Source organism: Helianthus annuus, chromosome 17, assembly GCF_002127325.2.
Source record: "Helianthus annuus cultivar XRQ/B chromosome 17, HanXRQr2.0-SUNRISE, whole genome shotgun sequence".
Taxonomy (NCBI): Eukaryota; Viridiplantae; Streptophyta; class Magnoliopsida; order Asterales; family Asteraceae; genus Helianthus; species Helianthus annuus.
In genome coordinates, this window is record NC_035449.2 from 124,171,955 (window position 1) to 124,244,043 (window position 72,089).

Consider the following 72,089-nt stretch of genomic DNA (forward strand, 5'->3'; position numbering starts at 1 on the left):
ACACTGCCCACAATTGAACCAGAATCAGAACAACAACCATGGAAACGAGAACAATAATGGAGGCAACGACAGGGGTAACAACGATGGCTATGGCGCCAGGGGACGTGCATTCGTGATTGGTCAGGGAGATGCTAGGAATGACCCCAACGGGTAAGTTCCTACTGAACGACTTTTATGTTAATATTTTATTTGATTTGGGTGCCGATACCAGTTATGTATCTCTAGAAGTTAGTCAAATGCTTAAGCGTGTCCCAACACTTTTGAACACCAAGCATGTAGTAGAGTTAGCAAACGGTAAAAGTCTTGAAGCCACACACAAAGTTAGGGGTTGTAATCTCATCTTAGCTGGTCAGACTTTCTCTATCGACCTCATTCCTATCATTCTGGGTAGTTTCGACATCGTTATTGGTATGGATTGGCTATCTCAACATCGAGTAGAGATCCTTTGCAAGGAGAAGATCGTTCGCATTCCTAGTTCAAATGGGGAACCTTTAGTGATACATGGCGACAAGAGTGGTGCTGTTGTTGGCATCATTTCTTTTCTTAAGGCCCAGAAGTGTTTACGAAAGGGCCACACTGCTATTCTAGCCCTCGTTACTAACACCTCGAAGAAAGAAAAAGGGATTGAAGATTTTCCGATTGTACGTGACTTCCCTGAGGTATTCCCCGAGGAACTACCTGGTCTTCCGCCTCATCCGCAAGTTGAATTTCAAATCGAGCTAGCTCCTGGAGTAGCGCCTATAGCTCGTGCACCTTATCGTTTAGCTCCGTCAGAACTTGAAGAACTGTCCACGCAACTACAAGAGCTCTTGGATAAGGGTTTTATTCGTCCTAGCTCTTCGCCTTGGAGAGCTCCAGTATTATTTGTGAAGAAGAAAGACGGTACCTTCAGAATGTGTATCGAATACCGCGAACTCAACAAGGTGACCGTAAAGAATCGCTATCCACTTCCACGCATTTATGACTTGTTCGATCAGCTGCAAGGGTCGAGCTACTATTCGAAGATTGACCTGAGGTCAGGCTACCATCAACTGAGAGTCCGAGACGAGGATATCTCTAAGATAGCGTTCAGGACTCGTTATGGGCGTTATGAGTTCCTGGTTATGCCTTTTGGATTGACAAACGCACCTGCAGTCTTCATGGATCTTATGAACAGAGTGTGCAAGCCCTACCTGGATAAGTTTGTTATTGTATTCATCGACGACATCCTGATCTATTATAAGAGTCAGGAGGAACACGAGCACCATCTACGGCTTATTAAATGCGACTTTTGGCTTCGCGAAGTCCACTTTCTAGGCCATGTGGTAAACAAGGATGGGATTCATGTTGATCCATCCAAGGTAGACTCGATCAAGAACTGGCCTGCACCCCGTACACCAACAGAAATCCTCCAATTCTTGGGTTTGGCGGGCTACTACAGAAGGTTCATCAAGGATTTTTCCAAGATTGCGCAACCTCTCACCTCGCTAACACAGAAGGGCGTCACCTATCGTTGGGGTAATACACAGGAATCAGCATTTCAGCACTTAAAGGATAGACTTTGTAGCGCACCAATTCTTTCATTGCCAAAAGGCACAAACGATTTTGTGGTTTATTGCGACGCATCAATTCAGGGTCTTGGTTGCGTATTGACGCAACGGGATAGAGTCATTGCTTATGCATCGCGCCAACTTAAGGTTCATGAAAGGAATTACACTACACACGATCTGGAGCTGGGAGCTGTTGTTTTCGCACTTAAGATATGGAGACATTACCTGTACGGTACCAAGTTCACCATTTACACCGATCATAGGAGTCTCGAGCATATCTTCAAGCAAAAGGAGCTAAACATGCGACAACGTCGATGGGTTGAGTTCTTGAATGACTACGAATGCCCGATCAAGTACCATCCGGGCAACGCTAATGTTGTGGCCGACGCCCTCGGTCGAAAGGATACTACACCTAAACGCGTGCGTGCATTACAACTTACCATCCAATCTAGTCTTCCTACTCAGATATGAGATGCTCAGGTTGAAGCATTAAAAGCAGAGAACGTCAGGGCGGAGTCCCTGCGTGGGTCAAGGAAACAGTTAGAACAAAAGGAAGACGGTGCTTACTACGTTACAGGGTGTATTTGGGTCCCACTTTATGGAAACTTACGCGAGTTGGTGATGGACGAAGCACATAAGTCTCGTTACTCAGTACATCCTGGTTCGGATAAGATGTACCACGACCTAAAGACTACATATTGGTGGCCTAGCATGAAAGCCCACATAGCAACTTACATCAGCAAGTGTTTGACTTGTGTAAGGGTCAAGTCTGAATATCAGAAACCATCGGGCCTACTTCAACAACCAGAAATACCACAATGGAAATGGGAACAAATTTCCATGGATTTCGTTACTGGCCTACCTAGATCTCAACGTGGAAATGACACTATTTGGGTGATAGTGGATCGATTAACAAAGTCTGCACACTTTTTGGCCATTAAGGAAACAGACAAGTTCTCTACTTTAGCAGACGTTTACTTAAAGAAAGTGGTCTCGAGGCACGGGGTGCCAACCTCCATTATTTCCGACCGTGATACGCGTTTTACTTCTGAACTGTGGCGAGCTATGCACAAGTCCTTTGGCTCACGTTTAGACATGAGCACCGCTTATCATCCACAGACGGATGGTCAGTCTGAACGCACCATCCAAACCCTTGAAGACATGCTTAGGGCATGTGTAATCGATTTTGGCAACGGCTGGGAAAAACATCTACCGTTAGTGGAATTCTCGTATAACAACAGTTACCACACTAGTATTCAGGCCGCTCCGTTTGAGGCATTGCACGGACGTAAATGCCAATCACCCCTTTGTTGGGCAGAAGTTGGCGACAGCCAAATCACGGGTCCAGAACATGTAGTAGACACAACGGAAAGGATTGCCCAGATACGACAACGAATGGTGGCAGCTCGTGACCGTCAGAAAAGCTACGCTGATAAGCGTAGGAAACCACTCGAGTTCCAGGTTGGGGATCGAGTGCTACTCAAAGTCTCACCTTGGAAGGGTGTAGTTCGTTTTGGCAAACGAGGCAAACTTAACCCACGATACATTGGACCTTTCGAAATCATAGAGAAAATAGGCAAGGTGGCCTACAAACTGAACCTACCCACAGAACACAGTGGAGTTCACAACGTATTTCACATGTCAAATCTGAAGAAGTGTCTGTCAGATGAGACCCTCATAGTTCCTTTAAAGGAGCTCACTATCGACGATCAGTTACGATTCGTCGAGGAACCAGTTGAAATCACAGACCGAGACGTTAAGGTTCTCAAGCACACCAGAATACCTTTTGTTCGAGTTCGTTGGAACTCCCATCGTGGCCCAGAGTTTACCTGGGAACGAGAAGATCAAATGAAACTTAAGTATCCCCAGTTGTTCAGAAACAGTGCAACCATTACTGAGGCTAAAGCTACTACAGAATTTCGGGATGAAATTCCAAACCAACAGGGGGATGATATGACACCGCAGGAAAACCAGGAAACAACGCAACACAACAAGCTTCCTTAGTAACCACGTGCTAAATTTTGGGACGAAATTTCTTTCAAGTTGGGGATAATGTGACAACCCGAGTTTTCAGGGTCTCTACTCGACTTGACTTAGTACTTATTTGCAAAGTGTTGTTTGTAGATTTGTGGTGTGCATGATATGTGTATATGTGCCATATATTTTGTATTGATAATATGATTGTATATTTAAAAACAAAAATGTTAGAGTCCTTGCCGAAAACCCCCACCCACGAAAACACCTCACCCGAAATACCCTCCCCCACCCGAAAACACCCTTGTGGCGAAAACACTTTAGTGTTTTCGTCCACTACTGATCGGCGAAAACAACACATGGGCTTCGGCCCAGTAGCGATCGGGTAAAGGATTGGTTATAACCTGTGCACGGAATCAATAACTGACAGAAACCCTAATCACATCTCCTCCTCTCTCTCTCTCTCTCGTTTTTCTTTAAACCCGATGGCTACCCCTCTCATTCGAAGCGAGATTTCCCTTGTTCGATCATCCTTAGTTTCGGTTAGTGATTTACACATTTAGTTCTTGATTTCGATATGTTTGATTGATTGGTTACGTAACTGTATGCGAAACATGATATCGATTTAGGGTTCTAGGATTGATGATTGAATGTTTAATCTTGAACGATATTGATGGGATCATAGTCCGAGGGCATTCTAGTATACTAAAAATGTTCGCTTACGTGATTGTTATGTTAATTGATTTGATGTGTATGTAAACTAGGGTTCATGTTAGATGTTATGTATGGTACTGTGATGCTTCTGTTATAATGGTTAGTAGTGCTGATGATTGTTATGATTGAATAACAACTGTATGGTTAATGGTAAAGGTGAAACAGTGGTAATCGATTAAGGTTTCTGGGTTAGGTAACTGTTAACGAAGATGATGACCAGCCGACGAAAACACAAAGCCGACGAAAACACAAGGCCGGCGAAAACACAAGTCCAGACGAAAACACTAGGTGTTTTCTTCACACCCTAAGCCCGACGAAAACCCTTGGATTTCGTCGCCTGGGGTTTTCGTCCAAAAGTGATTTAGCCAGATAGGGGATTACGCCAAGCATGTGATTTCGTCACATATGATTTCGTGTGTATTCTGGCACAGTAACACCGTTAGCTTATTAATCCTGTTAGTTATTAACTCTGTTAGTCATAAACCCTGTTAGTTTATTTACTCTGCTAGTTTATTAACTTGGTTAAGTTTATTAACTTTGTTAACCTTGTTAACTCTGTTAAATTATGTAACTCTGTTAAGTATGTAACTCTATTAGTTTGTTAACTCTGTTAGTTAATTAACAATGTTACTTTATTATTCCTGTTATGTATGTTAATCCTGTTAAGTTTGTTAACTTTGTTAAGTATGTTAACTTTGTTAAGCCTGTTAACCCTGTCAAGTATGTTAGAGAATAACCATGTTAGAATAAGCTGTGAAGGACATTTATGTGAAGCATGAATTGCATGAAATTGATTAACTGCTTACGTAATGCATGATGTTAACTACCAAACATACTTTGTGACATAGATTGTATGTGAAACCTTGTAAACATGTATTGATAGTGTATACGTGCATAACTATAGGACTTGACTGATTACTTGTGAGCACATCGTTTAGCATACCTAGCAAACGAAGGTGAGTTCACACTCTTAAGGCATGGGATTCCCGGTGGATTGGGAATGGGATTAAATAGCTAAGACGGAACTGGTACTTTCTCCACTATTAGACTACTTACCTCCGTCCTCGGATTGGGAAGGACGCCAGCGCTAAACCTACGTACTCATTACTTACCACTGTCCTCGGATTAGGAAGGACACCTGCGCTAAACCTACGTGTTCTTATACGTACCTCCGTCCTCGGATTGGGAAGGACGCCTGCGCTAAACCTGTGTATTCATATACATACCTCTGTCCTTGGATTGGGAAGGACACCAATATATGCAACTAGTCTAGTGGTTTATAACATGGGATAGCCCCCACTGATCATGGTTTGGAAAACAAGGAAAGTTGGTTTACTATAGTTGCAAACAAACTCTTTGTTCTTGAGAAACTACTTTAAAACAAACACTTCCTGTGAACTCGCTCAACTTTTTTGTTGACACGCTGTTACATGCCTTGCAGGTCGATAGGTACTCATGGAGCTTGCATGGGAGTGGGAAGAGTCGTTGTGGGATATGAACAGTTGTGTGCCATGCTAAACGTTTGAAACGTTTAAACTTATGATTTGATTTTAAACATTATGCTTCCGTTTACAATATAAACTATGTTTTGTTTGGACACCAATTGTATTGTGTTGGACTTTATAAATTACCTTCATGCTTGTTCAATATGATTGGTGGCTTGATCCTGGTCAGTCACGCCTCCAAGCGGTGATACTCCGCTAGTGGATTTTGGGGGTGTGACAGTAGTAGCAGAAACTCGTGGCGGCCATGAGCCACGTTCGACCTTTTGGTCAGTAATCTTATGTGCCAAACGGATGATCTGGGGCAGATTGTTAAGGTTTGCAGCAGTGACATAACCCTTTACAACTGATGCTAGGCCCTTGAGATACAACTCAATTTGCCGATGTGGAGGTCGAGACAAGTTAGGGCACAAGATTGCTAGTTCATGAGATCATTTCGTGTAAGCCTCGATCTCCGACCCCTCCATCTCCAGATCATAGTACTCATTCTCCAGCTTCTGAATTTTGTCGCGAGGACAGTACTCCTTCCTTATTAACTCTTTAAAATCGTCCCAAGTAGTGGTATTTGCCATCTCAATGCCCAACATCTGAACCTGGGCATTCCACCATGTCAGGGCACCATCCTCGAGTGTGCCTGTAGCATACTTCACTCTGTCCCCAGCAGGACAGTTACACATCGCAAACACTAATTCGGCTTTCTCAAACCAACGCAGTAACCCCACAGCCCCTTCAGTCCCACTGAACGTCTGTGGCTTACAATCCATGAATGTCTTTAATGTGCAAGCAGGCGGATTGTTTTGGTTCGGATTCGCTTGCAGACCTAGGGACAAAGGAAATTACAATACACGGGTAAGATTTTTGTACGTGACACAAGTACAAAGAAAATTGGGCACATATCGTACCGGCTTGATAGGCTGCTAATGCCTCAGCCACACGGGTGTTAATCAGATTCGTCAACTCAGCCTGAGTCATAGCGATGTGTCCACGTCCATGGCCTCGTCCGCTCATGATTCTATTATAAGGAGAGGGAACAAATTGAAGAATCAAGATAAGGTAGGAGTCAAATCTCACGTTGACATTTACAACTACAAAGTTTACACCAGCCAATAGGGCAGAACCCTTTTTCACACTAGTTAAGCCTCACTGGGACTCACATGCACCTCACGTTATTATTATGTGTGCACCCATAATAATAAGGCAATTTGCATGTTTATCTCAGTGCCTTTTAATTCGTGCTAAAAGTTTCCCCCTCATTCAAATAGCAACACGAAAGGCATTACAAGATTAAGTATCGCAAGAGTCGATGGGCAGTGCCACACTATTTAGCTTCACTAATACATGCAGCACAGGTAATCATATCATGGTATCTAGTATGTAGTTTCATGAAAGTCGTGAGTGTGTGATTACTAAGCAAGTAATGCATAAAGTAAACAGAGGTCGAACCTTGCAATCTGGAGCTGAGTGTCATGGTCGTTTTCGTTACTGTTTGGTTATAGTCTGGTTTTATGAAAACGTTTTAAAGCCTAGTTCACTATAACCAGTGGCTCTGATACCAAACTGTCACACCCCCAAAATACCACTTGCGGAATCTCCGCGGGACGTGTGACGTACCAGGATCTAGCCACCAATCACATTGAACCATAACATAGAATTTAATAAAAGTTTCCATTTATTTCATAAATAAATCCAAACACAATCAAAACCAATTTGTTCAGCGGAAGCATAATGTAAATAGTGTTTTCAAGTGTTTCAAAACGAGAGTACAATAATCTTAAAACTTGTTTCCAAGAACTACGACCCATGACCACTCTAGCACTCCCAGATAGCAAGTTCCAATCCAAGTACCTAAGGACCTGCAAGCATGCAGAAAAAGTGTGTCAGACAGGCTGGTGAGTTCACAGTTTGCTTTATCCGTTTAATACCAAGTAGTGTGTTATGATTTTTTAAGCTGTGTTATGACTGTTATGTTGATAATAACTCGATACCGCAGATGGCCCTTTTTGCCCTTCCTCAATGCTCTATCAAACATTGGCCATGATTTAAAGTTATTAGTTCACACCCGTCCTATCCAGGTACATCGTGAGGGTGCCAAACCTAATAGCGCTATCAACTAATAACCCCATTACCCTACAAGCAACTAACCCGGTAGTAATGATGGGACTTAAGTGATAGAAGTGAGTGTATTATCCAACCATAACGTTTACTGAAAACCGTTGCATATCCCCTGCAAGGATAGCGTTGTGAAATCCGCCTCACATCCCCTACAAGGATGTGGGTATGTATGATCGGTTTCGGCCCTGAATGAGTCGATCAGAAGATTTCTTGTCCAAACAAGAGGCGGAAACTAATGTTTTGGTGCAATCTCAGCCGTATTCACTTTTAACTGTTGTTTTATTGATTACAGAATCGATTACAAGCTCTGAAAACACTTCGGCAGCACTTCGTGGCAACCGGAATGACAATGACCTAGAACTATTCCTGATTTCGCTCCTAGAGACGCTATATATAGGTGTCTTGATTTCGCTCCAACAGGTACGAGCGGAATCACATGTTTACATTTCGGGCGAAATCAGAACTTTATGCATTTCGGGCGGAATCAACAATTGGGGTTTCGCTCCAAATGACAAGATGTCAGTTGGAGCGGAATCACTTCCTAAATATAGATTCTAGGATTCCGTGCCCTGTTCTAGCCTGTATGATGCAAGACTCGATACAAGACGTAGACGACAGACGGATACACCAACAAACTCCCCCTCGAATGTTGACGGAGTCTTTAGTGTCGAGTCTTCGATTGTCAACCTTCAGTCTTTATCAGCCTTTATCATCAACAAACTCCTCTTCCTCGGATGTTCTCCATTGCAAATGCAGTTCCAGGATCAGCACTGGCTCTAACTGCTTCCTCAACTTTGCCTTCAGACTCCCCCTCTCAATTTGCTGGGATCGTAGTCTGGAATTCACACATTCATGATTCATTCCATGATCGTGACCTGGCTCTCTTCCAGCTCAGGTTACCTGTACAATCTCTACCCAACACATAAGTTTCAAAATGATTAAATCTTTAAAATTTAGAAACTATTTCAGATAATACACAAAATGATTTGTTCTATGAAAACCACTTGTAAACATTTCATCTTCATACACTCACTCCCAAACCTGTTCTTCATGTTTAGCACTTGGAATTTCGAAAATTAGCTTTTCAATACCAGTTTGTCGAAAATCTTTTTGGATTTTATACAATTTTATGCTAAAACACACTAAAATCTTTTTGGATTTTTTAATAAAAAAATGCATAAACGAAATATTTACAGACAATATTTTTGTGAGTTCGTGCAAGAGGATCATATCAGTTTTGGAGACACATCACCAACACCGTTAAGCTTGATTTCATTTTAGTTCTAAACAATTCACCTAGATTGTCAGTATGTTTGTCCTCTTAAATTTTCACAGAAATTTCAACTGTTTCGAGATATGCTATTAGTGTCTTAATTACTTAAACTTATTCGCGTGTCCCACCACTTGAATATACTCCCGTATCCAGATCCCAATATTCAGTCTTACAGGTGAGTATACCACAGATGATATCTGTATAGGGATTAAAATGCGAGGGCCGTGAGAGCTCAGGTCGATACTTCCGTATACGCAGAGAGATGACGGCTTCGACTTTCGGTGTGTCCCCTTTAGAGGATATTTTTTACAACAGCAATGATTATCAATTTTATTGTTTAATCATAATTGCTGAGGGATTTTGCTATGTTTCAAGCAATTTGCAGAAAGTATTATACGGTGACTAGGTCAGAATTTCCATTCAGCAGAAGTCCCGGTATAATACTCCAGATATCACTGAGTATAAAGACCTAGTATCTCAGAATAAGGGACCTTTCAAACAAGATTTCGGGGATTACCCATATATCCAAGAAGTTGTTCCCCACGAACTAAGCAAGTTTAAATTTTTAGATTTATATCTCGTCACAATTTACTAAATGTGTAAAAACCTACTGACACATCCACAGTGAGATTGTTTATTACATTTTAACTTTACATTTCTTTAGCATGTTGTGATAGTCCACTGATGTACTATCATTTCCTCTTTTATGCAACAAAAACTCATTTTTCATTTTATCATGTTTTTGGCTTTTTTTTCTAATTTTTTTGGATTTTCTGAAAATTTTTTACTCCCCCCTAAAATTCAAAAACATTTAAAAACAAATTGTACAGAACATGACAACTGATATGAATCGCCTCAATTCTCCATCCTACTTGACATAAACAATCAGAACTCCCCCTCACAACAAACTATTTTCCCATTAAGATTTCAAAACACTTAAGTTTGTTTTAATCAAAATGGTTTTTCCAGAAAATAAGTTCGTTTATCAACCACTTGTAGGTTTTGGGGTCATTTCATCACATTAATTACCAATCTTTCGAATAAGAGTTAAATCAAGTTCAACTTAATGACCTTGATTAACCACTTGTAGGATCAAAAACCAAACATTTCAAACCTGTTTTTCAACCAATTACCCTCTTGTCGGTTGAATTCTCAAGGTGCCGATTCCTACTCCACACTTACCATCCTGGGAGTTCGGGCAATTTATACTTCTCAATCACAAACATTTATAAGAATGATGCCGATTCATGCTCCACGATTACCAACTTGGGAGCTCCGGCAAGTCAGGTTTTTACTCTTTGAAAAATATATCCACCCAAGCCTGACCTTCCTTGGTTGTAACAATATCTTCTTCTTCATCTTTTCTTTCAACGGACTTGTGAACATTTCTTTTGGCAGCATAAAATTCTTTAACACTTTTGGCCTTACCATTGACCATTTTGCCAAAAATGTGCTTCACATTTCCGTTGAAAGCTTTTTCAACATCAAATTTCTTCTTATCAGAATAAAATTGATTTGAAATTTAAACTTTTCCAACTTTCTTCATAAAATTTTCAGCACGCAAAGGTGGAAAATTTTCATCATTCATAGTTGGAACTGATCTTTCAACCTTTCTTTCAACATGTGGCTTCTCTATTTTGTGGAATCAGATTCATCACCAGAACTGTTACCTGAACCTTTAACAACCCATTTTTGATTTTTCAAATTATCTTTTCTTTTTAAGGCATTCTTTGAACATTCTCCCATTTCAAAGGTTGAATTTTCAAAGCCTGTAAACTTTTTGGTTGTAAGTTCAGTTTTCTCAACAATTTTCTCTTTTAGTTTACCAGAAACTTCCTGTTTTGGTTTGAATGTTTTAGGACAGTTTCTAGCAATGTGACCAACAGATTTGCATTGAAAATAGGTTCTTGTTACTATCTTTTTCTGAACAGCAATTTTTTTAGCTCTTCTTGCTTCTTGACAAGGAATTCTTGATTCGTCTGCTTTCTGAATGCTTGCTCTTTCTCAGCCTCTGTTGTTTTTCCTGTAACAAACAAAGTTTTTGGTTTATAAACTTTTTCATTTTTATAATTTTTCGTTTGATTAAATCCAAGACCTTTCTTTTTGAAATTACGATTATGGTTTGGTTTCTTTTGGAAACTATAACCACAATTGTAACCCATTTTCTTGTTAATTCTTTGTTGGTCTCTTGAAGTGTATTGTTTAGGTTTTCCGGTAAGATTTAAATCTTTTATTTCAGAAATATTAATTTCTGTGAGTTTGAAAACCTTTCTAATCATTTCAATATAACACTTCTTATTGGAAAAATCTCATCAGAATATAATTTGTCAGAATCTTTCAAAGTATATGCAACTTTGATCGATTCATCATCCAAATTAGATTTTGATAGCAAAAATTTCGTATCATAAACCCATTTGTCCTTTTTGATTGTTGGCTTTGATGCATCGGACTCAGATTTTGACTCGGGTTTGGACTCCGGTTTTAACTCCTCACTATCATCTTTATCTAACACCTGATCGACCATACTTTTTATCAACTTTGACTCATGATCAGTGTCAGATGATGTGTACGTGACATCAATATTTTCTGGCAAGTTATCTGATGGCCCAGACTCCCATTGTAAGTTAATTGCCTTTTTGACTCTTTCGGAATTTGGATTTCGTGGTGAATATCCATTTTTGACTGGGGGCGGACATCTATTGTAGACCACACTTGGTTTCTTACCAGAAATTTTCACTTCATCTTCGTCTTTAGTCACGGATTTCTTTTCTTCTGAAGTCTTTACTTCTTCAAATGTCTTCAATTTCTCCACAATTGGATAGATCCTGTCAACAACAAAAGTAGAACATGAGTAACTTTCTAATAAATTGTTGACTCTTTCAGTTTCTATTTTTTGTGACAACTGCCACTTTACGGTAACTTTTCACACTTAAAATACTCATTTTAGCTACATTTTTAGCTACATTTTTTTATTCATTTTGAACATCCGAACTGCTTATTTCGTGACATACACATAGAATACTCAAGGAATACTTACTTAGGATGCATATGACTCATTTTTATTAAGTACATTTGGAACAGTTTAAACAATGCATCGAAACTACTAGAAAAGCACCTAATAAACTAGTATTCTGACGAAAAAGCAGAATCCGCAGAAAATCATCTAAACGACATCTTTAGGACTTAGACGAAAGTCCAACATCTTATATATATTAAACCCTAACTAGGAATACAAGGGTTTGATTTAAATCCTTTCCGAAGTCCGATAACACTAAAAATTGCCCGAAAAGCACTAAAAGCGATGATTTCAACATTTTTCCACAGAAATTCTGCTGAAATCAGCTTTCTAATATTTTTACGACATGTAAAAATATTATTTGACATATAATTCATGTGAGGATACATTCGGGTAATATCCGAGCCAATAACTACATCAATTCACACATGTTTCGCAACTTAGCGTTCAAATAACATCTAACCGAAACAATTCGAAACAAATGTCCGAACGATAGCAAATCTTTTTTTTAATGGTCATCTAGTGTTAATCGGATCATTTTGGTCTAGTAATGATCATTTAACACCCTTTAAACACTTAAACACTTATACTTATAAACTACCTAAAACATCTAACTAAGAACTCTAGCATTTTTACTAAGTAATTCAAGAAGGAAAAGCAAAGGGAACCCCCCCCCCCATTCACGGTTGCAACACCCCTTGTGGGCCCCACTTTTCTTCCAACTTGTTACCAATAATATCTAGATATTTACTTCATGTTGCAACTTGATACAAGTGGTGAAATGTGATCATTGTAGCAACTAGTTACCTTCTTTTTCTAACCCTTTCATTCATGCATTTCACCTCCTATCTTCACAACACCAAAAGCTCCCAACAACACCCCATTTTCGGTCAAGAACACCCCTCCCCCATCTTCATTTTCAAGCCACTTTCATGATGATCAAGATGCATTTTCATGGAACTTAGGAGGATCTAAGACAACCACAAGTTGAAGCAAGCATTTCCATTCATCTAAGAGCTTTCAACCATCAAATCTTCATCTTCTTTGCTTCTTATTTTCACCTAGATCATCCCTAGCCAAGAGCTAGAAGTGAGACTTCTAAATCCTTTATTTTCATACTTGTTTATGTATTTATTGTTAAAAAAAACAACTTATAACTAAAACAACAATACAAAACAAGATGAAAATATAAAGAAGCAAAATAATAATCATGATATAAAAGTGTGTTTATGTTGTGAGTTAAAGATGATTACTTGCATATTTGATCTAGTTTTGATGATTAGCATAAAAATAACTTGTTAGATGATGTTTAAAAACATAATCTAACAAGTGTACATGAAAATGTTTAAGGGTTTTGTTAAACATAAATGTTTAGATGGAGGATCATGATCTTTGATTTTGTTAAAGTATATAAGGTTGTTAACAAAAAATAATGCTTTTACAAGTTATAAAAAGAAAACATACAAGATGGGTTTTTATGAAAAGCTTGTTAAAACTAGAAGTAAAATATGATTTTTGGACTAGTAAACATATGTAAAGATCATACCAAAACCCTACATGATTATGAGTTCATCTTGATAAGTTATGTTATAAATCTCATATGTTTTTATTAAGAAAAATATGAGAAGATTAGTGGTGATTTTATAAGAAAAAGATGTGTTTTTATTAAACATGGCAAAGTCCATATTTCTAATAAAATATGGCCAAGTTTTTCTTAAAAATCATAAGTTACAAAAACTATTATTTTTGACAAAATCTTTATTAGATTAAAAAGATTTTAAAGAATAGTTTTTATAAAAGCAAAGTTTGATATAAATATATATTTTTGAGAAAATATATATTTAGTTAACTTAACAACTTATGTGCTATGTGTCATTTGTTTGTATTAGTTATATTTATGATAACTAGGAACTTGAATACAATGATACAAATGAACACAATGTACATTTCGACTAAAGTCTTACAAGACTACATTTAAATACATCTTATAAACACCTTACGGACATTCCGAGCTTTCAAACACAACTTATGGTCAAAACGGACGACGGGCGAATCTATGAACATCTCGCCATTCCGAGGAAGTTACTACGACGTTTAGGCGATCTTTCGACACGAATACATACACATCACCGAAAACAATATCCGAATGTTTTGAAACTTATAAAAACTATTGTGTATTCTTTTAACTAAAAAGCCTATACTTAGTAATTTTTATAAAAATGAAAGAATATATTTTTAACAAATGGGCTTCTCTTATAACAAATGGGCTATTTTACGAATGGGCTTATTTTTAACAAATGGGCTTATTTTATAACAAATGGGCTATTTTTACAAATGGGCTTATCATCCTAAATGGGCTTAACATAAATACATGGGCTAAGCCCAATACCAAAACTTATGGGCTAAGCCCAATACCCAACATATGGGCCAAGGCCCAATAACATAAAGCCCAATAACATTTGGGCCCAACACTATTGAGGCCCAACACTATTTAGGCCCAACACTATTGAGGCCCAACACTATTTAAGCCCAACACTATTGAGGCCCAACACTATTTAGGCCCAACACTATTTAGGCCCAACACTATTGAGGCCCAACACTATTTAGGCCCAACACTATTTAGGCCCAACACTATTGAAGCCCAACACTATTTTGGCCCAACAACATGAATTCTTGGGCTAAGCCCAATGACATATAAATTGGTAAAAATACAATTATACAATTTATTCATACAAGACATGAAATCCAGAGGACAAGACCCGATGATACAACTCACGAGATACAAGAATATATATTTGGCGAAATATATACACTAAACAGTTATCAATTAATACATCTAAGACACAGTTCAATGAATAACAAAGACATACAATTCTTAACACATATTCAAGATAAAAGACTTGTACTCAAGTCATTACAAGACCGAAGTGTCTAACAAATATAGAACGTTCGTAGGTGGTGATACTATTCAGGACGACCGTACGTCAGATCACAGTTACTTACCATTCACGGACGCAATTCTGTGAGTTCATGTCCCCTATTCATTTAAATGTTTTACAACTTTACAACTATCGGGGAAAATACATGTTCAACGTATGTTAAAGTTAGGGAATGAAACACCTTAGATCATGTGCGAATTAGGGTTATACATCTAAGCACCATTAATCCAGTTTGGACCTAGGTACAAGTGGTTAGATCTAATGGGTTTTGGCGAGCCCCACTCTTGGTCGTGGACCCATACGGAAGAGTGCTTTTGTGTCCCAGTCGATAGGAATCGGTATAAAATCGTCTAGGGTTGGATTGCTTCCTTTTTCGTCACACATATTAATGTCCTCGCGAAACATTAATGATCAACGATTTCATTGACGCTTTACATACTACATCATTACATACAGATACATTTTATACAACTCACATTTTATGGATACATTTTATACAACTCACATTTTATGGATACATTTTATACAACTCACATTTTACAGATACATTTTATACAACTCACATTTTACAGATACATCTCATACAACTAAACTGCATGAACTCGCCAACTTTTGTTGATGTTTTCAAACTTAACATGTATTTCAGGAAATTAGTGGACCATGCAGACATTTCAGTCAAGGAAAGCAAGTATCAAGACTCCATGCCACCATTTAAAGGGTTTGCCCGTTATATACCGCCTCTTTGCGGTGATATAGTGGTCAAAGCCTTGACATTTTAAGACTTACATTTCGAAGTATAAAACAATGACAACTTATTTTCATTTGATGGTTTGTAACCAATACATTTAACTTATTTGCGTTCTTTTGAAACGATTATGACAATGGCATTGGAGCTTGTTTTTATTCATTTAGTATGTTCACTTATATTGTTATGCAATGAGAACTGATCAGATCACACCTCGCGCTTCCGCTACGAGCGGGTGTGACAGATTGGTATCAGAGCATCGATTGTAGTGAACCAGGATTCTTTCTCGAGTCTAAGTCTACAATCACTAGGGACCCCTCACGAAAACCTCTTGTTCATGTTGAACATATTATAAATAAAATTGGATAGGTCAAAAGGTTTTCATTGCATAAACATTTTTCAAGGTCCACTACAACAAAAATTCACTTCACATAAATCAAGCGAGGACATTTCCATGGGTGAAGTCTATGAGAAATAGACACATTACATTAACATACTATGTGCCTACAATACATTACATTATCAGTTTACGCATTATAAATGGTTTACAAGTTCAGCTTATGCAAAGATAGAAATCCTTGTTAGATAGGATTTTATATGATTATATATATATAAGCCATTCATATATGTGTTGTACGAAATATTTGGCAAGAACAAAATACCTTCGACTTCAAACTTTATTATTATTCTTTACTCGCACGATGAAAATATCGACCTCACGTCTACTGCGGCTTATGGAGAACATGATTCCTAAGTGATATCTTAAACTTAATTCCATAAAAATACGGCTGCTTTCTTGCAAATGCTGAGATGCCTGACCATGATAATGACGACGAGGCGGAGGTGGTAACCTTGGACAACAACTCTATTAGGGGGACGAGATCCCTGTGACTCATACTAATCAAGGTGGATATACTCTTGTCCTTACAAGGAAGATGAAGTACTCATCTTGAGGGTGCCTCTTCAGTTGTTATTATTACAGATTCTTTTCATTTCTATTTCATCTAACGCCGTACCGTTTTACGAGTACTGACAACAGTGTTTCCTCTCTTATTGATCGGCTGCTTCGTACGAGAGAACGCTAGGGTGACCATGCAAGGCAATTTATTATTACGGTGGCCAACGTAATAACAACTTGTAGTGCATGGGAATTCTGGTGGACTCTGCGGGCCAAGCTAATGATCACTATTCATTCAAAATTCTTAAGTTATTACTTGAGATTCAATTTTTCTTATCTATTAGAACACGAACTGTGGTGGTTAGTATAATACCCTACAATACCGTACACTACAATACAGGAAGACAACACGTATTTATTCACACCTAACATTCGATCTATATCACGATTCATTTGAGACTAGTCATTTAAACAAACAAAACTTGTTAGCTAGTCATGTGGATTTTCCTCAACATTCTCGAAATTCTTGAACATGGGTTGGTTCCAGGGTGTCTATGACACTTTATCCTACTTTACCTTACCTTACCTTATCATATTCCACCTTATCATATTTATTGGAAATGATACAGTAAATTTCGTCGCTTGACATTTGTCTTTTCCCAAGGAATGGTATGGCATGAGCCATGCTGCAACTCCCTCATTGCATTCTATTCGAAATTTCTGGAGATTCTAATAATCTTGCTAGAGCTCGTGAAACTCAAGCACTATTACCATAATTTTCACATGGACAAATAAGACAAAGGATTTTCTCTACTTCGGACGATCGAGGTCATAGAGTAGGGAACACATATTATATGGACGAAGACCACTAGTTGGTTTTCCCTCCTCAATGAACTATTTCTTTGCCACTAAAACATATAACCGATACACGCAAGAGGCACTACGCATTTTGGTTGCGGTTATTCACATTATCATTTATTTACTTATTTATTTTTTTTTTTATTTTTTTTCAGTTATCCATATTATCATATATTTAAACATATATGAACAATGCGATCTTGAGGTTTCCATGACCAATTGCATTCTTCATTTTTGGGTGCATGATAGACTATATATATCCAAATATATGTCTAGATTCTTTTAATAGTGTGTATTAAAAATATCATGGCACCAAAAGAAACAAATGTTTAAGTTAAAAGTTATGTGTTGAAAATCATTGCTTTTACACAAGATGTGGTTTATACATGACACTGTTAAGCAAGACATTATTACACATGACATTTGATGTTAGTATATACAAGACATTTTCGTAAATAACGAGACGTGTGTAATATGATAAAAGCATGGTGGATACGCCGCTGGTACTTCCTATATATAAGTGCTTATATTATATTGCATATCGTGGTGTTATTCAAACCTATTCGACAAAGACAAGACATGACATTTTGCATAAGACGCGACATCTTCTACACAAGACAAAATATTCTATTTCAAGACATGATATATTTATACACTACATTTCTGTTGGTTATTTATTTAACCATACATCATTCTTTTATATCATCTGATTTTCATATCTATTTTCATATGATTTTATAAAAGAACTCGATCATAACTGGAGCCAATATTGTTGGTTACACTTGATGCTTTCACGATCTCTCAAGGGTTGTTCCATACTGGGTAACACCCGAATTCAAACACACTGAGTGTTACATGTTGGGTTTAGCCTCGAAGATCCGAAGCATGACCGCATCATCCCACCCTACCTCAATCACTCAAACAATAGTTACTCGACACGTTTCCAATCAACCAACATTTCACATCCATGTTATTTGTTACTGGTGCCAATTTTAGCTTCATCTAAACATATGGTTGGGTTGTCCTACATCTAAACATATGGATTGGGTTATCCTACATCTAAACATATGGATTGGGTTATCCTACATCTAAACATATGGATTTGGGTTATCCTACATTTAAACATAGGGTTCCTAAAACTATACTGTGAAGTCCTCGCCACATAAAATTCAAAATGTACTTGGCCTAGAGTCAAGTAAGCTAGACATCCCCTCATGCTATAGAATTGGCATACGGTAAACTACCCTAGTCAGGGGAAGTTGTTAGAGGATGTTCCTAGGAACTTGGCGAGCGAAAATTCAGTATCGATCTCTTACCCATTGAGTTGGGTAGTTTCGATGTAGTGGTTGGCATGGATTGGTTGTCTGATAACCAAGTCGAAGTTTTTTGTCATGAAAAGGTCATTCGCCTACCACTACTGAACAAAGGGACACTTATTAATCATGGAGAGAATCACGATACACCATTGTGGATTAACCAATTGCATGAAGGCAAAGAAGTGCTTACAGAAAGGTTGTGTTGCCTTTCTGGCACATGTTGTCGACAAGAAGGCCGTTGGGCCGAAGTTGACAGATAATCCAGTGGTAAAAGGGTTTCCCGAAGTCTTTCCTGAAGACTTGCCGGGACTATAACCATATCGACAAATCGAGTTACATATCGACTTGGTATCGTGAACCGCACCCATAGCCAAATCCCCATATCGATTAGCACCTTCTGAACCTTGTAGTTGACCGAACAAGGATATTGTGAATTCATAACCCCCACTCTTTACCAATATACATCTTTATAAAGGTTTTGGGGGTGGAAAGACATACAAGTTTGCAAAAGTGCACAACATTTCGATGAATGGAAATTCATATTTCTAAACCATGTTGCAAATGAATTTCCAACTAACTCAAATGGTTTATTAAAGGTTCAAGCTTCTACTCTAAGATAGACTTACGATCGGAGTATCATCAGTTACGAATTCAAGAGGAAAGCACACCGAAAGCGGCTTTTAAAAACTCGTTATGGTTATTACGAGTTTCTCATTATGATTTTGGTTTAACGAACGCACTAGCGGTCTTCATGGATTTAATGAACCACGTGTGCAAGTCGTATCTCGACAAATTCGTCATAGTGTTCATTGATGACATTTTGATATACTTGCGATCAGCAGCTGAGCATGGCAACATTTGAGGACCATTTTAGAACTACTCAAGAAGGAGACACAAATGTGAGTTTTGGATCCGTGAAGTACAATTTCTCGGGCAGATAGTGAACAAGAAATGCATTCAAGTAGACACCTCCAAGATCGAAGCAATTAAGAACTGGGGAGCGCCCAAGACTCCAACTGAAGTCCGATAATTCTTGGGATTAGCAGGGTACTATCGGAGATTTATAGAGAATTTTTCTAAAGTTTTCTCAACCGCTAACCTCCCTCACCTAAATCGAGAAACAAGAAGAATCATGTCAACTTCTCAAGGATAAGTTGGGCGATGCACCAATCTTATCACTACCCGATGGTACCGATGACTTCGTAGTTTACTGTGATGCTTCGCATCAAGGATTGGGTTGCGTACTTATGCAACGGGATAAAGTTATCGCGTACGCATCACGTCAACTGAAAGTTCATGAAAATAACTATACCACTCACGACCTCGAGTTAGGTACGGTGGTATTCGCTTTCAAAATATGACGACATTATTTATATGGTACTCAATGCATTATTTTTCACGGATCATAAAAATCTTCAACACATATTCAACCAAAGAGAATTAAATATGCGTCAACGATATTGGGTTGAATTGTTGAACGACTACGATTGTGAAATAAAGTACCATCCGGGCAAGGCAAACGTTGTAGCTGACGCCTTGCGCCGCAAGGAGCGAGTTAGAACACTGAGAGTTCAAGCATTAGAGAAGATGATTCACAAGCGCTCAAGGAAGAGCATGTTCAAGCAGAAACACTTCAAGGCATGAAGGAACAATTAGTGCCGAAAGAAGATGGAACTTTATACCTTATGGGTCGAAATTGGGTTCCATTCTTTGGCAGCCTTCGAGATGATATGTTGAGGAAGCACATAGGCCTAAGTATTGAAAGAATACTATTGGTGGTCTAACCTCAAAAGTGATATCGCGACTTATGTCGGAGAATGCTTGACTTGCGCGAAAGTCAAAGTCGAATAGCAAAATCCCTCAGACTTGTTACAACAACCCGAGATTCCTGTTTGGTAATGGGAACAAATATCGATGGACTTCATTACGAAGTTATCCAGGACTTCATGCAGTCATGACATGATTGAGTAATCATCGATAGACTTTGTATCTCAAGGAAATAGTGGCTCGTCATAGAGTGCCTATTTCAATCATCTCAGACCGAGACGATCGCTTTGTGTCAAGAATTTGGAAGTCATTCCAACAGGCCTTTGGATCTCATTTAAATCTAAGTACGACTTTTCATCCACAAACTGACGGCCAGAGTGAACGGACAATCCAAACACTCGAAGATATGCTTCGTGCGTGTGTTATGGATTTGGGCGGCAATTGGGATACTAATTTTCCTTTGGTTGAGTTTTCCTACAACAACAGCTACCATACAAGTATACAAGCTGCACCGTTTGAAGCTCTCTATGGTCGAAAGTGTCGCTCTCCGCTATGTTGGGCGGAAGCGGGCGATAAACAACTAATCAGACCGGATTTAGTCCAAAAGACTACGGATAAAATCTTTAGATCAGAGACAGTATCAAGGCGGCTCGCGATCGATAAAAGAGCTACGCAGACAGGAGACGGAAGCCATTATCTTTCGAGGTCGGAGATAAGGCCTTGTTGAAAGTCTCACCTTGGAAGGGCGTAGCAAGTTTCGGCAAATGTGGAAAGCTTAACCCCCGTTATGTAGGACCCTTTGAAATCTTAGAAAAGATTGGCACCGTTTCCTACAAACTGAAGTTACTAGAAGAACTAAGTAGTGTACACGACATATTTCATGTGTCGAATCTTAAGAAGAGTCCAACACAAGAAACGGTTATCATCCCGGCGGATGAAGTTCACATTGATGACAAACTCCAATTCATAAAGCACCTGTTAAGGTCATGGACCGGGAGGTCCAGAAAATACGAAGGAGTCGTAACATATTAGTTAAAATTCGTTGGAACTCTCGACACGGACCCGTATATATTTGGGAACGTACAGATCAAATCAAAACCAAAATACCCCTGCCTGTTCGAGAATACTCCTGCAAAGGATGACTCAGCTTGAATTTCGGGACGAAATTCTTAATAACAGGGGGAGAATGTGACAACTGCCACTTTACGGTAACTTTTCACACTTAAAATACTCATTTTAGCTACATTTTTTTTATTCATTTTGAACATCCGAACTGCTTATTTCGTGACATACACATAGAATACTCAAGGAATACTTACTTAGGATGCATATGACTCATTTTTATTAAGTACATTTGGAACAGTTTAAACAATGCATCGAAACTACTAGAAAAGCACCTAATAAACTAGTATTCTGACGAAAAAGCAGAATCCGCAGAAAATCATCTAAACGACATCTTTAGGACTTAGACGAAAGTCCAACATCTTATATATATTAAACCCTAACTAGGAATACAAGGGTTTGATTTAAATCCTTTCCGAAGTCCGATAACACTAAAAATTGCCCGAAAAGCACTAAAAGCGATGATTTCAACATTTTTCCACAGAAATTCTGCTGAAATCAGCTTTCTAATATTTTTACGACATGTAAAAATATTATTTGACATATAATTCATGTGAGGATACATTCGGGTAATATCCGAGCCAATAACTACATCAATTCACACATGTTTCGCAACTTAGCGTTCAAATAACATCTAACCGAAACAATTCGAAACAAATGTCCGAACGATATCAAATCTTTTTTTTAATGGTCATCTAGTGTTAATCGGATCATTTTGGTCTAGTAATGATCATTTAACACCCTTTAAACACTTAAACACTTATACTTATAAACTACCTAAAACATCTAACTAAGAACTCTAGCATTTTTACTAAGTAATTCAAGAAGGAAAAGCAAAGGGAACCCCCCCCCCCCATTCACGGTTGCAACACCCCTTGTGGGCCCCACTTTTCTTCCAACTTGTTACCAATAATATCTAGATATTTACTTCATGTTGCAACTTGATACAAGTGGTGAAATGTGATCATTGTAGCAACTAGTTACCTTCTTTTTCTAACCCTTTCATTCATGCATTTCACCTCCTATCTTCACAACACCAAAAGCTCCCAACAACACCCCATTTTCGGTCAAGAACACCCCTCCCCCATCTTCATTTTCAAGCCACTTTCATGATGATCAAGATGCATTTTCATGGAACTTAGGAGGATCTAAGACAACCACAAGTTGAAGCAAGCATTTCCATTCATCTAAGAGCTTTCAACCATCAAATCTTCATCTTCTTTGCTTCTTATTTTCACCTAGATCATCCCTAGCCAAGAGCTAGAAGTGAGACTTCTAAATCCTTTATTTTCATACTTGTTTATGTATTTATTGTTAAAAAAAACAACTTATAACTAAAACAACAATACAAAACAAGATGAAAATATAAAGAAGCAAAATAATAATCATGATATAAAAGTGTGTTTATGTTGTGAGTTAAAGATGATTACTTGCATATTTGATCTAGTTTTGATGATTAGCATAAAAATAACTTGTTAGATGATGTTTAAAAACATAATCTAACAAGTGTACATGAAAATGTTTAAGGGTTTTGTTAAACATAAATGTTTAGATGGAGGATCATGATCTTTGATTTTGTTAAAGTATATAAGGTTGTTAACAAAAAATAATGCTTTTACAAGTTATAAAAAGAAAACATACAAGATGGGTTTTTATGAAAAGCTTGTTAAAACTAGAAGTAAAATATGATTTTTGGACTAGTAAACATATGTAAAGATCATACCAAAACCCTACATGATTATGAGTTCATCTTGATAAGTTATGTTATAAATCTCATATGTTTTTATTAAGAAAAATATGAGAAGATTAGTGGTGATTTTATAAGAAAAAGATGTGTTTTTATTAAACATGGCAAAGTCCATATTTCTAATAAAATATGGCCAAGTTTTTCTTAAAAATCATAAGTTACAAAAACTATTATTTTTGACAAAATCTTTATTAGATTAAAAAGATTTTAAAGAATAGTTTTTATAAAAGCAAAGTTTGATATAAATATATATTTTTGAGAAAATATATATTTAGTTAACTTAACAACTTATGTGCTATGTGTCATTTGTTTGTATTAGTTATATTTATGATAACTAGGAACTTGAATACAATGATACAAATGAACACAATGTACATTTCGACTAAAGTCTTACAAGACTACATTTAAATACATCTTATAAACACCTTACGGACATTCCGAGCTTTCAAACACAACTTATGGTCAAAACGGACGACGGGCGAATCTATGAACATCTCGCCATTCCGAGGAAGTTACTACGACGTTTAGGCGATCTTTCGACACGAATACATACACATCACCGAAAACAATATCCGAATGTTTTGAAACTTATAAAAACTATTGTGTATTCTTTTAACTAAAAAGCCTATACTTAGTAATTTTTATAAAAATGAAAGAATATATTTTTAACAAATGGGCTTCTCTTATAACAAATGGGCTATTTTACGAATGGGCTTATTTTTAACAAATGGGCTTATTTTATAACAAATGGGCTATTTTTACAAATGGGCTTATCATCCTAAATGGGCTTAACATAAATACATGGGCTAAGCCCAATACCAAAACTTATGGGCTAAGCCCAATACCCAACATATGGGCCAAGGCCCAATAACATAAAGCCCAATAACATTTGGGCCCAACACTATTGAGGCCCAACACTATTTAGGCCCAACACTATTGAGGCCCAACACTATTTAAGCCCAACACTATTGAGGCCCAACACTATTTAGGCCCAACACTATTTAGGCCCAACACTATTGAGGCCCAACACTATTTAGGCCCAACACTATTTAGGCCCAACACTATTGAAGCCCAACACTATTTTGGCCCAACAACATGAATTCTTGGGCTAAGCCCAATGACATATAAATTGGTAAAAATACAATTATACAATTTATTCATACAAGACATGAAATCCAGAGGACAAGACCCGATGATACAACTCACGAGATACAAGAATATATATTTGGCGAAATATATACACTAAACAGTTATCAATTAATACATCTAAGACACAGTTCAATGAATAACAAAGACATACAATTCTTAACACATATTCAAGATAAAAGACTTGTACTCAAGTCATTACAAGACCGAAGTGTCTAACAAATATAGAACGTTTGTAGGTGGTGATACTATTCAGGACGACCGTACGTCAGATCACAGTTACTTACCATTCACGGACGCAATTCTGTGAGTTCATGTCCCCTATTCATTTAAATGTTTTACAACTTTACAACTATCGGGGAAAATACATGTTCAACGTATGTTAAAGTTAGGGAATGAAACACCTTAGATCATGTGCGAATTAGGGTTATACATCTAAGCACCATTAATCCAGTTTGGACCTAGGTACAAGTGGTTAGATCTAATGGGTTTTGGCGAGCCCCACTCTTGGTCGTGGACCCATACGGAAGAGTGCTTTTGTGTCCCAGTCGATAGGAATCGGTATAAAATCGTCTAGGGTTGGATTGCTTCCTTTTTCGTCACACATATTAATGTCCTCGCGAAACATTAATGATCAACGATTTCATTGACGCTTTACATACTACATCATTACATACAGATACATTTTATACAACTCACATTTTATGGATACATTTTATACAACTCACATTTTATGGATACATTTTATACAACTCACATTTTACAGATACATTTTATACAACTCACATTTTACAGATACATCTCATACAACTAAACTGCATGAACTCGCCAACTTTTGTTGATGTTTTCAAACTTAACATGTATTTCAGGAAATTAGTGGACCATGCAGACATTTCAGTCAAGGAAAGCAAGTATCAAGACTCCATGCCACCATTTAAAGGGTTTGCCCGTTATATACCGCCTCTTTGCGGTGATATAGTGGTCAAAGCCTTGACATTTTAAGACTTACATTTCGAAGTATAAAACAATGACAACTTATTTTCATTTGATGGTTTGTAACCAATACATTTAACTTATTTGCGTTCTTTTGAAACGATTATGACAATGGCATTGGAGCTTGTTTTTATTCATTTAGTATGTTCACTTATATTGTTATGCAATGAGAACTGATCAGATCACACCTCGCGCTTCCGCTACGAGCGGGTGTGACATTTTTTGTGTTGCCAATTTTAGTTCCAGCTCAGCACATTTCTTTATGTAAAAGTTGACATCATCAAGCTGTCTCATGTAAGCTCCTTTGAGTGTATTCATTGCAACAACTTGTTCACAATTCGACTCAGTGTACTTGTTGATCTCTCTGCTCATTGTATCATATGATTCTTTCAATCTGTTAATGTTATGCAATAGTTCATTGTTTTGCTTGATCAAAGAATCACAGTTCAGACACTTTTCAGGAACTTTGATTACTTCAGAATCAACTTTGATTTCAAATTCTGGAACGTCTTTGACTGCTCTGTTTGATTGGAAAAATTCATTTCTTCTCTTTCTCTCGGCTTCCGCTTCAGCTTTTAGCCTTTCTTCTTCTTTCTGTTCTTATTCAATTTTTCTCCGCTTTTCTTCGGCAGCTTCCCTGACTTTTCTGCATTTTTCTGCCCATTTCAGATCGTAAGCATTAGCAATAAAAGCTTTAACAATTGACGTGTCTTTGGACATTTCTTTGGCCATGAACTCTTGATCTGGGCAAAAATTGTCCCAACAGAAACCTTCAGCCAACTTTTCATCTTCTTGATATACCAAACACACTTTGCTATTTGTTGGAATATATTTATCCCAACTAAATCCACCATCCTTTCCCAAGCAAGCCCTCTTTGAATCTTTAATCTCCATTCTACCATGTGTAGTTTGTGCTTGATGCTGTGCCTGTTGTTGTTGATACGGCTGTGGTGTGACTTGATGATAAATTGCCTTTTTGTGGTAGCTGTTGTTTCCGAAAGGGTTTTGAGCTCCACTCGCTTCTCGATTTGTGCACTCCCTCTTGAAATGCCTCTTTTCCCTGCAACGAAAACAAGTAACTTTAGACTTATCAAAACCTAAAGTTGAAACATGTGCCTCGCGAAAATCATCTCTGCCTGTAATTTGTTTGAACTTTTCAACCCGTCTCAACACACTAGCCATACACCATTTAATATCCATTAATTCCATCTCCTCGGCATCGATTTGATCGTAATCCTCTTTCGTGAGCATTGGATTACCGATCCTCCCTGCAACTAAACCTCCGTAGGATTCAAGCACGGTCACCAACAAAGACATGTGGCTTTTAGCAACTTCCTCAGTATAGTTCTGATCATTTTCAAGCTTTAAGGCAATGTTGCATTGAAGAACTTTGCCACTTTTTGTTGTAGTGAACTGAGGATCATATGTTGGAAATGAAGAGAATCCTTTTGTGCTGCTTGATCCCTGAGATGGTTTTTCAGAAGAATCTTTTGCATTGTAAGCTGTTTCAACTTTTGGAGAAAGATGTGTCTTTTCACTAACACCACTCTTGAAATACAGACTGATGTCTTGTTCTCCATCGTAGTTCTTCATCCTGGCAATCTTTCGCTGCTCCATATCTTGAGCTTCAAGGTGTTTGATGAACTCTCCCAGTGTTAACTTTTTATATTCTTTTCTGTTACTTTTCAGCATCATCAGAAAAGTTCCCCAGATTTCATGTGGTAGCGCATCTGCAAGTTTTTCAATCAATTCATCAGTATCCTTTTTAATATCAAGTTTTGACATATTTCTCACCAAGTTACAATATGTTTCAATAATTTGCTTGGTGTTTTCAGATTTCAAACCCCGAAAAAGAGAAAATTCTTTCTTCATGAGTGACATTTTGTTTTTAAGCATATCATCACTTCCTACAAATTTTGCTTCCAATTCAGTCCAGATTGAATAAGCAGTTCCATCATGTTGAAGCGAGATCAAAATGTCCTCTTTGATTGCTTGCTGAAGCAGACTCACCATCAATTTTTCATCTCTATATTTCTTTTTTTCTTCAACACTCATTTCTCTAATCGTTTGCTGAATACCATTTCTTGTGGGCCTAACATATGGTTCTTCAGTATGTTCCCACGCATCCAAGTGATAAGCTTCAACCCAATTTCCAAACCGTTCAGACCATGCATTGTAATCGTCAGTATCCATGAGCTTAGGCGGTTTTTGAGTTGTTCCAGTTTCATTTTCAAGTAAAGCATTCTGAGTAATTGTAGCCGGACTAGCAAAAGCATTGTAAAATTCGTTGTCCATTGTTTAATTGTCCAAAAGTTCACAAATTCCAAGTTTCGGGCAAAATCAGGTTTGGAGCGGAATCAAAACTATTGTTTGGAGCGGAATTAACACGTATCTTGGAGCGGAATCACAGTTCTGATTTTGGAGCGAAATCAGAAACTATCTTGGAGCGGAAATAGACTTGATTGTCAACAGGAGCGGAATCAATCTTAAATCTTGAGCGGAACCTCTATTTCGAGCGAAATCAGCGAGAACATTGGAGCGGAATTACTTTCCGAGCGGAATCAAGTTGAATTTTGGAGCAGAATCAAGTATGACGTCATTATCTGGAACATGTTTTCAAGCAAAATCAAGTAAAACTCAGATTTTAGACCGATTTTAACTTTGAAATTTTCACGGGTTTTACCGTGAAAATTTTTCAAATTTTAAGAAGAAGGTGTAGAAAATCAGAAAACACAGCTGAAAAGGCAAGAACTCTTCCTCCTGAGCTCTGATACCACTTGTAGGATCGGTTTCGGCCCTGAATGAGTCGATCAGAAGATTTCTTGTCCAAACAAGAGGCGGAAACTAATGTTTTGGTGCAATCTCAGCCGTATTCACTTTTAACTGTTGTTTTATTGATTACAGAATCGATTACAAGCTCTGAAAACACTTCGGCAGCACTTCGTGGCAACCGGAATGACAATGACCTAGAACTATTCCTGATTTCGCTCCTAGAGACGCTATATATAGGTGTCTTGATTTCGCTCCAACAGGTACGAGTGGAATCACATGTTTACATTTCGGGCGAAATCAGAACTTTAAGCATTTCGGGCGGAATCAACAATTGGGGTTTCGCTCCAAATGACAAGATGTCATTTGGAGCGGAATCACTTCCTAAATACAGATTCTAGGATTCCGTGCCCTGTTCTAGCCTTCTAGGATTCCGTGCCCTGTTCTAGCCTATATGACGCAAGACTCGATACAAGACGTTGGCGACAAACGGATGCACCAACAGGGTATTTGAAAACCGCCACATATCCCCTACGAGGATATGGGTTTACGAAAAGCCGTTTACAAGTTTTGTCAGTTTGATTGTCCCTACCGGACGCATGCTTGTTTTGAGAGAAGTGAACTCACCTTGGTTTGCTCGGTATGACTCGCTACTTGTTCACACTTAAACAGTCGCATCCTTTGGTATTTATGTTTACGTAATTAGTTTTCATTTGCTTGGTTCACGTATAGTTTACAATCATAGTGTGCATTCGAACAACATAGCAATCATTCAAGTTCATGCGATTCAACAAAACTCATGTACGTTTCACAATGATGCTACAGTTACATGTGCTACTCACAACAACTAGATCATGTTTCCTCAGCCAGTGTTTATGTCACTAACATACAGTAATAGAGTTTCGTCACCCATCAATCATATAATACAAGTTCTAACCACAGTCTGTGAAGTAACCCTTGGACGACGAAACTTCAACTGACGAAACATCACTGAGTTGTTTCTTCGACAAGGGTGTTTCGTCGGCACTTGTGTTTCGTCGGCACTTGTGTTTCGTCAACATACTCAACAGTTTCAAGATTCACATGTTACTGCAAACCATAATCAAACCGATTGCGCTCATAACAATTTGACAGTTTCTATTCAGATCAAATCAATATTATGCATGATAGATAACATAATATACATACTGCAACCCGAAACATTAGATCCATGTAGTGAATATCTAAACCCTAATCAATCACAACTTAATATTACAGTTTCTAGTAAAGTAAAGCCCTAAAATCACAGGAGATCATCACAGCAATTAACAACAGTCTAATCAAAAGGTGTTTGCTACAATTCACATCAACATACCATCCAAAACAAGGATACTGTTACAATCACACCAATAAATCACGTAATCATGTAGGACAAATAGAATAACAGAACGTTTGGGCAACATACGCTTACCTTAAACAAGACGAAATCGAAGGATAGCTTGGATCGAGCTAAGGTTTGCCGTTGGTTTCGAAAGAGGAGAGGAGATACTAGGGTTTCGCTAACTAAAACTCCATGCACAAATACGTAGATATATAAACGAATTGTGATTGGGCCTTTCGTGGGCCAGAAGCCCATCTCGGTGAAAGAGGACCTCGACGAAAGCCCACTGTTTCGTCGGCAATGTTTCGTCGACTACGGGTGTGACGAAAGTCTAGTTTCGTCGAACATAAAATGTATGTGATAGATCTATGCAAACTTAAACAGTTCATGAACTTTCATTAAGTAACCAAACAATAGTGCAACACATTAATCATGTACCATACGTGAACAAGTTACACTGAAACTAGTTGCATTAATCATAAACCAAACACTTTGCGAAACGAATAACGTGTCGAGGAGAGACCTTGAAAGTTTGGGTTGTCACTTTATTAACTTTGTTGAAAAAGATTTTTTTCTTATTAGTACTGTGAGTCCGTGAAAGGCCGACCCGATATCGACATCGATACAGATGTAGTTATTATTGGAATTTTTTTCTCATCGTCCAATTTTAAACTTTGTTGAACATGATTTTTTTTCTTATTTTCAATATAAAACACATTCTTTTGGACATATCATAATTTTAAATCAAATGGCGGTGTCGTACAGATACCGTAACGAATCAAACCGGTACCAACGGAATTTCTTTGTGTAACGAACCGAACCGATACTGACCGAGTTCCTGTCGCATCATGCGGGCAAATCCATCTACTTAGTATTAAATTGTTAGCCAATTTATAAAGTCCTTCATCAATTGTATATAATAAAATTTATCTAGATTTAAATAAATAAAATAAAGTAACTTTTGAGATTTAGAATTAGATAAATCTAATCAAATTTGATTTGAAAATCTACTACATCACTTCACTTTGTTAAATCTTACCAAATGGGAATAAAATAATAGAATGTAAAAGAGATGATATAGTTTTAATTAGTATTAAATTGTTGTCCAATTAATAAAAAGGGGAAAAGGATATTACATGAAAGAGATGACAAAATTGTAATTAGTATCAAATCTTTGTGTAATTAATTTACTATTCATAAGCTCCTTCATCACTGCTATATTATACAATTAATTTACTATTCATAAAGCCCTTCATCAATATGGCTGTCAAAACCGCTTGCTCGAAAATTGCTCGTGCGATTGATTTGAGTCTTGGTTGTAAACGAGCTGCTCTGCTCGGTTCGATTATGTATCTATATACTAATTAAGTATAATAATTCAAGTCGAACCGAGTCGAGTGGACCTTTGCTCATACTTGGCACACATACATATATAAACACTTAGGTACACAAAGAAAAAAGTCTGCTTTATAAATCTTTAGTCGTCTTTCAGTACTGGCGAAGTACTCGCGAAGCTTTAGTTGTATACATGTACACACACCTATATATATACACATATACATACATAGATATAAATTAAATTTATTGCTGTATTTATACAACTCTATTAGATTTTGATCCCCTATATACAAATTTAGAACTATATCTATACGTACTCTCCTAATCATGCCAATAAAAAAATTAACACCAAATCTAAAAGTTAAACCTAAACCACGCTAAACGATAGGCTGCTCATCGCCTCAATGTCCCATGTTGTTACCCTAAGTTGATCGTCTTCTACTCTCAACGTCATTGTTCGTGCAATATGATCATCCTCTCATCGACCACAACATTGTTATTCTTAACAAAAATATTATGTCATGAAATGTGTTTGTTTTAAAAGAAATAAAAACGTGAAGAACCCTTCCTTTATATGCTTTATTAATGGATTTAAATTAGCCGGTTGTCAAAATCGCTCAAAGTTAGCTCGACGCTCGCTTAGAATATTCATTGGTCAGAAAATAATGGTCGTTTGATTTACAGATCCATTTTAAATGAGCTGATCCGCTTGATTTAGCTTGACTCGTAAACAACCCTGTTCATCAATTGTTATATTATACAAGTGGGTTTATTACATATGTTAGTATATATTACATATGATTAGTATATTTAAAAGACTTTGACCACCTTTCAACGTCCGAACTACCATCATGTTTAAATGCTTTTTTAATTATATTTTATTATCACTGCTTATAACGTGTCATCATACATATATATAAAACCACATACATAAATATAAAACCAAAATATTTTTATAACATTTAAATTGAGCAAATATGGTTTGATTTACGAAATGAAATAACTGATCAACCATCTAGATTTTCTTTTGTTTTTGTGGTAAATTTTTATATTAAATGACTGATTTATGTAATTAGGAACTATAAACAATTAATTATTTCTTAAATGACCGCTTTGTTGATCGAGACAGGATCCAAAGACGATGAAAACACCATTCGCGTCTTAGACTGACCAATCGTTATTTTTACTTGCAACCTAAAAAACTTACGTCATTTCTTAATCCTGTGAACAATCACTGTCATTGTCTTACCACCTTGATCTGAATGTCAAAAATGGCACATAAAGTTGGAATTCATTTATTACCATAAACTTATTTTTGTATCTTTTCATTCCTATTGTTGGGTCTTTTCCTCTGTGAAGATGGTATCTGTCCTTCCAAAATAATAGAAAGTCAACAACTGTAGACCATGAATTCTCACTATTTTATTCTTCGGTCTTTATTCAGTTCACTGACATTTTCATTGACATGTTAGGAAGATGGTAACTTCTAGACAATGACATTTCAGAAAAATGAGCTTACCGAAGGTTAAATTCTTCGATGAAGGTGGTTACTAATACTAAAGGGTATGGAGAGGATTGGGGGATGAGCCGCCACGTCAGCGTCACGTCACCGGCTCGTGTGGGATGGGCCTCCTTCATATTTGAGGGGGATGGAGGATGAGGCTACCCCACCTCATTATTTTATAATTGTCTAAGTTTTAATTTATTAACTTGATAAAAAAATTATAAAAGTTAAAAAATACAACATAAAACAACATAAATAAAGTCACTTCATAACATAAAAAAAATTACATTTCCTAAAAAAAAAACATTACCGAAAAAAATAATTACATTTCCTAAAAATAAAAAAAAAACCAACGACGTCCATTTAACTACTCGTCTTCGTTTTCGTCCTCCTCACCGTCCGTACGTTAACGTTGTTCCAAATATGTTCTACCAAATCCTATTGAAGGTTTGCATGCGTGAAGTCGTTCGTTAGCGAGAACGAGTTTAAATCCTGTTGTGGCGGATCTACCGGGACAGTATTCCCGATAGATGCATTCTCATCATACTCACAAATTGTCCGACCTTCGTCTTCAATAATCATGTTATGAAGCAAAATGCAAGCGTACATACAAAGGCGCAACCTCTTCGGTGTGAACGCACGTGCCAGTTGTTCAAGGATGGCCCATTTTTTTCGTAAGACACCAAAAGCACGTTCGATGTCTTTTCTTGCAGCTTCTTGACGCTTGGCAAATTTTTTCCTTTTTTCGTCATCGGGATGTGGAATAGTCTTCACAATTGTAGACCAAGACGGATATATCCGTCAGCAAGATAATACCCACGTCTATACTCAACCCCAGAAACTGTAAAACGGGTGTCCGGACCGGTTCCATTAACGACATCGGTAAAGATCGCCGATTGGTGTAACACATTGAGGTCGTTGAGTGAACCAGGGAGACCAAAGAAAGAATGCCAGATCCACAAATCTTGTGATGCCACGGCTTCAAGTATCACAGTTGGATAGCCGTGATCACCGCGAGTATATTGGCAGCGCCACGCAGTCGGGCATCTATGCCACGCCCAATGCATACAATCAATACTACCGAGCATTCCCGGAAACCCGTGCCGTGCTTCATGAGCTTCGTACAACTGCTGAACATCATACACGTTTGGTTTACGCAAATATTTTTTGCTATAGAGTTTCACCACATTACGGCAAAACCCATACAAACATTCCCGCGTAGTTCTTGCCGACATTTGTAAGTACTCGTCCAAAGCGTCGGCCACTGTCCCGTACGCCAGTTGGCGAATGGCCGCAGTACACTTTTGTAACGTGGTGAACCCTTCATAATTTCGAGCATCGGGTCGTTGCGTGAAAAACGGGTCTAGCCCCGCCAAATCATCAGCAATCCGTGTGAATAACCGACGACTCATTCGGAATCTGCGTCTGAATATCTCGGCATTGTAAAGGGGTGCATCCGAAAAATAATCGTTCACCAATTTCTCGTGCGCTCCTTGGCGGTCTCTGTTAACCCGTATCCGCCTGGTAATAACGCTTTCAGACGAGACTTCTTCCTCTTCGTCTTTCTCTTTCTCCTCGATAAGAATCTCCGCCGCCCGTAACACAGCGTTTGCGAAAAACATCTCCTCTTGCTCATCCGAAGGCGAGGACCACCAAGAATTAGATGGCATTGTGGATGAAAAGGTAGTTTTTTTTTTATAAAAGTGGAGAGAAAATGGTATAAAAATGAGAGGGTTTTGGGTTGAAAGTGAGGAAAAATGGTGAAAATAAGTTAGTTTTTAAAGAAAAATGGAAATTTTTTTTTAAAATTAGCCGTTGATCAACGGTAGTTTTTTGAAAATTGTGAAAGGTGCTTCGTCTCATTCGGCTGTGGGGAGCCGTTTGGGCTGAGCCGACCCTCAGGGGGCGGTGTGGGGGACCGGCGCCGGTCCTAGCCGAGCCTAACCGCCCCATACCCTTTAGTCTAAAGAAAATTTGTTGTACAAGGCTGTCAGAAACCCTACTAAAAGATGTGTCTTACCGAGGACGAGTTACCCACGGAAGAATTCTATCAATAATTTCCGACATAACACCATTAAAAAAAAGATATTTTTAACGTTAGCGACCTATTTAATAATGCCATCTTTTTGGTGGAATAGTATTTTCAGATACTAACACATTGCAAGGAGTTCGGTAAATAAAAAAAAGTATCACTAATAATAACACACTACCGTCTGTTTGATGAAAAAGTGTCAAGTCGTTTGCGATTCCATTGGTAATTTTTTTTGAACGACAAATTTCTTTACTCTTGTCGTATATGAGACTTGAACTCAAGACCTATTTCCCAATGTGTTTAAAAGCATTGCCTTTGACAATGGACCACCACCCCTATTGGCATTCCATTGGTAATTACTTACGGATGTTCAATCCCTAGGTAAATAACGACAAAAGCCCAACAAATATTTATTTTAATAACAATATTAACATAAGAGTGAAAGTTGGCTACAAAGTCCATTTTTCTACAAAGTGTAAAAAGTTATAAAACACATTCAAAACCCACAGATACAAAGTGAAGAATACTAAAACGTCGTATATGTGGGTTTTGTGCTGTGTTTTGGATCATAAGGCTTTGATTATCGAATGACTAATATTAATGTGTTTTATGTTGATTATCATGTTGTGTTTTATGTTGATTATCATGTTGTGTTTTATATTAATAGTTCTACGAAACTGTGTTTGAAGTTTTTATGAACTGTTAGAGTTTGGATATTCTGTTTTAGTGGTATTCGCTTTGTTATTTGTGGGTTTTGAGTGTGATTTATAGCTGAAATTGTGGTGTTTATGACTTTGTACACTGTAGGAAAAAAAACTTTGTAGCCGAGCAAACCCATTAACATAATATAATTAAAGTAGTAATAATGTTAAAAAATAATTTTTTTTTCAAAAAAAGGACAAGCCGCCATCGGTACTCTATCGGTAATTCTAGGTCAAACAAACGTGTTTTCATACCTTTCTTCACTTTCTCAAACTTCTCTCTTTTAGCGCGTACACCAACTCCACCATTAATTACGCCATCACCACCGATTACGCACACCACCATCGCCCAAATGCCAACATAACAATTGATTGATATCAGTTTTTCTTCATACATATTAAAGATTCAAGTCAAGGATTCAAAGAACTGCTATCCTTAATGAAACAACCGACAAAGACAAAAAAATGTTGGAAGAAACAACTATTGAAGACAAAGACAAAGAACTACTTTCAAGAACTATTGTGAAGGAACATTCGTTATCTAGAATTTCTCGTTTATTTTTGTTAACATCTGAAGTTCCACCGAATTACTCTTTAAGATCATCCTATAATTCCTTTACAATGGTCTAATGGAGTAAACCAACATATACTTCGTTTGGAATGGCCATGGCGAGTGCTTTGGCATCCAATTACAATTTGTAAAAAATCTTTGTGACATCTCGAAAAAAACAAGTATTTTCCTGACTCGATATCTTTTATATTTTATATAGTTTATAAAATATAATTAGGCATACTCGAACCTTGACTTCACTTATACCCGTTAATGTATAGAAATGTGATTTGTGTGTGACTTATGTGTTTAAAAGTGTGATTTATGAGTTTATGAACATTATATCGACACCTGACTCACAAAATGGAACATTAGCCAAACCCGAGGCCACGTCGGGCCAAACGGGCTTAGTGGCCCAATCCGAAACTGAGACCACATGCGCACTTCTCTCTCGGCTCAAACCTTTTGGCCCTAAAACCCAAACCACCCACCCCACACCCGTCACGGCCCAAGTGGCGTGCGACCCAAATAAAACCCGACCCTCAAAGACCCCAAACCCGAATGTATGTATGTATGCATGTTATATGCATGCAACCAAGTCAAAAATCCAAAACCCTAACTTCCTCACAACTCACCTCTGCCTCCATCTCCCTCACTGTCGCCCTTCCCTCTCTCGCTCTCGGCGTTCTTTCTCCCCTCTTGGATTCCGGTCGGCGACACCCACAAGCCCACTAGGTAAGTTTTTATGTTTCGTATGCTCATGTGCTGTGTAGTATGTGCTCAACAGGGCTGCATGATTTCTTGTATGATGATGTTACAACATAGGCGAGTTTATGTTGGTTGTGATATGTTGATCATTGGCATGTATATATATGATAAGTGTTCTTGTTCGCATAGATATATAAGTATATGTAACCGATGGCGTGATAATTGACATGTATAATCTGATATATATAATGTTGTTAGGTTGTATGATCGCTAAACACGCTAAAGGGATCACAATAACTCGCGTTTAGGCAGTGATAGCTGAAAATAGAAAGCTGTTTGATGTTTACAGTTGGATAATCGAGCATTTTTAAATAATTTTTCGTAAGCAGTAGCCAGAAAGTGACGAATCTTGCCACTGCATAGTAAATGATTTTTCTTATTTTTTCAGTAAAGAGTAAAGCCTTGAAAATTCTACACAAGACCGACCCCACCGAGGGCACGTCGCATAAAAAGATCATAATTTTTACGACTCTATGGTAAACGAGCTCCCGAAAAGAACCCAATTTCAGTGAATTTGCAATGCATGATATATGAACTTATAAGAGTCGGACTTGCTATTCTAAGTTGCCGCACTTGTTTGGTGATTATATCAACATCATATATTATGTCATAGGTTATGTTGTGAACACGTGCATGAAACCACACGATAGAATAACTATGTGACTACTTGTTCACGTGCTATTTGCTAGATACGTGTAGGACTTACGTGATTTGTGTAACCATCCACTAATAATCCATGGTAACCATAATAGGGCGTTGTTGACCATCCTAACTCGCATACACTTATATCTTACTGAGCAACACTAAGGTGAGTTCACGGCTCCTATATTTAAACGTTTTGAAACACAGGAAAAGTAAACACAAGAACATTACGGTAATGTAATGCCTAAACATTATAGTATATAACTCCTTTAATTTAATAGCATGTTGTTATATCGTTATGGTCACAAAGTATCTTTTATCACATAAAGTCCTTGTAAACCTCGGACCGTTAGTATTGGGATTAATAGCAGGGGAATTTTGAGTAGTAATACTGGGCCCGACAAGCCCCACCTAAGCTAGTCGCACTAGCTAGACCGGTAATGGTCATCGGGTATAGAATTAGCCTAACATACCGCCATGGTCAGTGATAGACCTGGCAAACAAAGGCAACAACAGTCATCTTCGTTTTCGAACTCTTTTGTAACGTAACATGGGTTACCTACCTACTAATATGACAATAAACTATTAGATACTAATACTTACTATCTGTTTGAAACAGTGGAAACTTGTAAAAACGAAATATGTTATAACCTTAAACTACATCTATGAACTCACTCATCATAAATGATTGACACTTTTTTCTTACGTGTTTTCCTCAGGTCGCTAAGCTACTTGCTCACGGTTTAGGTGCACATCATGGATGTTAAAAACATTTTATCTATTGACGTTGCATGATTACATTTATTCTGTTTGGTTTGGGCGCTTGTTTTGACGCACACATTTATATTATGTTAATTACGCTTCCGCATTACTTTTACTTCGTTGGTTGTTTGGTTTAAAACATTTTTCTCATATAAAGGTCATTCAATATGACTGGTGTCTTAGATCCTGGTTTGTAACGCGCCTCATGGTAATACCTCGCAGGTGGATTTTGAGGGTGTGACAGATTGGTATCAAAGCCACTGGTTATAGAGAATTAGGTTTGCATTGGTAGTAGAGCTAAGCTATAGCCACAGACACGACACTAGTACTAACCGGGTTGAACACAACCACGTGACATTAGTTGTAGCGTATTGCTTTATTTACATGTATCTCATCATACTAACTTAACAGGCCTGTCATCATCGTCCTCTTCATCCTACTACTTCATACGGGTGCCACGGAAGGCCCCTGAGGTACCTATGTCACCGCCGAGTCATGTGGAGACGCGATGTTAGGATTTGAGTTTGTTTGATTGTGTTGTTTAACTAAATGATTAATGAAAGAAGATAGATCAAAGGATAATTGCAGCGTAAATTGAAGGTAAACTTTATAACACAATCAAAGAAGAATAGTTTTCAACAAACATGATTTTCATTAGTCAAAATATTGTATCAATTACAAAAGTTTAACTATGCATGCATGTATACTAAATCCCCCCTCAGCCTGAGCTCACTAGTTTGTTCGTACAAGATGATTTGTGAAAGAGAGCTAATAGAACAGTACAGGTACTCTTCTATTTATAGTACAAATCTAACCACTGAGCATCTTTGGACGACAACACCTAGACAATGACATCTAACAGACTAACAACCTCTAAACACTGATACTAAACAAGTATTGTTACATTGAAATACTGTTAGGTAAAACACTGATACTTCTATCCGCTGTTGATGCTCAAACACTGATGTTTCAGATCAGTGCTTTCTTCATAGGTTGATCAGGCCTTTGAATCAGCAGTGCTTTAGTCTTCATCAGGGCTTTGATAATCAGCAGTAGTTAGGACTTGTCAGTCTTTGTAACCAGCAGTCTTTAGAAGAACAGTTGTTGAGTAGATCAGTCTTTAGGATAACCAGCTGATAGAAACACTGCCATTGGAGGGAACTTAGATCATGCACTGCTTATTGTGAATCAACTGTTTGAGAACCAATTTTGGCTTTCTGTATCATCTGTTCTCCAAGGTTTGATCACATGGGCCAACAATCTCCACCTAGAACAGATGATGCCAAAACACTTCCTTATTTTGATCTTTATTATCTCATCAGTTTTTCTCGAACTTGCCCTTTGAATTGGAGCTCAAAGTTCAAGGAATCTTCATCATCTTCATCCCTATGAAGTTGAAGTTCCAAAAGATCTTGGAGGTCAGCTGCACCCAGACCTAGTGCATCATCCCTTGATATGTGTTCAACTCTACCATTGGACTTGAGCAAAGTCTATATGTGGGTCTTTTTATCAGACTTCCACTTTAGTATTTTTGAGTCCAATGGGTTTCTTGGGAGAAGTTTTATTTGTGATAAGTTTGGGGATGGAGGTCTGCTTGTTACCCTTTTGAAAGTTGCTGCAAGTTGAGCTTGAAGTTTCAAGGAAGCATCATCCAATCCATAAAACAACTGATTTTTGAGAGCCTCTTTTCTGATGTCAGCTTCTCTCTTTTCATCTTCCTCATCCATCTGTTGCTGTCTTTTTCTTTGATTCAAGACTTGGATGGATACATCAGAGGATGTGAATAGTGTTTTAAGAGAGAAGGCCTGCTGTTGAGGCTTATCAGTGGTTTGTTCTTTGTATACTGGCTTCTTGGGGGCTGTAGGGTCTGTTTCTCTTAGTTTTTCCAACTTATCATATATCTGATCAACATACTACTTGGACCATCTTGCAATGGCCCTTGCATTCCCATACTTAGCTTCAACCAACTCAGCTCTCTTCCTCTTGTATTCCAAGGAAAGATCTGCACTGGATTTCTTGAACTTGTTCCAGTTTAGTGCAGTCTTCCTCATTTGAGGATCATTCTTCATTCTTCACATCTGTTTGCTTCTTTTTTTAAGAGCTGTGAGAGGCCAGTCTTTAAACTGATACTCTTTGGCTGGGTATGGTTTGTCTCTCATGATAAGTTCTATGAGATCTTTCCTTAGCTCCTTTTGAAGATCAGCATTGGGTGGCAGATTTGACATCTTCTTGCTCAAGTCTCTTGCAAAGTCTTCCAATTTCCTGACTTTACTTAGCCCATGTTGCATTCGACTTGATAAGTTGGTGTCTCCTTTCCCTTTACTCCCTTCTTTAGCAATGTATTCAACTTGTTTGGCTTTTAATTTCAGATACTCATCCATGCTCCTTAGAGTTCTGAAGCCATGAAGAGATGTGAAGGCTCTTTTGGATGGATCATCCTCTGCATAAAATTGTAACATTTCACTTTGAACTGCGTGCAGTTCCAGAGGATATTGTACTGCCAATGGTATGTCTCGTGAAGGGTTGTGATCAGTGAGTGGTTGAGTAAGTGGATTTGATGTTGGTGATGGTGGAGGATTAATTGGTTCAGGTGAAGTTTGAATGAATGGTGAAGATGACAAAGGAGTAGGTGCAGGTATATCATCTTCATTCACTATGAAATTCCTTTTTCTTGTATAAACTGATTTTTGTGAGGGAGTTTTTGAAGGAGAATGGGCTATAGGAGTGAAAATTGATTGTGATGGAAATTGGAAAGTTGTGGGAGTAGTTGATTGACTAACAGTTGTTGGAACAACTGGTGTCTCAACCACTATTGTCTTAACATCTGTTGAAGCTTTTGCAGCATCAACATCTGTTGCTATAGAGGATGGTAATGGTGATGATGGTTTGGTTTTCTGCTTTTTGCAGGTGGTTTTTGTGGTGAGGGTGTTGGTTTAGGTGTAGCAGTGGGTGGCTTTTCGGTACCAGCAGTGGTTGGCTTTTCAGGAGTTTGTTTTTGTGTTGATGGTTTAGGAAATGTGGCAAGTGGAGGTTTGTTGTGTTTGTATGATTTCTTCCTGTTTGAAGTGCCAAGATCTTTTTTCTTTATTTCCCATTCTTTCAACTCCTTTTGTTCCCTTTTCCAAACTCTCTCTTTTGTTTCATTCTGATTCTTTACACTCTTCTTTCTATCAGCCTCATCATCTGCTTGAATGTTCAGGGTTTCATCAACTCCTTTTTCTTTTTCTTTGACAGATGTTTCAGCAGAGGTCGCAGAAGACTTCTTTGCAGGCTCTGGCTTTTGTTTTGGCACATTTCTTGGTGTTGGCTTGGCAAAGTTTTTCATATTATTTTCTCCCCCTTTTTGGAATCATCATCTTCTTTGTCAAAGACAGGTGCAGGGGTAGTGCCAGTCAATTTTACCAGGGCTTCTTTGATTCCCTTAATATCAGCCTGTGTGTCCTTATATCTTGCATCAACCATAACCCTTACAAAGTCCATTTATGTTTTATGTTGAGCAGCAAGCAATTCCCTTTGAGCAGCAAGAATAGGTTGGACAGCATTCCAAAGCTCTTGGGAGTACTGTTGAGGAGTGGGTTGACTTTTGGAAGCTTCTACCAGAAACTTTATAGATTCATTCATTGTAGCAACAGTGTTTTCAATTGTAGAAATCCTCTCCGTCAAATCTTGATAATTTAAACCATCACCCAACTTAATGGGATCATCTGATTTCCCACCAGTGGTGGTTGTATCTACTTGTGAAACAGGTGGAGTCTCCAAATTTTCATCAACAGATGCCCCTTTGTCTCGGTACTGGGGACTTCCCTCTGCAGTGGTTACCTTAAAAAACTCACCAGTGGTTAACTTGAACACACTAGTGGATACCTTGGTAGCATCAACAGTGGTTGCCTTCAAGGGAGTCTTATTAATGAAACTACTGTCCAGATGTAGATAAGTGGATCCAACATCCGTAGTAGCTGCTCCACTTGAACTACCAACAAGAATTACATGAAATTCTAGTGGTGTAGCCTCCTCAGGTTTTTGTGGGTTAACCAATTGAATTGGTTCAAGCACAGCCAATGTAGAGGTTGTACTCTCAGTAATGTGTTGGTGAGAGGGGCTGTATTGTGTCTGAATTTCAATGGCATCAAATAAAGTTATAACCGATGGTGGAATTTGAGATGTGGAGAGTGGTGTTGAAAGAGAATTTGCCCAGTGAGAAGGGCTATTAAGCATACTCTCAAGTGAGGGTAATACTTCATATTGAGGTGTCCCTGTGCTTATAACATGTTCCTTTTGTGAGGAATCATGAGGAGTTGAGGTTTTAGGTGGAGATCTTTCCAACTTTTGTGTGGATGGAGCAATAGTGGTTTCAGGTGACTTTTGTGTTTTCACTGGGTTAACTTTTTAAACAATCGTTGTTCCTCTCACTTCCTTGACTCAAAATAATAAACCTTTTGTTTGGGGTTCCTATTCTCACTCTTCCCGATGGAAACGACGATTTCGTCGTTTATTGCGATGCATCTAATCAAGGTCTCAGTTGTGTTCTCAAGCAACGAGATAAGATTATCGCTTATGCGTCGAGACAACTCAAAATACATGAGAAGAACTACACTACCCACGACCTTGAACTTGGTGCGGCTGTTTTTGTGTTAAAGATATAGTGACACTACCTTTACGGTACTAAGTGTGTGGTCTTCACCGACCATAAGAGCCTTCAGCATATCTTTAACCAAAAAGAGCTCAACATGCGTCAACACCGATGGGTAGAGTTGCTCAACGACTACGATTGCTATATTCGCTACCATCCGAGTAAAGCGAATGTCGTGGCCAATTCTTTTAGTCGAAAAATCATGTAAAGAGTATCTGTTGTTTCCAAATCTTAAACAACCTTCAAGACTGTATTAGCGAGGCACAATACTTGTCCGTTAATGAGGATAACTTATACAACGAGATAAAGTGTGGTGTCGAAAACCAACTCGTATCCAAATCTGATGGAATCCTTTACTATCTCGATCGCGTTTGGGTGTCAAACCGTGATGACATTCATGAGCTGCTAATGAAGGAGGCACACAAGTCGCGATACTCTATTCATCCTGGTACCGACACGATTTACCAAGATCTTCGTATGTCTTATTAGTGGCCCAGTATGAAGAAAGATATCGCCACCTACGTTTCGAAATTTCTCACGTGTTCCAAATTCAAAGCCGAACATCAACGTCCCTCCGGCTTACTCGAACAACCAGAAATTCTGGTCTAGAAATGGGAGAGTATAGCAATGGATTTTATCACCAAACTCCCTCGAACTTCATCTGGTCATGATAGCATTTAGGTAATCTTCGATCGTTTGACCAAATTCGCTCACTTCCTCCTCATTCGTGAAGACTACCGAGTTGAGAAATTAGCTCATATCTACACGAATGAAGCCATTTGTCGTCATGGTATCCGCATTGACATCATTTCTGACCATGATGGTTGTTTCACCTTGCATCTTTGGCAAGCCTTTCAAACCGCTCTCGGTGCTCATCTTAACCTTAGTACTGCTTTTCATTCTCAATCGGATGGTCAAATCAAGCGTACAATCCAAACCCTTGAGGATATGCTTTGTTCTTGCGTAATAGATGTTGGTGGCAACTGGGAAGTACACTTACCTTTTTGTAGAATTCTCGTACAACAACAATTATCACAATAGTATTCAAATGGCACCATTTGAGCCATTGTATGGTCGGAAGTGCCGATCGCCTATTTGTTGGAACGAGATCGGAGAAGCTCAAGTCACCGGTCCTGAGCTCATACAAGAGACGATAGACAAGATCATGCAGATTCGTGATAATCTACTCAAAGCTAGAAGTCGACAAAAGAGTGACGCTGTCAAAAGACGTAAACCGTTGGAATTCAATGTTGGTGATCACGTACTTCTCAAGGGATCCCCTTGGAAAGGAGTGGTTCGATTTGGTAAGAAAGGCAAGCTCATTCCTCGCTTCGTAGGTCCTTTCAAGATTCTCAAAAGGATTAGCAAGGTAGCCTATAGACTAGATCTACCTCAAGAACTCAACAACGTTCATCCGACGTTTCACGTTTTCACGTTTCAAACCTCAAGAAGTGCCTAGCCGAAGAAGGACTTCAACTTTTGCTCGAGGATTTACCAATCAAAGATTCCTTACAGTTTGTGGAAAAACCGATCGAAATCATGGATCGATGAACCAAGCAACTTAGGCGCAGTCGAATTCCCATAGTCAAGGTTCGATGGGAAGGAAAACCTGATGCTAATTTACTTGGGAACTCGAGAGTAATATGAAGGCCAAGCATCAACATCTGTTCGTTGAGTCTTCCTCTTGAATAAATTTCGAGACGAAATTTCCTAAAGTAGGGGAGACTATAACGCTTTGAATTTTGTAGTTTCCTTAATTAGAATGATGTAGCGTATTTCTATTTTTAGAAACTTGTATTCGTATCCAGTTCCGACTTTGTAATCCGAGGCTTTGATCACAATGAAATTCATACTTTATACATACACGTTATACATACAATCAATCATTTAATACGTGCTTACTTGCAAATCGACACTTATCATACTTGCAAATATCATACATACAATCACGATACACGAACTATACTTGCATACGATTTCCATGCTTGAAAACATGTTAATCGTCACACCCACTCATAGCGGAAGCGCGAGGTGTGATCTGATCGGTTCTCATTGAATAACAATATAAGTGAACATACTATATGAATAAAAACAAGCTCCAATGCCATTGTCATAATTGTTTCAAAAGAACGCAACATAAGTTAAATGTATTGGTTACAAACCATCAAATGAAAATAAGTTGTCGTTGTTTTATACATCAAAATGTAAGTCTTAAAATGTCAAGGCTTTAACTACTATATGACCGCAAAGAGGCGGTATATAACGGGCAAGCCCTTCAAATGGTGGCATGGAGTCTTGATACTTGCTTTACTTGACTGAAATGTCCGCATGGTCCCCTAATTTCCTGAAATACATGTTAAGTTTGAAAACATCAACAAAAGTTGGCGAGTTCAAGCATTTTAGTTGTATGAGATGTATCTGTAAAATGTGAGTTGTATAAAATGTATTTGTAAAATGTGAGTTGTATAAAATGTATCCATAAAATGTGAGTTGTATAAACTGTATCCATAAAATGTGAGTTGTATAAGATGTATCTGTATGTAATGATGTAGTATGTAAAGCGTCAATGAAATCGTTGATCATTAATGTTTCACGAGAACATTAATATGTGTGACGAATTAGGAAGCAATCCAAACCTAGACGATTTTGTGGTGACTACTATCGACTGGGACACAAACGCACTCTTCTGTATGGGTCCACGACCAAGAGTGGGGCTCGCCAATACCCATTAGATCTAACCCTCTGTACCTAGGTCCAAACTGGATTAATGGTTCTTAGATGTATGACCTAATCGCACATGATCTAAGGTGTTTCATTCCATGACTTAACATACAATTGAACACGTATTTTCCCCGATAGTTGTAAAGTTGTAAAGCATTTAAAATGAATAGGGACATGAGCTCACAGAATCACGTCCGTGAATAGAAGTAACTATGATCTCACGTGCGGTCGTCCTGAATAGTGTTTGCGACCTACAATGTTCTTATATTTGTTAGACACTTCGGTCTTTTTAAATGACTTGAGTACAAGTCTTGTGTCTTGAATGTGTGTAAGACTTGTATGTCTTTGTTTTTCGTTGAACTGTGTATTAGATGTATGATTTGTTAAACTGTTATATATATATATATATATATATATATATATATATATATATTTCTTTTTTTTGGGTAAAGGGTTATCCCGGTGAATTTTATAAATCAACAATAAGAACAAAAGTGTGGCAGAAGTACCACACCCAAACTAGTGTTGGCATACCAACACTAGGCACAAACATCCCAAAAACACGATCAAGCACGCAGGCCACAACAAAAAAACCAAACAAACACAGCCAAACTAAACAAACATATAACCAAAATAAACAACTATTCTAGCCGGGTTCAAGCTCCAAGTTGTTGTCAGGAATCTTCCATTTATCCACCAAACTCCGATTCTCAAATCGCCGTTTGAACTTAAGAGACAGAAGCCGCAATCGGACCGTAGTAAGAACTTCATGAGATACCACCATAGCCGTCCGATGGTTCCTTGAAAACAACCGGCTGTTACGTTCTTGCCAAATGAAGTAAGTTGCAGCCGCAACAACCAACCTACTAATCACATTATCAGGTTTCTGAAGGGACGAATTTTGATTCATCCACTCCATGATATCGCTCCAATCGCCATTGACATCCCCCATATTAGTGAAGCTCTTAACTTTGTTCCAAACCTGCATAGCAAAAGAGCATTCAAAAAATAGATGGTCCCTCGAATCCCTGTTGTAGTAGCATAAAGGACAACACATGAGATTCAAATTTGTTTCACTTCCTGCTTCCCAAACCGAGAGCCGATCCTGCGTCTTCAATTTATTCTGGATAACAAGCCAAATATGAAACGCATGCCTAGGAATGCATTGTTTATACCACACCATATTCCCCCATTGCACTTTACTAGCATGATACCGAATATTATTCCATACCTCCCATGATGAAAATGGACGATTATTACCTTCCAAGTCTTTCAAAACCAAACGATCACGAGAATTGCTACAGAAAGTAGGCGCTGCTATATTAATTAAAACAGGAAACAGGTTATACCAAGCAGTCGGCCAGATCCACTGACCATCGTGAGACACCAGCTCAGCTAACGAAGACTGCAAACTGAAACCCGCATTTGCAATACGCCTAGGAGAAATGAACGCTCGAAGAGGACCGATGTAGCACCAAGTATCGCTCCAAGCATTTGTATCAGCACCATTCCCAATAGATTTCCAAATATATATATATTTCACCAAATACATATATGTAATCTTGTATCTTGTGTGTTGTATCATCGGGTCTTGTCCTCTTGATTTCATGTCTTGTTTGAATAAATTGTATAATTGTATTTTCATCAATTATATGTCATTGGGCCGAGCCCATGTCTTAATGTTATTGGGCCTAGCCCATGAATTTATGTTATTGGGCCCAAATGTTATTGGGCCTAAATATTATTGGGCCCAAATGTTATTGGGTCTTAGCCCATATGTTTTGACATTGGGCTTAGCCCATGTATTCATGTTATTGGGCCTTAGCCCATATGTTTTGACATTGGGCTTAGCCCATGTATTCATGTTATTGGGATTAGCCCAAGTATTTTAATAAGCCCATTTATGAAGATAAGCCCAATTGTAAATATAAGTCCATTTATAAAAATAAGCCCATTTGTAAGTATAAGCCCATTTATAAAAATAAGCCCATTTGTAAGTATAAGCCCATTTATAAAAATAAGCCCATTTGTAATTATAAGCCCATTTATAAAACATCTTTCATTTTATAAAAATCACCAAACATGGAGTTTTTAGTTAAATAGAAGACAAATAAGTTTTTATAAGTTTCTAAAATTTCGACTTTTGTTAACGGTAATATATATATGTATCCGCGTCGAAAGATCGCCTAAGCGCCGTAGTAACTCCTCGGAATGGCGATATGTTTATAGATTCGCTCGTCGTTCGTTTTTACTATAAGTTGTGTCCGAAGGCTCGGAATGTCCGTAAGTTGTTTTTAAGGCGTATTTACATGTAGTCTTGTAAGACTTTAGTCGAAATGTACGTTGTGTTTATTTGTACCATTGTATTCAAGTTCCTAGTTATCATACATATAACTAATACAAACAAATAACACATAGCACATAAGTTGTTTAGTTAACTAAATATATATTTTCTCAAAAATATATATTTATATCAAACTTTGCTTTTATAAAAACTATTCCTTAAAATCTTTTTAATCTAATAAAGATTTTGTCAAAAAAATAGTTTTTATAACTTATGATTTTTAAGAAAAATGGCCATATTTCCTTTGAAATATATACTTTGCCATGTTTATATAAAACATATCTTTTTCTTATAAAATCACCAATAATCTTCTCATATTTTTCTTAATAAAAACATATGAGATTTATATCAAAATCTTAACAAGAGGAAATCAATAACATGTAGGGTTTTGGTATGATCATAACATAAGTTAACTAGTTCAAAATCCATGCTTTACTTCTAGTTTTAACAAACTTTTTATAAAAACCCATCATGTATGTTTCTTTTTATAACTTTGTAAAAGTATTATTTCTAGTGAAAAACCTTATATACTTTAACAAAATCAAAGATTATGATCATCCATCTAAACATTTATGTTTAACAAAACCCTTAAACATTTTCATGTACACTTGTTAGATAATGTTTTTAAACATCATCTAACAAGTTATTTGTATGCTAATCATCAAAACTAGATCAAATATGCAAGTAACCATCTTTAAATCATAACATAAACACACTTTTATATCATGATTATTATTTTGCTTCTTTGTATTTTCATATTATTTTGTATGATTATTTAGTTTATTACATGTTCTTTAAACAAATAATACATAAATAAGTATGAAAAAGGGATTTTAGAAGCTTACTTCTAGCACCAATGGCTAGGGATGATCTTGATGATGATTAAAGAAAAGAAAAATTGTTGATCTTGATGTTTGGAAGCTATGGAATGGAAGGAATAGCTTGCTTCTTCTTGTAGTATCGTTAGATCATCTTAAGTATCTTCAAGTTCCATCTTGATCATCAAAGAAGTGTAAAATGGTGAAAGATTTTTGATGGTGTTCTTGGCTAAAAGATGATAGTTGAGAGGTTTTCTTATGTGTGTGTAAAGTGAGGTGAAAAATGAATGAAAGTGCTTAGTAAATCTTGGTAACTAAGTGTTATAATCTTTCACTAAATTCACCAACTTGTCCACTTGGTTTAACCACTTGCAACTAAAGGTAAAAATGAAGATATTTGTGGAGACAAGGTAAAAAGGGGGTGGGTCCCACATGTGTCTCATGTTGGTGAATTTTTTTCTAAGTGTTTAAGTTTTATATTTTTGTAGAACTTGATTTGGAAAGCTTAGATGTGTTAGGGATTTAAGTATTTAAATGTGGTAAGTGACCATTACAAGACCAAAATGATCCAAATAATGTTAGATGGTCACTAAAAAAAAGATCCGATATCGTTCGGATATTCGTTTGGCGTTGTTTCCGTTAGTCGTTATTTGAACGCTAAGCTTGTGTAAGTTGTGTGAATTGATGTAGTTATTGGTTCGGATGATACCCGAAGGTATCCTCATATGAATTCTATGTTAAACAACACTTTTATATGTTGCGAAAAGATTAAAATGCTGATTTCTGCAGAATTTCTGCGGAAAAGTGTTGAAATTGTCGCTTTTACTGCTTTTAGGGAAGTTTTTAGTGTTATCGGACTTCGGGCAGGTTTTAAACCAAAACCTTGCATTCCTAGTTAGGGTTTAATGTTTATTAGATGTTGGACTTTTGTCTGAGTCCTAAAGATGTCATTTAGATGGTTTCTGCGGATCCTGCGTTTTCGTCGGAATACTAGTTTACTAGGTGCTTTTCTAGTAGTTTCGATGCATTGTTTAAACTGTTTCAAATGTACTTAATAAAAATGAATCATAGGCATCCTAAGTAAGTATTCCATGAGTATTCTAAGTGTATGTCACGAAATACGCAGTTCGAGTGTTCAAAATGCATAAAAATGTAGCTAAAATGAGTACTTCAAGTGTAATAAAGTTACCGAAAAGTGGCAGTTGTCACATTAATTATTAAAGTTATTGCATAAAATGGTAACCTTATGAAAGTATAGGGAACAAATTGTAATAAAATCAAAGTTGTTGGACCAGGAAGGCTCTGCGTCACGCGACCCCGCTTGCTTCGCGTGACGCTTGGCAGGAATCCACAGCGAGTTGTTTTTAGCTCTTGCATTGGTCACCTTTCTCCTTCCCCAATCACCTTCAATCCTCCATAAACACAAAACCCTACTCAACCAATATACAAACAAGCCTCCTACACCTCATTTTCACATTTCCAACACTCATACACTCTTAAAAACACTCTCAATCAGTTGTATTTGCAAGTTATAGCAGAATTATCTAAGTATCATGTGACACCTGTGTCACTGTGACCATCAAACAAGTAAAAAACAAATGAAATATTGTGTTTCATACTTGGGATTTGTAAAAATATGTTTATCGTTTGCACATATCAATTCATGTTCGATTTCAAGCTTTAAATCGCTTTCTTGAGAATTATACGCAAACTGGTGCATAAACGTAATCAGTTAAACGCGAAAAATACTCCGGAACATCAATTTATGCTTAACATGCCTTAAATAACCTTTAATAACTTAGAAATAAGTTTTGAAGGCTTTGGTATGGCAAAATCAAGTTTATTCGCTTACAGGGACTAAAATTGACAAACTGTAAAAGTATGCCAATATGAACTGTAACGAACATTCCGGAACATGATCATAAGTTAAACACACCCTAAATATCCTTTACACAACTTAGAAATAGACTTTGAGGGGTTCGATGTGCTAAAATAAACTTTATGCTAAAATATCCTTTACACACCTACTGATTACCACGTTATCTAGGATCAGTGACGAGTCGTATTTTCGGCCAAAATGCGTATTCTTGCGTATTTTGTAACCAAACTACTTTTGGGTATCAAGACCCTTTGTCTTGATACCAAACCTATTTTCCAACCTCATTAAACATGTTTCAACATGTTTAGCTCGTCACTTTTAGATTTGTGCTTGTCTAGGGTCGTAAAGGTAAGCGATCCAATCAATCGCTTATACTTTCGAACCCGACCCATTTGGTCGATCATTAGGATCCGACCAAACACTTTAGGTGACCATAATTGTATAGGGAATAACCTTTCAAGGTTATTCCTTATGGTCACATCGTTTAAGTAGTTGTATGATAAGTAGTTCATATGCCTTAGAAAAATTACCAAAATGCCCTTTTCGCGCCAAAATTCATTTTAAGCCTATGTAACGTAATTTTTGACATCTAAACTGATTTAGCAACAATATTAAACATATTAAGGCATATCTTGCTTGTCATAGGGCTAGTTAGGCGTTCTGAACGCGTTTTACGCGAACGACGCGGTAAAGTAGCGTAAGCTACCTAAACGGGTCGTAATGGGTTGTAGGCACTTAGGTTAGGTTTCCTTTTTGAATGTAGGCTTTGTTAAACTATATTACATGAGTTCCTATACTCATTTGGTTTATGAAACCTCATTCTATCCGATCTCCCGATTTAGGTCCGGTTATTTACATAGATACCTATATTAGGTGCCGTTTGAATCCGTGATCTTCTAGATTTGCTTGGTGGATACCTAAAGTCTATTGAGCACCCTCAAGTGAGTACATAGTCCCCTTTTTTACTGTTTTCAAACTGTTTTGGGGTGAAACACATGTGCCTACTTGTTACTTTCATGTTTTCATGTTTATTTTCATATACTTGCTATGTTCATTAGTACACTATTAGTACATGATTTCATTATGTTTTTATGCTATGTATGTAGTGCATACTTAGTACATTGTTTTACATTACATTTTGCTGCATATGCTCATCCAGCATATGGACACATTGAATTACATTTTGAACCGTTTATAACTATTCGACTATGTGAACCGTTGTAACCATTTGATTGTGTGACCCGTTGTAACCCTTTGATTATGTGAACTGTTTGTAACCGTTGAATTATGTGAACCGTTTGTATCTGTTGATTGACATGAGCCGTTTGAAATCTGTTTGAACCGTTGGGTTAGGGAAGTGATTAGGTAACGGGGCGGGTGTAATGTGCAAAAAGCATGGTGGATACGCCGCTGGTACTTCCTATATATAAGTGCTTTTAACACATTATATATCGTTGCGTTATCTAGATCACTTGGGCAAGGTTATCAAAACAAAGTTATACTACAAGGTTTTTCTAATGATATATGTATATTGTTCGAGTTTTATTTCAAAAACGATTTACAAATCTGGGTTTAATTAAATAAATGTTTTGGAGTTAGGAATCATGGTTACGAGATTTTATAAATTATAATCAACTTGATTTGAGTTGGTTAATTATGTCGCAATGCTATACTTGTGAAAATAAGGTTTTTAAATAAGCATTGCAGCATGTAAAACGAGCCATGAATCTGACACTCACATAAAACCTATGTACTCGCCGGCATTTTTATGCTGACGTATTTTCACATGTGTTTCAGGTACAATAGTTGATGATATTTGATGATGATATTGGTGCATGCTCACATAGGAATGGACGAGGCCTTAGTGACATTAAAAGATGCAAGACTAGTTAATTATGTTATGTTTCTCTGTTGTTAAGACATTGTAATACATTTAATTCAATAAAACGAAATTTGTTTAATCCATGGTTGTGAAACAATGATTCTGTTACAACACTCCCCGACGCTTCCGTCAGGTTTTTTTGTTTTACGTGGTCGGGGTGTGACAGAAAAGTTGGTATCAGAGCCAATGGTTATAGGGAATTAGGTTATTAGTAATGCTTTGACCTAGACTATAATCTTCCTAGGACCCTAACACAAGTTATGTTGTGTTTAGATTTTAAAACAATACCGTCTTTTATCCTTAAGTGACAACCACAATTAGAACATAAATTTGAATCTGCTTTGAAAGCTAATCATCTGTTCTAGGATGATTTATTATAAGGTTTCGAACCTTCAAAGTTTTCAAAATCTCGTCAGAGTTTTGGGTCTAAATAATGTGAACACATGCAAACTGGAAGGGTGGGTGCCCCTGAGTTTTCTGTCTAAGGCTAGAGTGTTCATACAAATCCGCAGTATCGGACCAGTCACTCTTACCTGGGACCTCTTGGGGTGAGTGTCCACTTATAGGCGAGCATGTCTTCGCGATACATTGAGGACCTATTTACTTTGATTCAGCCTTTGTGTGTCGTTTGTTTGCTTCGTGGTTCAAATAAATGACCATCACCCATGCTTTTGGTCGGTATTCGTAACATCCTATTCTTACCCAATGCCATTTCACTTGTTTCCCTTTTTAGAATGCCTCCACGACGCGAGAATCAGGTACCTATTAAAGAATTGGCAGCTGTCATTACGCAGCAAATGACTACTGCAATCCCGAACATCGTTGCTCAATGTAACCAAGCTCTCACAATAACAATGCCCCCTGCGACTTCAAGACGTTCAACTCAGCTAAGCCATCAAAGTTTTCTGGGTCTCAAGGAGCGACTGCACTTCTGCAATGGTTCGAGAGTCTAGAGAGCACCTTTAGACATGTTCAATGCCCAAACGAGCGAAAGGTAGACTTCGCTTCTAGTGTCTTTGAAAAACGGGCTTTGACGTGGTGGAATGGTGTGATGAGAGATAGGGGTGCCAATGTGGCACTGGCTCAAACGTGGGAAGAGCTTCGAGCTCTGATGATGAAGGAATTATGCCCTCGTCACGAGATCAGGGCCTTAGAAAGGGAATTCGATGATCTTAAGCAAGATAGCGGTGAGCATCGAGCCTACATGGATCGTTAAGAGGAGTTAAGTCTGTTATGCCGAAATATGGTCACGCCTTTGGATAAGGCAATCGAAAAGTACATTGATGGCCTCCCTGACTCAGTACAAGACATTGTGACTGGTAGTAATCCCACTACAGTTAGACAGGCCATTGAGCTATCCGCTACCTTGACTGAATCTCAGATCAGGAAAGGTAAACTTTTCCGAAAAAGTGACAAGAAACCGATCGAGGAATCGAAACCCAAGGATGAGCAGACTGAATCCTCCAAGAAGTTAAAGAAGCAAAAGGCTTCTCAGAACTTCACCGTGGTAGCTCACAATGATCAAGTCATCCCCAACCAACCAGCTCAACCCCCTGCTAGGAAGCCCTACAACTAAACTGCACCCTTGTGCAACCAATGTAGCCTCCATCATCATGCCAATGTAAAGTGCCGCAAATGCCAAACTTGTGGACTCATAGGCCATACAGCAAGAGTTTGCCCAGCTGCAGCTGCAGCTGCACCAAATCAAGCTGGCAACAATCCTGCTCAAGGTCGTTTTCTACCAGGTTCTTGCTTCAACTGTGGCGAGATGGGCCATTTCCGAAGAAATTGCCCAAAGCTTGCTAATGCGAATCCAGCGCAGGGATAAGCATCTAACCAATTGGAAGACAACACTGTTTAGAAATAATCAAGCCTTATGTATTATTTTCTTTTGTTGTCATGGTCCATGAAACAGTTGTTGATGATTGTTTATAAATAAATCTTTTATTTACATTGCAATATGTTTATGTGGTTGCGTGTATAAAACAACATATCCCCTACAATACCGACAATCAAGGAACCGTATTCCTTGAAGAACAGACTACCCCCAAATTTCTTCCATTTTATGATCTCTTGCGTTTTCCACGAAAATCCTAAGTACCCATTTCCTCCAAGGAAAACGAAGTACAAGGCGTAAGTTACAACTCTGGACGAATACCCAATCCTTAATAGGGTACCTAAAGGTATTTTCGTAAGTCCTAAATTGTTGTATACCTTCATTCGAATGTGGTGATTCCTCGTAATCAGAAATCAAATTTTTGGAAGATCATCCTATCTTTTCAGATAGATGCTTAAGGACGTTGAAGTCCATCGACTGGGTTCCTGGTATACCTTGAATACCCATGTTCAAATCGACGTCAAGTTAATAGCAATCAATAACAAGATAATAACAAATTAAAGGTTGAGTTAAACAAATATGTGATTATGTGCTTATGTATTCCCTTTTATGTTTTTATGTGATCCAAATTATGTTATCTAAATCCTCGTAGAATCTTCCATGTCTTCGTATAAGGGATTCATAGTAGGATACCCAAAGGTACTACCTTAAATCCTTAATGGGCTTCTACGTAATAGTTAAGACCCTTGGATTGTAAAGTACTATTCCATAATTAGACCCCTGAGTGGTCTAGTTAAACAGATTAATCCAAAAATCTGGTTAGGAATATCATGTGATGATATAGCTGAAAAGACTCCCGGGTGGTCTAATTAAAGAGATCATTTGTTGATCTAATTAAAAGGACCCTATGGTAGTCTAGTCACACTCATCATAGGTTTGATTTTCTTCCCCTACACATTATGAAATGTACTGTGTGGACTGTGCAAGGAATTACGTAATTATGGACGCGTACATAATTATGGAATTTAGTGCACAGAAATCACAACAAGTTATGTAATGTGTCTAGAGTTAACCCTTTTCATTTCCGTTTCTGAGGAAGCAACCATTGAAAATGACTCCGTCTGTTCATTTTCGTTTCTGAAGATTGTCCGTTGAGGAAATGAATATCCGTTTGTTTATCCTTTTCATTTCCGTTTCTGATGGAGCACCCGTTGAAAATGACTCCGTCTGTTCATTTTCGTTTCTGAAGATTGTCCGTTGAGGAAATGAATATCCGTTTGTTTATCCTTTTCATTTCCGTTTCTGATGGAGCACCCGTTGAAAATGACTCAGTCTGTTCATTCTCGTTTCTGAAGATTGTCCGTTGAGGAAATGAATCTTCGTTTGTTTATTGCTTTATTTCCGTTTCTAAAGAATACTCGTTGAGGAAAATGACTCCGTCCGTTCATTTTCGTTTCTGAAGAATGTCCGTTAAGGAAATGACAGGATTATGCCTTGCATATCTCTGGTGGTTATTTGACACAAAGTCACAGACGGACTCCTACGAATAAATTTCGGGACGAAATTTCCTAAAGTAGGGGAGACTGTGACACCTGTGTCACTGTGACCATCAAACAAATACCAAACCAATGAAATATTGTGTTTCATACTTGGCATTTGTAAAAATATGTGTATCGTTTGCACATATCAATTCATGTTCGATTTCAAGCTTTAAATCGCTTTCTGGAGAATTATACGCAAACTGGTGCGTAAACGTAATCAGTTAAACGCGACAAATACTCCAGAACATCAATTTATGCTTAACATACCTTAAACAACCTTTACATAACTTAGAAATAAGTTTTGAAGGCTTTGGTATGGCAAAATCAAGTTTATTCGCTTACATGGACTAAAATCGACAAATTACGAAAGTATGCCGATTTGAACTGTAACGAACATTCCGGAACATGATCATAAGTTAAACACACCCTAAGTATCCTTTACACAGCTTAGAAATAGGCTTTGAGGGGTTCAGTGTGCTAAAATAAACTTTATGCTCATTCAGGGACTAAAAGCGTCAAAAAGTGCATAAGTTTGCATTTTCGCGCATAACTTACGTTCTGAATACATCCGGACATCCAAAAATTTATGTAAGCATTAAAATATTTTATTTTAGTGTTTGGCATAAGAAAAATCCATTCGTCGCTTAATTTGGATCGTTTTTGCGTTCGTTACGACTTCCGTCGTAATTAAGCGAACATCGCAATCGTACGACCAAACGAACCAACATCCGGCATATTTTTGAGCATGTTTCATGTCCACAATGTTTAAGCATCATTTTAGGGCCTTAAAGTTGGCTTGGCAGGCCTTAAACATGTCGAAATGGCTTTAAAACACAACAGGGACTGAAACTATCATTTCTGCATAGTTGTTTGCTGATCAGAACACCCAGGCGGGCCGCGTAAGGTTTGTACATGTGTTATGCGGGCCGCGGGGCCCTCCCAGATATGCAAAATTTGTTTAAACAGCTGTTTACAGCTGTTATACTCATGTAACCCACTTGCAAATGGTTTCTAGCAAAGAAGGGGCTTAAACTAGGGGCTCCAATGGTTTTACAAAACTATGGGCTCGAGGTGTACGGCTGTGATTGAATCTCGGATAACGAGGAACGATCTTCACGGTTCTACTACATCTATAAATACACCCCCCCATGTCTTGCTCAAAACCCACTTGATTTCTAAGATTTTCTCTAAGTTGTGTTGGTGCATTTCATCTGTTGACTTCGTCTTGGATCGAGTCATAGTATTAGAATGTTAGATCAGGGCACGTAGTACGAGAAAATAGAAGATTGTATAGGTGTTTAGGAGTAGGTTCGCTCATTTGGTCTTGTGTGGTTCGCTTTTATGTCAAACAGTGGTGTCCGCTTTTACGACCAAGGTTGGTCCGCTTATTCGGACATAGTACCTTGGGGCGGACCAGCTAGCCTATATATAGCCATATGAGCGGTTCATTTGTAACGCTGGATGAAACTCGTACCGAAGTGCTGCCGGATCGAGAACTGCTTGTAATCTGTTATATCTTAATGCATTAGAGTGTTTAAAGTGATATTCTAGCTGTTCCTGAATCAAATACTTGTTTTCCGCACCTGTATTTGATAGAATTACCTCTGAACGACTCATTCGGGTCGCAGAACGATTCTACAAGTGGTATCAGAGCTTCAGGAGGAGGAGTTTTACAGAGAATAGCTGAGTTTCTTCAACATTTCTGTCTTCTACACCTTCTTTTTTGTTCCAGACACTTCCAACGGTCAGAATTAGCTCAAAATCTCAGGGATTGTGCGCAATAGTATAGAGACAAACCCTTGAAAGTTTGGTGTCAAAACTCAAAGGAAAAATGGGTCAAAATGATGTCCGAAGTAGGTTCGCTTTTCTGAACAGGTCATAGGTCCGCTCCTGTGAACCCCACTGGTCCGCTCAAAGTGACAGTTTCAACCAGGTTCGCTCCAAAAGTTGTGTATGGTTCGCTCTTAGATACAAAATTCAGGAGGTCCGCTCGAAATTTCTTGTCAGGCTCGCTCGAAGTGACACTGGGATACAGATCCGCTCAAAGGGTTTGTTTTGGTTCGCTCTTTTAACCATTTGAAAGTTCTGGTTCGCTCATTCAGTCTTGTCTGGTCCGCTCATTTGTCTTCTGATAGATCCGCTCAAGTGAACTTGTTTGGTTCGCTTTTCTGACAATTTCATAGAATCGCTTTTGTGTACTGTTCAAGATACTCGGTTCGCTTTTTAGGCTGTGATAAAGTTTCGTAAAATTTTGGAAAATGGACGAGGAATTCTTCAACGCGTTTGCTACCCCGGTTACCCCGATCACTTTGGCACAAAATACAATGCTCGAAAACGAAACAGGCACAATGCAAAAACCACCGAGACTCATGAACATTGAAGAGTATAAGGGTTGGGAAGGTAGATTCGAGAATTGGGTGCAAGCGAATTATCTTGACGCTTGGGAATGCGTAGAAACGAAGTATGTTCGACCATTGAACGATGATGAAGAACCCGTTCCAATCAAAGATCTTTCTGCTGATGCTAGGAAGAAGTATAAAGATGAGAAAATGATGCTTAGTCTTCTTCAACAGGCAGTGAAGGAAGATATCATGGTCCTTCTACAGCATAATGGAACTTCGTATTCGATCTGGAAAGCGTTACGGTCAAAGTTTAGAGGAAGTGAGGAGATGGTTAAGAGTAAAAAGTCGCTTCTAAAGAAAGAGTTTGATTTGTTTCGAGGGCTAAAGAATGAGAGTACGAGAGAGATTATTGAACGTTATTGTAATCTGCTTGCAAATATGAAAAGGTTAAGTATTGAGAAGAGTACTGATGAGCTGATTGAGAAGCTTGCTGATGCATTGCCTTATGAGACGTGGGGCACATATTTGATGATGCTCAGAAACAAGAAAGGTTTCAGTAATATGACGCTCAGTAAGTTCATTGAGAAAATAGAGGCTCAGGAAATGGAACAGAGAAAAGTGATTAGAATGAAAGATTTCGATGGTGAACAAGACATAGGGCTGTATTATAAGGCAGGGGTGAATGAGAAGAAGTCTTCAAATTTATCTCCAAAGGTTGAAACTGCTTACAGTGCCAAGAATTCATCTGGAAGTCCATCATCGGGGTCCAACAGCAAAACCAGTTTTACTTCATTTTCATCGTATGATCCAAATATTTCAGCAACTAAAAACGTGTGAAAATTACAGTGTAACATTGTGTTAAATCTTGAAAATGATCAAGATTATTCTGAGGAAGTTGCCAAAAACCAAATGTCTTTATTAGGAATGGTTTTGGAATCTTACACTTGTTTTGTTACAGGTCGTATCGGGAATCCAATGTTAACCAAAGAAGATTACGACCAGATAGATGCTGAAGAAATGGAGCTGATGGACATAAAGTGGTGTCTGGCTAGTGTTTTACGGAGAGCTGAGAAATTCAAACAAATCACGGGGAGAGATGATCTTCGTGATGCGAATGTTTCTACTTTAGGTTTTGACAAATCTAAAGTCACTTGTTTTCGGTGCAGGGAAAAAGGACACTTCAAGAGAGAGTGCACAAACCGAGAAGCAAGTGGAGCTCAAAATCCGTTCAACAACAACAACGATTACTATCGCAAAGCCATTTATCACCAAGTTGGTCAATCATCTCAACAACAAAAACATCAAGCTCAGACTGCGCATGGAAGAGATGTGATTGAAGATACCGGAAAGAGAGCATGTGTGGTTAATCCAAATCAAAAGCAGTCGTTTAACTGGGATAAATACATTCCAGATAATGGAAAATCTTGTTTGATTGATCAAGATGATGAGAGATTACCAGAGGGTTTTAGCTGGGCAAATTTCACTTGGGATGATTACATTCCTGATCAAACTACAGCTTACACTGCTTTTACAGCAAAGATTGTAGATGATAGTGATGATGATACAGAGTATTGGGCTAGAAAATATAGAGAAGATATGAAGTTGGTTGCTGAGAGTGATAGTGAAGATGAAAAAGTCAAGAAGAAGAAAAAGAAGATCAAAACGCCGGAAAGTAGTGACGATGAAGAAGTGCCAGTGGTGAGAAGGCAAAAGGTGACAGAAGTGCCAAAGTTTAAAGTTGAAGAACAAGTTGATGCAAAAGAAGTTCCTATAAAGTGTGAAAATTGTGAAGCTGTGAAGAAGCAGAATAGCACTTTGATTTACAACTTGAACAGTCTGAAGGAGTCGTATGATGTGCTGAACAAGACAATGAATCAGTACAATCAAATGAGTGAAGAGCAAGCTGTTGCTATGAAGACACTTCAGGGAGCGTTTATGACAAAACAAAAAGTTGTAAACAATTACATTGAAAAGTGTGCTGCTTTAGAACAAAAGCTTGAGCTGCAACGAATTGAAACGGAAAGAGTTAATCGTCTATTAAAAAGTTACTCATGTACTTCCTATGTGATTGACAGGATTTATCCTACGGTTGAGAGCATGAAGGTATGGGAAGAAGATGAGATAACTGAAGAAAAAGCAGCTGGAGTTGTTGCTGGTGAAAAGATTGCTGACAAGAAGAAGGGTGATCAGAAAAAGGACACTGAAAAGGCTTCATCTGGTAAGAAGAAAGGTGTTAGTTACAATAAGTGTCCACCCCCGCTGGAAATGGATATTTGCCCAGATATCCAAACGATGAAAGAGTCAAAAAGGCCACAAATTTACAGTGGGAGTCAGAGTCGTCGGTCAATCTTCCAGAAAGTATTGATGTTGTGTTTACATCATCTGACACTGATCAACAGTCTCAATTAATGAAGAAAGTCGTGGATCATGTGTTAGAGAGTGATGATGTAGAAGAGTCAAAGTCCGGGTCATGCACACAGAGTCAAACAGAAAAACAGGGCAGATTGGTTTATGATAGAAAGTTTTTATTGTCAAAATTTAATTTGGATGATGGATTGTTTAAAGTGGCGTACACTTTGAATGATTCTGACAAATTATATTCTGATGAAGAGTTTCCAATAAGAGGTGTTAAAACTGAATTGATAAATAAGGTTTTCGTACTCACAGAAATCAATATTTCTGAAATAAAAGGCTTATGTCTTATTGATAAACCTAAACCTTACACCTCAAGAGTTCAACAGAGATTAAACAAGAAAAAGAATTACGGTTCTGGTTCAGATTTCCAAAAGAGATCAAACCATAACGAAAATTTCAAAAAGAAAGGATTAGGTTTTATTCCTACAGAAAAACAGAAAAATGAAAAATATGTTCGTGATTTTAAATCCAAAATGTCATTTGTTTCAGGTACATCAACTGATGAAGTAGAAAAGACAAGTTTCTGGAGAGAATCAAATAAAGAGTTCCTTGCAAAGAAGCAAGACGAACAGAAACGGGATACAAGAACTTGTTACCGATGCAACACTGTTGGACACATTGCAAAAGATTGTTCAAATGCGATACAATCAAAACAGGGAGTATTTCGTAAAATCAAAGAGAAAGTGTTTGCATTCGAATCACCACTTGATAGAACAAAACTGTTTAAAGATTCTATTTTTGAAATTGGTGAGAGTTCGAACAAGTTTTACAAGAAAAGAGCAAAATCTGACAACCAGAAATGGGTTGTTAAGAGTGTTGGTGAAAGCTCTAGCAATGATTCTGATAGGTCGAAATCAGAGGAGCTATCTTCTGGCGATGAAACTGATTCCATAAAATCAGTTGAGCCACATGTTGATTCAAATTGTGAAGCTGTTTCAAAAAATGAGAACTCAATTCCGATTGTTAATGATGAGGAGTTTCCATTACTTCGGGCTGAGAATTATAAAAAGAAAATTGGTAAAGTTGAAATTTCTAACCAATTTTATCATGATGAACAGGAATTTGATGCTGAGAAGGTCTTTAACCCCAAGGTAAAACATATCTTTGGCAAGATGATTGATCGAAAAGTCAAAGGGGTTAAGGAATTTTATGAGAAGAAAACAACAAAAGAAAAGGTTGAACCATCCCTGGTTTGTGACTGGGATGGTACATATTATGAGCAGTAAGTCTCAGGACTTGCCGGAGCTCCCAGGTTGGTAAGCGTGGAGCATGAATCGGCATCTTTCTTGAATATTATTCGGTAACGTCAATCATACAATCGGTAAAGAGGTTTGTTTATGTTTGTTGGTTATAATTACAAGTGGTTAGATGATTTGATTACATATGGTAAATCAAGGACATTAAGTTGTACTTGTATTTTCCTACTTTTGGTTGGAAGACAAAATGATGAACCACATCCCCGTACATTTGTTTGATAAATCTACAAGTGGTAAAATCAATCAAACTTATTTTCCGGAAAAACCATTTTGATTAAAACAAACTTAAGTGTTTTGAAATCTAAATGGGAAAATAGTTTGTTGATAGGGGGAGTTCTGATTGTTTATGCCTAGTGAATGGCGATTTGAGGTGATTTGATATCGGTTGTCATGTTTCTGTACAGTTTGTTTTCATATTTTCGTTAATGTGTTTGCATTTTAGGGGGAGTAAGAAAATTTCAGAAAATCCAAAAACATTAGAAATTTTGAAAAAGCCAAAAACATGATAAAATTAAAAATGAGTTTTGTTGCGAGAAAGAGGAAATGATAGTACATCAGTGGACTATCACAACATGCTAAAGAATTGGAAAGTCAAAATGTGATAAACAATCTTACTGCGGATGTGTCAGTAGATTTTCGCACATTTAGTAAGTTGAAACGAGATATAAACCTAAATCAAACTTGCTTGATTCGTGGGTAACTATTCTTGAATATATGGGTAACCCCCGAAATCTTGTTTGAAAGGTCCCGTATTCTGAGATACTAGGTCTTTATACTCAGTGATATCTGGGGTATTATCCCGGGACTTCTGCTGTATGGAAGTACTAACCTAGTCCTCGGATAATACTTTCTGCATAAGCTTGAAAAAGCGCCGCCCTCAGCAATCTGATTAAACAATAAAATTGATAGTCATTGCTGTTGTAAAAAAGATCCTCTAAAGGGGACCCACCAAAAGTCGAGCCGTCATCTCTCTACTGAACGGAAGTTCTGACCTGAGCTCTCACGGCCCTCGCACATAACCCCTTTACAGATATCATCTGTGGTATACTCACCTGTAAGACTGAATATTTGGGATCTGGATACAGGAGTATATTCAAGTGGAGTGATACACAATTAAGTTTAAGTCTCTAAAACATTAATATCATATCTCGAATCAATTGAAGTCTGTGTGAAAATTTAAGTGGACAAACATACTGACAATCTAGGTAAATTGTTTAGAACTGAAAATGTTTAAAGCTTAACGGTGTTAGTGATATGTCTCAAAACTGATATGATCCTCTTGAACAAGCTCACAAAAGTATTGTCTGAAAATAGTTTATTTCTGCATTTTTATTTTCTTTCAGAAAAATCCAAAAAGATTTTTGATGTGTTTTAGCATAATTTTTGAAAACACAAAAAGATTTTTGACAACTGATGTTGAAAAGCTTATTTTCAAAATTCAAAGTGCTAAACATGATGAACATTTGGTTTGGGTGTCTGTGTTTGTTTTGATAAAAACAATGTCATAATTGAGAGGGAGTTAAATGTTGGTGCACATGATAGAGTCTGAGTTGGTGCATGTTTATATGTTTAAATGTTGCCATAAATCTTATGTTTGTGGTAGAGTGTATGCAGGAAATGTCAACGTCTGAGGAGAATATGTAACATCTGAGGGGGAGTCAGCAAGCTCAAAAGATGTTAAAGCTTTGTGAAGGAGAGTCTGTTGATGATAGAAGAGAAAGAGACGAAGATAGAGAAAAGCCCAGTGGCTGATCAAGACAGAAGATTGAAGACAGTGTGATATGACTCGATGACACTCTGTTCGATGGCACTCCGTCAACATCTGAGGGGGAGTCTGTTGGTGCATTTCATCTGTTGACTTCGTCTTGGATCGAGTCATAGTATTAGAATGTTAGATCAGGGCACGTAGTACGAGAAAATAGAAGATTGTATAGGTGTTTAGGAGTAGGTTCGCTCATTTGGTCTTGTGTGGTTCGCTTTTATGTCAAACAGTGGGTCCGCTTTTATGACCAAGGTTGGTCCGCTTATTCGGACATAGTACCTTGGGGCGGACCAGCTAGCCTATATATAGCCATATGAGCGGTTCATTTGTGACGTTGGATGAAACTCGTACCGAAGTGCTGCCGGATCGAGAACTGCTTGTAATCTGTTATATCTTAATGCATTAGAGTGTTTAAAGTGATATTCTAGCTGTTCCTGAATCAAATACTTGTTTTCCGCACCTGTATTTGATAGAATTACCTCTGAACGACTCATTCGGGTCGCATAACGATTCTACAAGTTGAAGTGTAAAACACTTCATACCTGAGAAATACTTGGAAAATCAATCTTGCGGGGACCTTCTGTAAGTATTCTTTCGTGCTTTTCATTCGTTTTTTGCGTTAAAGTCAAACTGCGTTTGACTTTCTGCATTGACCAGTTTATGGTCAATGCGAAGTTCGTTTGAACTTCATAACATGAGCGTAATCACGATGGTTATAGTCCCTAGTGACTATACCTACTGGTTACCACGTTATCTAGGATCAGTGACGAGTCGTAGTTTCGGCCAAAATGCGTATTCTTGCGTATTTTGTAACCAAACTACTTTTGGGTATCAAGACCCTTTGTCTTGATGCCAAACCTGTTTTCAAACCTCGTTAAACATGTTTCAACATGTTTAGCTCGTCACTTTTAGATTTGTGCTTGTCTAGGGTCGTAAAGGTAAGCGATCTAATCAATCGCTTATACTTTCTAACCCGACCCATTTGGTCGATCATTAGGATCCGACCAAACACTTTAGGTGACCATAGTTGTATAGGGAATAACCTTTCAAGGTTATAGCTTATGGTCACGTCGTTTAAGTAGTTGTATGATAAGTAGTTCCTATGCCTTAGGAAAATTACCAAAATGCCCTTTTCGCGCCAAAAGTAACGTAATTTTTGACATCTAAACTAATTTAGCAAAAATAGTAAACATGTTAAGGCATATCTTGCTTGTCATAGGGCTAGTTAGGCGTTCCGAATGCGTTTTACGTGAACGACGCGTTAAAGTAGCGTAAGCTACCTAAACGGGTCGTAATGGGTTGTAAGCACTTAGGTTAGGTTTCCTTTTTGAATGTAGGCTTTGTTAAACCATATTACATGAGTTCCTATACTCATTTGGTATACAAAACCTCATTCTATCCGATCTCCCGATTTAGGTCCGGTTATTTACATAGATACCTATATTAGGTGCCGTTTGAATCCGTGATCTTCTAGCTTTGCTTGGTGGATACCTAAAGTCTATTGAGCACCCTCAAGTGAGTACATAGTCCCCTCTTTTACTGTTTTCAAACTGTTTTGGGGTGAAACACATGTGCCTACTTGTTACTTTCATGTTTTCATGTTTATTTATCATATACTTGCTATGTTCATTAGTACACTATTAGTACATGATTTCATTACGTTTTTATGCTATGTATGTCCATTTAGTGCATACTTAGTATATTGTTTTACATTACATTTTGCTACATATGCTCATCCAACATATGGACACATTGAATTACATTTTGAACCGTTTATAACTATTCGACTATGTGAACCGTTGTAACCATTTGATTATGTGACCCGTTGTAACCCTTTGATTATGTGAACCGTTTGTAACCGTTGAATTATGTGAACCGTTTGTATCTGTTGATTGACATGAGCCGTTTGAAATCTGTTTGAACCGTTGGGTTAGGGAAGTGATTAGGTAACGGGGCGGGTGTAATGTGCTAAAAGCATGGTGGATAGGCTACTGGTACTTCCTATATATTAGTGCTTTTAACACATTATATATCGTTGCGTTATCTAGTTCACTTGGGCAAGGTTATCAAAACAAAGTTATACTACAAGGTTTTTCTAATGGTATAAGTATACTATTCGAGTTTTATTTCAAAAACGATTTACAAATCTGGGTTTAATTAAACAAATGTTTTAGAGTTAGGAATCATGGTTACGAGATTTTATAAATTATAATCAACTTGATTTGAGTTGGTTAATTATGTCATAATGCTATACTTTTGAAAATAAGGTTTTTAAATAAGCATTGCAGCATGTAAAACAAGCCATGAATCTGACACTCACATATAACCTATGTACTCGCCGGCATTTTTATGCTGACGTATTTTCACATGTGTTTCAGGTACAATAGTTGATGATATTTGATGATGATATTGGTGCATGCTCAAATAGGAATGGACGAGGCCTTAGTGACATTAAAAGATGCAAGACTAGTTAATTATGTTATGTTTCTTTGTTGTTAAGACATTGTAATACATTTAATTCAATAAAACGAAATTTGTTTAATCCATGGTTGTGAAACAATGATTCTGTTACAACACTCCCCGACGCTTCCGCCACGTTTTGTTGTTTTACGTGGTCGGGGTGTGACATAACAAAAGTGAGCATCTACCTCACTTATCTTCAACTTTCTTCATCTTTTCTTCTTCTTGAAAGATTGGAACACATCTAGGAGTGTTTTCACAAGTTTACCATGGTAAACTAAGGTGGAATTCATACAATGAGGTTTAATGGATGTTAATCATCCTACCTCCATGCTTAACTTACATGATTTCTATGATTATATATGATGGACTAAATAATAATAACATAATCTATATACTATATTACATATAACCGAATCCTTAATGATAATCGGATTATGCTTATACGCCATGAACATAGCTTAACTTATCTTTGTTCTAAATTTCTCGTTTATGATTCTGATGGGCAAGTTTGGACCCATGAAATCACATAAAATCTGAGTGTCAAAACGAGTGATAAGACAAGATATATATTTTCATGTACATACTTTTATATACATAAATTCCGAATCCGAATCCTTCACCAAATCCGGATACTCACACACCTTCATTTCACCAATGTAGGATAACTTTGGTGTTCCACTCTCAACGCTCGACTAACTCTCGGTTTGTCACACCCCAAATGATGGTGGAAACATTGGAGTGAGACGAAAACGAGATTGTAAGTGACTTCATAACACTATTTGTGACAATATTTAAATCAACTGTTTTCATTTCAAAAAGTAAACTGTCAATCATTACAAGGAAATTCAAATAACAAGTTCAACGAAATACATTACAACATAAACAAAATCGATACAACATATTAAACCTAAAGCGTCTATACGTGTATCTAAGCATCAATGCTACTTTATTTCATAGCATCGTCATCCTCAACCTGTAACATGTTTAAAATAAAGTTCAATGCAAAAGCAATGGCGAGTATACAAGTTTGAAACATACATAGCATAAAAAGATAAGTTTAAACAATTCCTCATGGCAAGCTAATGATACAAGATAAACATTTAAAATCGACATGTGTCTAACATATCAAACCAATGATGAAACGCAATAACTCATGACATAACCTCAAGTCTACGAGTGGTGCATTAATCCTATAACGCTATATATGTCAAGGATAGGCTCGATCGAAGCTAATGATAAGTTTAACACAAAACCAATAACCCCAAGTTCAATGTACCAAGTAATCAAGTAGGCAAGCATGTAATAGGAATGTTTGTGCACTTACGAATAAAGTTCATGTGCAAGTTTCACAAGTAACATGTTACACCCCAAAAAGTGGTAAACGTAAAGAGGGGGTTCGAGTATACTCACGGTTTTGTAAGCTTTCCTACTTGATAATCCCGCGAGTGTTGTTTGGTTGATTAGTTTTGAGCACCTTGTCCTTCTACACGAAGAAACGTAGGTGTGTGACTTTTGGGAGTTAACAGAAGATTATAGCTTCAGAATTAAAATAACATGAAAATAACATATGAAATTAATCATCTAGTATATATGACAGTTGTTCTTGACACTAGGAAACTCTAAGGAGTTTAAATGTTTTCATGGAACAAGGTTCCATTAGAATCGTGACAAGTTATCAAAGTCTAAGATGATATAATCTAGTACCTTGACATATGAACGCTAATTTATCATCAAAGATGATATAATCTAGTACCTTGACATATGAACACTAATTTATCATCAAAGGTAGGAGGATAAATCCCCCATTTAGGAACCTCTTTGTTTATTAGGGAAGTCATGTAGGAGGTAGGAAGAACAAGTCTTCCATTTAGGTACCTCTTGGTATTCACCACTACACTTGATGTTATAAACATTCAAGGAGGGTCATGAACTTACAAGTGTGAAATGAATAAGAATAACTAATCTATGGAAAAACATCAAATAGTGTGTGGATTTTCAAGTGGAATAGCCTAAGCTTGTTCCATAATCACACAATCATCAAGCTTCAAGCTTGAACACTACTTGTGGGTTAAACCCTAACCAAAACAGAAAGTTTGTGAGGTTTTATTCTCTGATTTTACATGTCTCAACCTTCTTTTTAAGCCCAACTAACCATTCAATTGATTATGAGCATAAGGACATAAGTTTGAGATGAGATAACTCAAGTTTAACTAAGTTTAGCAAAGTTTAAGTGAAAACAGAAAGTTGCAGTCCACTTTGGAGCCTTTTTGGTGACAATCCAGACCTTGGTTTTCCATGAAAAACCTGTGAAAATGTTCCTAAGGTTGTTCCAAGAAAGTGGGAAAAAGAATCAAGTGAAAAGGTTAAGAAACGAGTGAGATATGCTCACTTTTGTAAGATAGTATGAATTTGTCTTGTGCTTGGATTCAGCTGCGAATTTAGAGTGTTTTGAGAGTGTTTTAGTGTTGCAAAAGTGGAAAAGTGGCTGAGATTAAAGTGGTATTTATAGGAAGGGATTAGGGTTAAGTTGGTTGGCATTAATTATAATTAGTTGGCTGTTAAAATAAAAAAAAAAACATTTAAATCAGCCTCCAGGCTGTTCGGTCGTTGCCAATGGCAGCCATGTTGTCTTTATTATTTTTCTTTGACAAACTAATATATAAGTTAGGTAATATTGTATGTTCAATTAACATATAACTTATCCATTCAACTAAATGTAACATAAGTGTGAGGTTTATTAATAAGAAAAAAAATAACATGAAGGTAGCATGTAGTTGGCCATTCGCTGCTGACTTTCTATTTCTTTTTTTTATTATTGTTTTTTTTTATTTTTAACAATTAAGACATATAATTGTAAATGAGACATATTATAATTCATGTTTGAATGAATATGGGCACAATTCTAACATAAGGTGGCGGCTGTACAAGAATTAGCTTATACTATTTTAATTTTTTTTCTTTTTCAACCAACCTTTGATTTATAATGTATAAAACTTAATATTAATGTTTAATTAAAATACTTTATTTAAGCATATATATATATATATATATATATATATATATATATATATATTAATGCCATTTTCTACATGAAAATAAGTAATAAAATGAAAGTATAGGTTGTGTATTGTGAAAGTATAACCAAGTGTTTGCACGTATTGCATATCTAGAATCACGTATTGATTGTAAGTTACGCATGCGTTTACAAGGGTACGAGTATGTATCGAATGTATACAAAGATTAAATGTTTAAGCATGTAAAAACAAATGAAGTATAATCCGTATGAAATAATAGTTTTATTACAATCAAAGTCTCGGATTACAATGAAAAGAAATACGATTCCAAGTACTACGAGTTTCTGAAAATAGAATTACAAGATGAACTTTCTAAAAACGGAAAGCACGAAAAAGCAGGGCGTTATAGTCTCCCCTCCTTTAGGAAATTTCATCCCGAAATGTTGGAAGATGTAGCGAACAGGTGCGGAAACTTAGTCTTCATCTCACTTTCGAGTTCCCAAGTGAATTCAGCGCCACGTTTTCCTTCCCATCGAACCTTAACGATAGAAATTTGGCTGCGCCTCAGTTTCTAGACTCCTCGGTCCATGATTTCGATAGGTTTCTCCACAAAGCGTAAGGTCTCGTTGATTTGAAGATCTTCTAGTGGAACTTGAATTCCTTCATCAGCTAGACACTTCTTTAAGTTTGAAACATGGAAGACAGGATAAACGTTGTTGATTTCTTCAGGTAGGTCCAGTCTATACGCAACCTTGCCAATCCTTTCGAGAATTTTGAAAGGACCAACATAGCGAGGTGCGAGTTTCCCTTTCTTACCAAATCGAACCACACCCTTCCAAGGGGGAACCTTGAGAAGTACAAAGTCATCAACCTCGAATTCCAAGGGCTTGCGTCTCTTGTCGGCGTAACTCTTTTGTCGGCTCCTAGCTTTCAGTAAGTTTTCTCGAACCTGTAAATTATTGTCCGTCGTCTCTTGTATAAGCTCAGGACCAGTGAATTGAGATTCACCAATCTCGTGCCAACAAATAGGCGAACGACACTTGCGACCATACAATGCTTCGAAAGGTGCCATTTGAATACTCGCATGATAACTGTTATTGTACGAGAATTCGATTAAAGGCAAGTGTGCATCTCAGTTGCCACCAAAATCAATTACGCATGAACGAAGCATATCCTCTAAGGTTTGGATAGTGTGCTTGGTTTGACCGTCAGATTGAGGGTGAAAAGCGGTGCTAAGGTTAAGAACAGTACCCATAGCAGATTGAAAAGTTTGCCAAAGACGAGACGTAAAACGAGCATCACGATCGGAAATGATGTCAACGGGGATACCATGACGACAGATGATCTCATCAGTGTAGATCCTAGCTAATTTCTCGACCTTGAAATCTTCACGAATGGGAAGAAAATAAGCTGATTTGGTCAATCGGTCAACGATCACCAAAATACTGTCATGACCAGAAGAAGTACGAGGGAACTTAGTGATAAAGTCCATAGCGATGCCCTCCCATTTCTAGACAGGAATTTCTGGTTGTTCAAGCAAGCCAGAGGGACGTTGGTGTTCAACTTTAACCTTCGAACAAGTGAGACACTTTGCAACGAAGGTGGCGATATCCTTCGTCATTCCAAGCCACCAATAGGACGCACGCATATCTTGGTACATCTTATCAGCACCAGGGTGAATGGAATATCTTGATTTGTGTGCCTCCTTCATTAGGAAGTCTCGAAGGTTATCACGATTGGGAATCTAGATGCGATTGAGATTGTATAGGATACCATCGGATTTTGACTTAAGATCTTCTTCTACGCCACCACGTATCTCAAGGGAAAGACTACCCTCGTTGACAGAGGCGTATTGAGCTTCACGAATACGGTTTTGAAGATCATTAACGAGTACCCTTTACATGAGTTTTACGACTAAGCGCGTCGGCTACTACATTCGCTTTACCTGGATGATAGAGAATTTCGCAGTCGTAGTTGTTTAACAATTCCACCCAACGACGTTGACGCATGTTCAGTTCCTTTTGGTTAAAGATATGTTGAAGGCTCTTATGGTCAGCGAAGACCACACACTTAGTACCATAAAGGTAATGTCGCCATATTTTCAAGGCAAAAACAACTGCGCCAAGTTCAAGGTCGTGAGTAGTATATTTTTTCTCATGTATTTTGAGTTGCTTCGACGCGTAAGCGATAACCTTGTCTCGTTGCATGAGAACACAACCAAGACCATGGTTTGAGGCACCGCAATACACGAAGAAGTCGTCGATACCATCGGGAAGTGCGTGGATGTGAGTATTACAAAGCATGTCCTTAAGTGTTTGAAAAGATTCCTCTTGTTCGGGACCCCAAACAAAAGGTCTCTCTTTTTGAGTCAAAGAGGTTAAAGGAACGGCGATCTTCGAGAAGCTGGAAATGAAGCGACGATAATAACCAGCAAGAACAAGGAACAAACGAATTTCAGACGAAGATTTAGGTGCGATCCAATTCTTCACAGCTTTTATTTTAGCGGGGTCAACATGAATACCGAGTTCGTTGACAATGTGACCAAGGAATTGAACCACTTTTAACCAAAATTCGCACTTGGAGAATTTGGCGTATAGACGTTCAGTATGAAGAAGTTGAAGGATAAGACGCAAGTGTCGCTCATGCTCTCCTTGCGTCTTGGAATAAATAAGAATACGTCGATGAAGACGAACACGAAACGGTCCAAGTATGCTTTGCACACGCGGTTCATCAAATCCATGAAAACGGCAGGTGCGTTGGTCAAACCAAAGGGCATGACCACGAACTCGTAGTGACCATATCGCGTACGCAAAGCGGTTTTAGGTATATCTTCCTTGAGGACTCGAAGTTGATGATACCCTGAACGGAGATCGATCTTTGAAAAGCAGGTCGTGCCTTGCAATTGATCGAAGAGATCGTCAATGCGAGGAAGAGGGTATCGGTTTTTGACATTAAGCTTATTGAGCTCACGATAGCGGTACATATACGGAATGACCCATCTTTCTTTTTGACGAACAAAACGGGAGCACCCCAAGGAGAAGTACTAGGGCGTATAAAACCTTTATCAAGAAGCTCTTGAAGTTGGCTTGAAAGCTCTTGCATCTCAGA

General features: G+C 37.7%; 1 protein-coding gene and 2 long non-coding RNA genes across 3 annotated transcripts; 2 read left to right on the forward strand and 1 right to left on the reverse strand.

The window, feature by feature from the left end:
• Positions 1-12,845: 12,845 nt before the first annotated feature.
• Positions 12,846-15,744, forward strand: LOC118489042. Its single transcript, XR_004885875.1, has 3 exons — positions 12,846-13,209; positions 15,076-15,142; positions 15,706-15,744. It is a non-coding gene; the product is annotated as an uncharacterized LOC118489042 (long non-coding RNA).
• Positions 15,745-22,667: 6,923 nt separating this feature from the next.
• Positions 22,668-25,566, forward strand: LOC118489043. Its single transcript, XR_004885876.1, has 3 exons — positions 22,668-23,031; positions 24,898-24,964; positions 25,528-25,566. It is a non-coding gene; the product is annotated as an uncharacterized LOC118489043 (long non-coding RNA).
• A 7,826-nt stretch (positions 25,567-33,392) lies between these two features.
• Positions 33,393-34,292, reverse strand: LOC110924773. Its single transcript, XM_022168765.1, has one exon. It carries the CDS (start codon positions 34,290-34,292, stop codon positions 33,393-33,395), a length of 900 nt encoding a protein of 299 aa, XP_022024457.1.
• Positions 34,293-72,089: the final 37,797 nt, after the last annotated feature.

Coding starts and splice junctions, on each gene's coding strand:
- LOC110924773 (XM_022168765.1), bottom strand. CDS start 34,292: ATGCCATCTAATTCTTGGTGGTCCTCGCCTTCGGATGAGCAAGAGGAG.